Source organism: Lynx rufus, unplaced genomic scaffold, assembly GCF_022079265.1.
Source record: "Lynx rufus isolate CCGP_SWC_20201006 ecotype Redwood Valley unplaced genomic scaffold, mLynRuf1.p SCAF_4, whole genome shotgun sequence".
NCBI classification, from domain to species: Eukaryota; Metazoa; Chordata; class Mammalia; order Carnivora; family Felidae; genus Lynx; species Lynx rufus.
This window is the reverse complement of record NW_025814856.1, coordinates 147,014,470-147,075,417: the sequence shown is the minus strand read 5'-3', so window position 1 is coordinate 147,075,417 and position 60,948 is coordinate 147,014,470. Positions and strand designations below refer to the sequence as shown.

Below are 60,948 nucleotides of genomic sequence, written 5' to 3'. Positions count from 1 at the left end.
AGGATTCAATCCACTAAACAGTTACATGCCATGATGTAAATTAATAAATTCGTATTCTGATTTTATCATCTGCCTCATCTGAGCTCTGTGGGCGTGAGTCAGCATCCCCAAGTCTAATCAACACGGATACTGAGAATATCAAGCTTCTGAGCTGAAAAACTAAGAACGAGACCCAGGACCAGAGCAAAATCACCAAGGTAACACTGCCCTGGAGGCCCCTGGGCCTGATGGACAAGGCCTTCCTACATGTCACGCGATACAGACAGGGATTAAAATTGACATTTGACATTTGAAAGAGCTGCATATTCAAAACCATGGCGTGGTTCCATTCAGGTGAAGGCGAAGAATAGGAGGTGATCATGAGACTCATACTGAATATTTATTGGCCAAGAGCACACACCAGATGCCGCACAAATCCTAGGCAGAAGGATAAGATTTACGGACACGTTTGAAAAAAAGGGGGGGAAAAGGACAGATGGTATGTGCTGAGGAGGAATGGAACGAGAGAAGCCTGACTGATGAATCCTTGCTCCATCTTGACGCCCAAGGCCCGGGATGCAAAACAGAAGAAGTTGACTTTAAGACCAAAAGAAACACAAGGTGCACCAGAGCACAAACAGGAATGTGCCGGGGTGGTGAGATTATCCAGGCCAGAGGAGTGATTTAGGACCTGTAGGGCGAGGGCAAGATCTTTGAAGTGAGTTCAAAAGGCAAAGTAGAGGTGAGCCCGTTAGGACAGATGGGGGTAATTCAGCAATCCTGCTATTAGCTCACCCCTTCATTAAGGGTTCCTGGGTGAGCGGAACCTACACTGACACAGATCCCCTTCTGCGATCCCAGTTCCACCGCCTAACAAAGGGAAGAACGTGACCGGGACTGTTGTATCTGGGAATTTGGGGCCCAGTGAGGAGAAGTGATCCACTACTTTGTATCAGACCGAAACCAAACAAAAACCAACAAAAGAAAACAAAAGAGGAAGACCTCCACGGATAGCCCTACAAGATTTATTTTTCAAAGACAAATATATTCAAGAAGGAGTGAGATAAATGAAAGGAAGCTCGGTGTCATCTCAGAGACTGATCTCAAAGACGAGCCATGGTCTCTCCCATGGTGCCTCTCTTGGGGCCCCAGCAGAGCAAGGTCACCAGCTAGGCTAGATTGGATAAGGCTAGAGAACCACGTTCAATGTCTTTTTGTTCCAAAAATGAGGTAGAGGCATGCCACCCAGTAAGGAGTGACCCTACGTGTGGCCTACCCAGACAATTACATGAACGGAAGGGCCTACGAAGGGCCCAGTGAAACAGCAGGACCAAAACACAGCAGGGTAGCAGCAGCGCCTCTCTAAGGTCCACCGCCAGAACATACGAGCTTCAGGGATGAGGGCCGGAGAGGGGCTGCCCTGCGTGCCCCACAAAGCCAGAGGGCTCTGACTCACGCGTGAAAGAACAAGCTCCCTTTAGTAGTAGCTTTAGCGGGCAGGCAGACGCGGGGATAAATGACGGAAGACAGGGTCAGGGTGGGGCTCTTCGTCTAGTAGAGGTTGTCCCGCACGTGCTCCATGATGGTCTTCAGCCCCAACCAGGTCTCCTCGGCAGTGGGGATGATCTGGTTGGCTGGTAGGAGGAAGCCATAGTGGCCGGTATCTCTCAACTCAAACGTGAACGCATACTTGATGCCATTATCGTATGCCCAGTCAACGCTGCTCCCACTAGCTGGGTCTGTAAGTCAGAAAAGAAAACACTTTGAGGCCCAGCTTCTTTCAGGGTTAGAAGGGAAGGAGCCAGGGGTTCAGCCTGCCCGTGATTCCTTAGGGACCTAGAGTCCTTTCTGTAGGTCATCAGGCCTACGACACACGAACACTGGCCCGATGGCATCTTCAACGGTCTCAAACCAAGAGATTTTAAACCCTCATGCCCACCTTGTCACTAACTCACTGTGGAGACTCCTTCAGGTCACTCAGAACCAGTCTGCACAGAGTATGATAGGCAGCCCCCGAGACAGCCCCAGAGATCCTTGTCTCCTGGTCTTCACATCCTTGTACAGTGCACTCCGACAGTGAGTAGGGCTGACCTGTCCTGGGTAACTGACAGGCGGCTACAGAAATGATGGTGTGTGACCTTCAAGGCTAGACCAGAAACACTGTGGCTTCCACCGCGCTCTCTTGGATCATTCGCTCTGGGGAAAGCCAAGTAGGACAGTCAGAAAGCATCCTACGGTGACAAGGTCTATGTAGCAAACAACTGGGGCGTCCTGCTGATACTCAGCACGCTGGGGAAGCACCTGAGTGAGCCACTTTAGAAGCAGACCTATCCGGCCCCGTCGAGCCTTTAAATGACTCTAGCCTTGGAACTAGACTAGCAACCTCAGGAGAGGCCCTGAGCCAGAGTCACGCAGCTAAGCCCTTCCTGAATTCCTAACCCAGGGAAACAGTGGAAGAAAATAAATGTTTATATTATTTTCAGCTGCTAAGTTTTAGGATAACTCTTTACATAGCAAGAGATAAGGGATACACGGAGAGAAAGAAGCATGCCCTTGAGACTGTCCCTTTGCCAAAAGGCTGGGGAAAGGAAAGAGGCCTACCTTCCTGCTTCTTCCCAGCCAAACTCTACTAGAGCAGAAACTGGCTAAAAGTGCAAAGTGGGGGTGACACTGAATCGCCAAATAATGACGTCCACAGCAACTATCATTTCTTGAACATCCACCACGAGCCCGTCATTATATTGGAAAGTTTATGTGTATGACCTCATTAATCTTTAAAAACCCCAGTGAGGGGCGCCTGGGTGGCTCAGTCGGTTGGGCGTCCGACTTGGGCGGACTCAGGTCATGATCTCGCGGTCCGTGAGTTCGAGCCCCGCGTCGGGCTCTGTGCTGACAGCTCAGAGCCTGGAGCCTGTTTCAGATTCTGTGTCTCCCTCTCTCTCTGACCTTCCCCCATTCAGGCTCTGTCTCTCTCTCTCTCTGTCTCAAAAATGAATAAACGTTAAAAAAAAAATTTTTTTTTAAATAAAAAATAAAAACCCCAGTGAGGTGGGTAACACTGTCCTTATTTTTCAGATGAGGAAATCCAGGCTCAGAGTGGGTAATTTACCTAAGGAAATACAGACGGAAAATGGCAGGATTGGAATTGAAACCCGGGTCCCTCTGCTGATAAAAGCCCGTGCTTTCTTCAACCTCCTCCCAGTCCATTGAGTAGAGTACACGTCTGTTACGTGAAGACATGGGTTCCTTTTGTTTTCCCACAATTCCTGAGGGTTGTTTCCCATGATAGCATTTGTGATTTTTCTAGAGATGCTGCTTCTACTGCGATGACACGCCCCCTGAGGTTATGGAACAGACCCTCCTATAGTCTCCGAAATCCTTGTGCGGTTACCACGTCCTTCTCTACCCTGGGAAAAGGCTGAATAAAAAACAGATGATGGCACCAGAAATTTCTAGAGGTTAGTTATATGGCAAACTCAAGTATTTCAGAATACTTGGAAGGAGCCAAGAAGATCTCTGCTGAGCAAAGTGATCAAGTGCACGTACTTCACTTTATTTGGGTCTCTGCTCAGAATCTACCAACTCTTTTAACACGAGTGGGAACACACTACTAATATGCTATTAAAGACACACGTAGGGGCACCTGGGTGGCTCAGTCGGTTACGCGTCTGACTCTTGATTTTGGCTCAGGTCGTGATCTCACAGTTCATGGGATCGGGCCCCGAGCTGGGCTCGGTGCCGACCATGCAGACAGAGCCTGCTTGGGATTCTCTCTCTCCCTCTCTCTCTTTGCCTCTCCCCCACTCATTCTCTCTCTCTCTCTCTCTCTCTCTCTCTCTCTCTCAAAATAAACAAATAAACACTAAAAAAAACCCACTGTCTTTTTAAATTAACATTGGAAAATTATTCCCTATCAGCACATATAAATGCACCTCCTTCATTTGTGGGGGGGGGGGGGGCATACTGTCTCAGCGTGTGAATGCTTTTATTCAGTACTGTACTGATGGACATTTAGGTGTTCACCAGTCTTCCGTGACTATGAACGATGCTGTCATGAACATCCTTCATCCTCACAATCTAGCCACGAGTCAGATGAGCCCAGAGAACTTGCGTCCAAGCCCGGAGCAGACCAGAATCAGTGAATGGAAGGGGCGAGGGTTGCTAGAGGCAGGTGGCCTGAAGCCGCACAGTCTGACCAGAGGAAGGGGACGTGAAAACTCTTTAACGCAGACACAAGAATTCAAGAGGCAAAATGGGCTGGGGCTGTCCAGCACAGGGATTGAAAACGCGGTACGGCACAGAAAGCCTTCAGGACATAACCAACGATGCTCAGAAGGCCACTCGCTCGTGAAAAAAAGGAGCTTAAATCTCTTGTCCATGCTCTGTTTAAGAAGGCAAGAAAGCAGGGCACCTGGGTGGCTCAGTCGGTCAAGGGTCCGACTTTGGCTCGGGTCACGATCTCACAGAAGTTCGGGCCCCACGTCGGGCTCGCTGCTGTGTGCACAGAGCCTGCTTTGGATCCTCTGTCTCCCTCTCTCTTGGCCCCGCCCCCGCTTACATTTGCACGCTCTCGCTCTCTCTCAAAAATAGGAGAAAGAGGGGCGCCTGGGTGGCGCAGTCAGTTGAGCGTCCGACTTCAGCCAGGTCACGATCTCGCGGTCCGTGAGTTCGAGCCCCGCGTCGGGCTCTGGGCTGATGGCTCAGAGCCTGGAGCCTGTTTCCGATTCTGTGTCTCCCTCTCTCTCTGCCCCTCCCCCGTTCATGCTCTGTCTCTCTCTGTCCCAAAAATAAATAAACGTTGAAAAAAAAAAAAATTAAAAAAAAAAAAAATAGGAGAAAGAAAAAGAAGGCATGAAAGTGTGAAATTCACGTGACAACTGTTTTCAGCTACAACGGTTAATCTAAGAAAAGGTCCAGCACTTGAAGGGACGAATGTCAACTACTCGTGTAGCACATGCAATAATAACCCATAGAATTGGGGTGTTATTACACAAAAATTGATTACATTTTGGAAAGCCAAGGGGGCAGACAAAGCCTTTAAAGAATACAGAAGATGCATTCTGGAAAGACTTAGGAAATATTAGGTCTCCTGGACGACACTCGGGAGAGCCTTCTTCCTCTTGCTCTGGAGGAGTCCGATGAGTATCTCTTGATTTTGGGACAGCTTAAGCTGGGAAGAATGTGTTTGATGTGGGACGACAAGGCCGTCCTTTAAACTGGAGTTTGACCCCAAAGCCCCGACTGTGGTGACCCACAAAGCTCTTTTGAGAAGGCCTCGTCAAAGGACTCCTACCAAGTCTCTCTAGCTCTCTGTAGAGTCCCGAACTCCGTCCTCACTAATTAAGCAGAGAATGGAGACTCTCCTGACGTGCTTCTCCTCTGAGGAGTCCCCATTTAACAACACTAAGAACAATAAACCATGAATAATTAATGGCCGGTTGCTGCAATTAGCCACACAATGACAACATCAGGCTAATTGCTTTATACAGCACGGTGGCGGTGGCGGTGGCCATGATGGCAGCGGTGTATGAAAGGCAGACAAGAGGGCTGAGGTCAGAGTCCAGAGGGCCCAGCAGGGCGGATGGAGCATCCTCCCAGAAGGGGAAGGCGAAAGGGACAAGCTAGCCGAGGATGAAGCAGTTGGATGGCACGGTCATGGGATGGAAGAGGACAGAAGTATCAGCAAGTTTGCAGGGGCTCTGAGGGTGGACCAACTGTCGGAAAGTTACCTACAGAGGAGGCACTGGGGGGGGGAAAGAAGGGCGCCATCTTAAACGGTGCCAGAATTGTGCTCCTCGTGTTTGTATTTTTACTTCCCCTTGATAGCTAGACTCGTAGAGAACGAGAATATTCTTCAATTTGACCTTTAAAGATCAGGCTCACAGAATAAGGGAACCGGAAGGTTCTCAGCAGGAACAGGGTGAAATGCTCAGATGAGACACTTCAGTGAGAAACCAGAACAAAGGTTGAAGCTGTAGGTAATGAGCCTCAAGACCACCTTCAGGTTCGGAGTCTCGGTAGAGGTTTTTTGGGGGGCGGGTGGTTCGGCTTGCTGTTAACCATTGCACAGAAGATCCCAGATCCCAGCATGCTGTGCTCCAACACATGCTCACTGCTGACGGGAAGGTGAGCGAACCCCCCTCCCCAACCTCAGCACCACCACCTCGGTCTGCCGATCCAAAGGTGGCTTTCCTTTGAATTTTCCTTTGAAAATCCTATGTCAGGATCTTTCCTGGAATGTGAGGAACGCAGTCCAGCAGGACTCACCTCACTGTGGGCACGTGATAAATGGCCCAGCAGTGGTGATGGTACCGATGAGGACGACACCTGCAGCACGGACGATCACACAGGCTTGACACAAATCTGGTCTACCGCTAACAACTAACAATCCGACTACAGTGTAGTAAGGCCTAACTTGCAGCTCTTCTCCCGCTTCCTTCTTCTCAAGTTTCCTCTCAAAGCATTTTCTAAATAACCGATGCACACAGCGAGTACTTACAGACAGTGGTGCAGGTAGGACCCACTTGGTACGTCGTGCCCGACAGGGAAGCCAGAGCTTTGGCCGCACGCCTCGCCACCTTGTCCTAGAAGGGGGAATCGGCGGAGTGAGAAAGAATGGATCCCACAGCCTGACATCCCCCAGCTGTTCTGCACTGCAATGGTATGGAAGATTCTCAGCCCCTCCCCTGGGTTTCCCTTCCGGTCTCCCTCCTTCCCATCCAACCAGAGCCAAAGCCTGATACACAGAGATGTGGAGGGCTGCTCACCAGCCCATTGGGAACCTAGTAAATACACCACCGTCTTCACCTCTCCCGAGGGACGGGAATGTCGTGGTCATGAACATGTGAGAAGGCCAAGTTACGTCCCAGAGGAAACCTTCTAAGAGTTGGGCGTTCCTGGAGTGGAAGTGAGACGGGGCCACCGTATGTGGATGTGCCCTATGCAGAATGCCTGAGACCAGAATCTAGTCCACACCTAGCATGAGCCCTGCATCTGCCGGGAGGTTTATAGGCCAGCTATGGCCCTGGGCAGGGGGGGCGCTCTCACACCGACCAGCACAGTGGGAGAAGCGCGCAGTCGCCCTGCAGGTGCAGCCCTGCTTGAACCAGTCCACCCTGAATGCCTGTTCACATCCTGGGGCGAGTCACTGTAAGTGACACGGAGCACCCCTAGGCTGTAGCCTGCACCCTACTTAAGTTATACCTTGACCAGAATGAGGAGCACCTCCCCCTGACCCTCCACAGTGCCACCCGCAGTTCTTGGCAAGCAGTGGGTCCGTAACACATTTTGGTCAGAAAAATAATTGAGAAGGAAAGGACAGGTGCAGGGTACGGTCCTTGAAACTCACAGCAAACACAGAAATAATGAGAACGGACTTCTACCTGCCCCCAGGAGGTCTGATGGCACATTCCAAAGGGCAGAGAGAGAAGACCCGGCCCGATGAAATAAGCCCAAGCTCCCGGACTTTCCCTATAAGCTGGAGAACAACCACTGTGGCAGCACCCCGGGGTCAAGCAGGCCCAGGGCTCGGTAGAAGGTAGCCCATCACTCACCAGCTCATCAGCATCTGGGGCCTTCTTCACTGTGTATCCATACGGATACATCAGCAGCTGTGAGTAGCTGTGCAAGTCGATGAAGCATTTGAAATTCCCATGTTCTTGGATGAAATCTACCACCGACTTCACCTCCACTTCCGAATTGGCATGGGGTCCGTGGTATATTTCAGAGCAAGGGTTGTCACTGGCTCCCTCTCCTGTGGGGGGTGGGGAGGTGGCCCAAGCAGAAAGATTAACCCGTAGGCAAGAAAACAGAAATGCAGGACACTCAACCCAGAAGAAGGGCGGAAGGCGTTGGCAGTGGACAGGTCAATGCTAGAACCCCCCCCCCCAAGAGACTAGTTGGTCCACACTATGCGTACATTGCAGGGAGGGCGCAGAAGTGGGAAGTCAGGGTACTGCATCTGCCTCCAGAGGGGGAAAACTGGGAGGAATCCTTTAAACGGATAGAGTTGACCTTGTATCACCCAACAGTTGTCATAAATAATTAATATCATACCTGACAGTGGGTTGTAATTAACAAGTATTCGAGATAATTAATATGAAGACCAATTAATAATGAAAATGACTCCATTTATTCTGGTGTCAACTCATTCTCTTGGTTCAGATCTTAATGGCCAAGGGCTGCCAAAAATAATCTATTGTTGTGGCCAAAGTCTCGTATTTGACAGGCATTTAGAAATACTGCCTTCTTTACTCCACAACAGAGCTCCCTGAGGTATTTGGCATGAGTGTAAAACCACCCCAGTTGTGGGAAGATCTGACTTCACTTTGATGCCCTCAGTTCCCACATTTCTATCAGCTCCTTTCCCACAGCCACATTATTGTCCCCGCCAACGGTGTGTGTGGCAGGCAAGCTGCCCTCTTCCGAGTTACCACCAGGAACCCGTCCATCTACCCAGCCACCCGCCCAAGAGAAGCGGGGTGACCAGGGTATAAGGCATAGATCTGTATATCCAAAACTACAACAGTTTCTCAAACATTAGTGTTCTTTTCTTCTTTTTTTTTTAATTTATTGGGGGGGGGGCAGGAGGAGGGGCAGAGAGAGAAGGAGACACAGAATCGGAAGCAGGCTCCAGGCTCTGAGCGGCCAGCGCGGAGCCCGACGTGGGGCTCGAACTCACGAACCGTGAGATCATGACCTGAGCTGAAATCAAGAGTCTGACACTTAACCAACTGAGCCACCCAGGCGCCCCAAATGTTAGTGTTCTTTTAGGAGAACAAGAATTGCAGGGTTGTTCCTTTTCAGAATTATCCAAAACAAGAAACACAAAAACCCAAGACATAGTGTAAGGGACTGGCCCAAGTCTCTCAGTGAAGCAGGAATGGAGCCAGCCTAGAAACTGGCTCCCTCACCGCCACCCGGGAGCCCTGTGGTCCAGGCTTTGAAAACCATGTCCCCAACCTACCTGCAAAACTAGCATTCCAATTTCTGTTTGGATCAGTACCAACGCAACGGCTTCCAGGATTTATGGACCGTGTCTTCCTCCATAATCGGTTCTGAAAAGTCCATCAAGAAAGGAACACACATCCAGAGACGGGTCAGGGCACAGGACAGGTGAAGGTTTTCTCTGGGGGTCTATGATGGAGACGGGCACCACCAAGGGGGCAAGCTGCTTGTGACTCTGCCTGGAGTTTCACCGGGGCTCCGGTCCTCAGTGACTGAGCCGTCTCCGCTCATCTCCCAGAAAGGAAAGGCTTAGCCCTTCTGGCTCAGAGAGAAGGACTCCCCCAAAGTGTCCTGATAAGAACCTTATTGGGGCGCCTGGGTGGCTCAGTCGGTTGAGCGTCCGACTTCGGCTCACGTCATGATCTCACGGCTCGTGAGTTCAAGCCCCGCGTCAGGGTCTGTGCTGACAGCTCAGAGCCTGGAGCCTGCTTCCGATTCTGCGTCTCCCTCTCTCTCTCTGCCCCTAACCCACTCGCATTCTGTCTCTGTCTCTCTCAAAAATAAATAAACATTAAAAAAAAAAAAGAAGAAACTTATAATGCGAGAACCAGCCTGATACCACCTGAACCCACCGGATAACTCTTGGTTTCAGCAAAAGTAGGACAAACAGACATCATATACCCAAATGATCGCTGGCATGAGTGACAGGAAGTGCACAGCAACTATTTTATTCTTGCCTAAAAAACCAACCTGAATCCAGTCAAACTTCAAGATCTGACTGCCAGTGAATAGGAAATATGGGGGATCCGGAAACAAGTGACACACAACAAAGAAGCCATCAGCCAAATTCGGAACGTGAGACATTCTGCAGGACAATTTACTCAATTTCTCCAACAAATGAATGACATTTTAGAAGATGTGTGTGGGGCGGGGGGTGGATAACTGCTGTAGATTGAAAAAGCCTGCAGAGCGATAACAACCAAATACAAGCGCAGGCCTTATTTGGGTACTGATTTCATTAAATTGAGTCAAAAGACATTTTAAAGATAATTGGGGGAATTAGATGATATGAAAGAACTTCCATTCATTTTTTAAAAGGTGACAGTGGTGTATTGTTTGGGGTTTTTGTTTTGTTTTGTTTTGTTTTGTTTTGTTTTGTTTTAATTATCATCGACTAGAGATGCATACTAAAGGAGTTCGGGGTAAAATAACCTGATGTCTGGGATTTGCTTTTAAAGAAAAGGGGGAAAAGGTGTGGGAGGGAAAGAAATGAAAAGAAGATTGGTAAAGCGTTGATAATTATTCAAGAGCCATGACAGGGAGTTCATTAGACTCTTCTCTCTAACAAAAATATTCCCTGGTGACTCTCGGCTCAGAGAGAGACTGAAAAACGAGAGCCCAAGAGAGCTCCTAACCTGCACACGTGTGCGAGTTTTCTCCACGTTCATACAACTATGCAGGCGGCAAAACAAGGGATTCAACCAATTCTCCTTAACTCCAAGCCCGGCCCGCTCAGTATTACTCACTTGAGTTTGTGTGTACACATATCCGTCAGGATTGGCCACGGGCAACAAGAAAATATCCATTTTCTCCAAGATGGAGGTGATGGTTGGGTCCTTCCCGTAATCAGATGCAATCTGAGCAGAGACGAGAAGCTCGTCAGCGATGTCAGGGCAGGCTGGGGTGCTAGGTCTAAGCCTGTGTATCTTCCCCAGATGCCCCTCTGCAGCCTCCCTGCCGCCCTCATAGACACGGCCCCATGCAAAGCTCTTGGATCACTTCGAAACCTGGGGGCACATGGCTTCATGAGGACGTCAACATTTGCAAGGAGTCCAGGGCTCCCTGGTTTATTCATTCCTTCCAGGGGGTGGGAAGAGGGGAGGGAAGAGCCACATATCATGATAGTTTGGGGGGAATCTGGGCCCCCACGCACAGCACCCTTCCTCTCCCTAGCGCTGCCTTAAAGCAGACCCTCCGGAGGGACACGGAGACAACATGAGGTCCTCGAGGGTCTGGAGGGCTAGGATGGGACTGAAGGCAAAGCTCGTCTGAGTTTCACTGCTGAGGAGACTCTGCTCCCTTTCTGCGGGGCTGACTGCGGGTCAGTGTTTCGGGGCCACCTCTGCAGCTCATTAGCTTGCTCGTTGCCATGAATGCACTTTGTCATTTAACCGCAGTGCCCTGACCAAGGGGCTCTGACCTCTTGCTTCTCTGATCCGAAAAGGCCCCCAGCCTACTGTGTCTATGCAGAGTGCCTTCCCACCTCGTCCCCCAGGCCCAGCCTCATGGGATGCTGCGGGGGCACCCCTGGCCCACCGGAATTCTCAGCTAATACCAGGCGACATGACCTTCCTCGCAGTCCAGATCGCTGTGGCCACCGAGATCCACTCCCGGGAATGGATGCCTGCGTTCAGCCAAATGGCCGGCCGCCGCCCGCCTTCTGCAGTGCCGAACTGTGGAAGGAGAAAGAGGCCAGAAAATGACCCTCCTGCCCACGTCTCCACTCACCTCTCGTCTCCCCAGCTCACCCCTATTCATTTAATCCATTTAAGATAATTCAGAGACCAAATGTTCCTGAGGGCACCATCTATTTATCAGGCTTCTCCGTGACCAGGGAGCTTAATTGGTTGGCTGTCAGGGCCCAGCCGAAGCTCCGGGCAGCTTGAGCTGCCCCCGGGTTGGAAGCAAATGGGAAGGGGAAACAATTGCTATTGTGAATTATAATGCCAGTGTGATTAGAGATAATATTATGTCTCTTGAAAGACCTCAAATGGTATCCCAACAGAGAGAGACACAAAAGTGCATGAACCAGCCTGTTCTCGCTGATGCAATAAATGAATTCGATTTTAAAAGGAGGAAGAGAGAGGTTCACTATAGCTCTTTGTAAATGGCATGAAATGAATTCTGGCTCCCGCCTTTTAGTGTGGGGCTGGGCCGCCTTGGGTCAGAGTGTGGTGCTAATGAAGCCAGAGTCTGCATCAGATTGGCAAATAATCTAAATTTATGGGGATTATTTTAGGGCAAGCAGTTCAGTGGCAAATCTCCTCCGGCTGGTAATTCAAGCACCGCTATGAGCCAGGGTTCCTCACGGCTTATACAAAGCTAAGGATTTGACAAATTCTTAGCACCATCAGTTGCTCCGTGGTTCCTATCTCCAAATTCCTTTTATTCATTTGGCTGGATTATTTATGTAATTTATGTCCCTGCCATAAATTCCCTACCTCTTTTGCCAATATAGACCTGAATCTGTTAGAAATATCTAGAAATTAGGCTTTGTGCAGCCAAGGAGCATAGGCTGGGCTTAAAATTACATCAACCCTAAAATTAGCTTCCTAGATTGCTTTTCCAATAAGTACCCCTAAAAGCAGAAGAGAATTTGTAGAACTATCCCCATTTGTCTTACTTTACAGAGGTAGGAATGAAGGCAAAAGACTGTGGCCCATCTGAGAGCTTTCTGGAATACTAATCGAACCCACCCCACGCCCACCCCCACTACCCCTCACCCCCACTCCCTTTGATCCTGCCTTTCAGTCAAAGCTTGCAATGGGATGGATTCCTTCTAAGTTCTAACTCGTTCCACATTAGGCAAAAGCAGAGGACTCTCTGTCAGACCAAACCTGAACCCCAGTAGATGTCTCCCCACGCCCCTGAAGTCAAGGAGATCCTAAGAAGCTGTCTCCTTCAGAGGCTTGAGGGCTGGGTCCTAGACACAAGGGACCAGGAGCCTGAGTCCAAGTCTGGCCCCTTGAAGAGCCTGGGGTCTCACCTTCAGTACATACATGGACCGGTTTTCAAATGAATGCCCAATCTTCACTCTGCTCGCCAGATCAGGAAAATCTCCAGCAATGCTATCCATCTCATGATAAATCTGAAGCACGAAAAAGTGAACTCAGGGGAGTTTAAAAATTTTGTTCAGCTCTGGGTAGGTATCTGTGAATTTCATCTTACTGATCTCAGTGATTTCTACCAGCCCTGTGATCCTGGGATTGGCAACATTATCGCCCTGGAATACCTATTCTTGAAGAACTGCCTAAAGAGTCCTTTTCAACGATATTCTAGAAAATAACACATTTTATTTGTCCATAAAATTATAGGCCACTAACCTAGAGAGAGACTTGTGCAGATACTTCTCCAACAGTGTGGTGCCTTGCACCATACTAGACTGGATAAATCAGCAATTGCCCCATTTAGCCAAGGTTCTTGAAAAACGATCCTCTCTAAGCTTTTTGATCACTTTCTCCACGAGGTTTTTTTTTTTAAAAATTACCATACGCCATATGTGTGTGTGTGTGTGTGTGCGTGTGTGTGTATTTGTTTTATAATGTGCATATGTTATGTATTCTACATGCATACCGTATATTATGTACGTTATATCACTGGAATAACGCACCACAAAAATATACTACGTACACTATAAAACAACCCAAAGAAACAAAAACATTAATAATTGCATTAATAATAAATATACACGTATGTAGAACGTCAATAGAAGTTGTAAGGTTTCTTCCTCCATCCCAGTGAGGCGTCTTCCTTACCCCCTGTAGTACAAGCACCCCACTTTGGAGATTCCTCTATCGGCCTTAAGAGAACAAGTGAAGCACTGTAAATCATAGTTACAAATGCTTCCGTTTGTTTTCAATTTTTTTTAATTTGATTTCAATAGAGTTCATCCATCTTAGTTGCTCAAACCTCTTGAGGGTCAAAAGAAGGAAATAAATAAGTTTATATTTAGACCTTAAAATTGGAAGAGGGAGCTTTACAGAGGAGAAAAACGTGCAGTCCATATAAAATAAAATCAAGCTTCAATGGTTTATCAGAGCTGCAGTCAATATGGCAGACTGAGCAGAGAAGCAAGAGACCGCCCCTCCCCCCCCAGATGTATAACAGCAAGCCAGGCAAACTACAATGAGAATAACCCACAGCCAAGTTTAAAACCCAAGAAAGGAGACACCGCAGGGGCAAGAAATGAAAAGGGAACAACTAGCCATCTGGGTGCAAGGTAGAAAACGCAACACGGGGACCAAACACCTGCCATGGGCACTGCGGGTTTGCGGCAAACCAGGAATAGCAACATAGAGCACAGGACCCGGCGTGGGCAAGGGGCTGGAACTTGAGAGCTGGGAACCAGCCCTTCCAGCCACGAGAAGGGCCTGGAAACTCTACCTACTGACCCTAGGAAGTGAAGCCAAAGCCGGAGGCCCGCACCGAGCCAGGACAGGCAAGAGAGTCACCCAGGTAAAGTTACAACGCCAAGCTATATCCGGAGGGAGGGGTCCAATTCACACTGCCAGCATGAGGGGAGACGAGCAACTAACAGAAATAACAGCAAACATGAGATTCCCACCAGAGACGTAAGAAGGCCTAAGCGCCTACGGGATGAGAGCTCTTAAAAGCTGTTTTTAGAAAGAACTGCAGGTGATCGAGCCAAGAGGGAGATAGCACACCAATGCCCAGCGGGGGGCCTCACGGGAGGGGTTGGGGGGGGACACCTAGAGCCAGAGGGCAAAAGCAAGTGCTTGAGAGAGTGAGGATCCCATGGCAGGCAGGCGAGGGGACGGAGTTCCTGGGGTCTTGGGTGACATTTGCAACCGGTTAAGCTCAGCTAGGGAGTGCCCCACGTTAACGAAGCTAACGTCATGGGTTTGATCCCTGGGTGAGCCCTGAGCTCTGCTTTTGTCCATGGCCCGGGACTGAACTCCTAACTTTATCCAGCTGTTCTGCAGATGTATGTCATTGGTCACAAGAGGGATCAAGGGCCAGTGCGGTTGGAAGTATACACAATAAACAAAGCTACTGACGATCAGGGGAAAGAAGTGAAAACAGTTGGTCAACCTTGGAAATCACCCCTCATCTAGAAGAAAAACAACTCAAAGTATATGCCTCATGCAAAGCATGCCAGGAACACCGTCTTCGGATAAAAAGAACAACATGTATGCGGGTACGGGAAGGAGAGTAACAATTTCGTTTTGAGGTGTTGTTCTGAGCGAGGAGAGAGCTTCCAGACTAATGTAGAAGACATCGAGGGTCGTAACAAAACTCTGCTATATGTGATGCGGTCCCCTTCTGTAGCCCCTCTTGATTCCTCGAGTTCTAATAGCATATTAAATTTTTCTGCTCCAAGTGTTTTACTGTGAGGGTTGGCTTACCTTGAAAGTCAGTCATCTATATAAAGTGGTTTTTAACTAAACACAGCACCAAAACACATTAGGGAACAAATATACGTTGTAAGTAATCATGATAAATGAGTGGAAATATTTGGTTAACCTTGGAAATAACCACTTGTCTACTTGCCTGGAATAAGTAACATTTTAATCTGGGTGAGTAAAATACAGGGATTATGGTGGGGTGTAAGAAGGTTGAATTACAAGGACGGAAATGATTGTAATTATTCCATGGTTTTCTTTAAGGGGTTGCCTTAGAAAAGAAGGATACATGTGGGAGAAAATGTTCAGTTGTGTTTCACTGTGCTCTTAGGTGCTGGTGGGAGATAAACGACCCAAGAATTACGAAGAAATTGAAGCGTTCACATTGTAGCCCCTTAGTAAAAGGGTGTTGTGCTAAGTACTAACACCTATGTCCTGGAAGTAAGATAAGGGGTTACAAAACCCAGGGTTCTGACGACCTTTCCCTTAACCTGCTCTGAGACACTTACCGCTTCCAGGGAATGGTAGGCCCCATAGTTGAAGTTATTACCGCTTCGCTCTTGCCCTTCATTGTGTTGCATTTCTTCATCTTCATGATCTAAAAGGGCCTGAAAAAAGACACGGCAATGTCGTGAAGTGACCCAATGGACATGGAGGTTCGTGTTGTTTCTGCCATGTCTTGGCACGAGCTGGCCAAGATGGCGGCACCCTCGTCACACAAATGCCAAGGGGTAAGAGGGGGTCAGATTTTTTTCTCCATATCTATAAAAGCTTACTTCTTGGCACCCAACGTACATCACCCCATTCGAAACCCACTTACTCCCCAAAAGCAACATATGCGCTATTTGGTTATTCTACGCTGTGAATTCTCTAGGCATCAGCCCGCATCTGGTATCCAGTGCCTCTGAAATACACAGCTTGGGAAACCATTCAGAAACAAAGAAATTCTTATAACCACTCATACTTTGAAGGCTCCTGGCAGATGTCTGTGACATGTGAGGATGATTAATAAGCTCACAGCTGCTCACGCCATCAGGAAACTCCCGGGCCAAATCACCAATTAGTCCATAACCCACCTCGGTGAAGGAGAGAACATGAGCCAGGCACTGTCCTGCTGCTCAGATACAGGTCGCGAGGCTGGTGTCTGGATGGGTGGTGATGTCCCCTCTGCTGAGAACTGTTGGTGACATTCCCTCTTTCTCAAAGGACGCTTTTCATGACTGGTCTCCGACACCCCCCCACACATACACACGCACACTCTTTCCTTCCCTCCTGACTTCAAATACGAAAAGGGACGGAGGTTTAATACTTGCGGGGCACCTGCGACAGACCGGGCACTGCTGGGCATTTTACATGCGCTTAATCACTTAATTTTCTCAACAAATTGTGTGAAGTAGGTCCTCACTGGTACCATTTTACTGAGGGAGAAATGGAGGCTCGAGACATTAATAGCATGTCCACAAAGTCACACAGCTGGTAGCTAGCAAAATGAGGATTTGGCTCCAGATCTGCCCAGTTCCCTAACCGACATAATGCTCTTTTCTACTACAACATGTTCCACTAACGAGTCACTGCACTTGACCTCCCTAGGCCTCAATGAGCTCATCTATAGAATGGAGAAGGATAAGACCAGGACTTGCACGCGTCTCGGATCCACTCTGGATGCTTTGGCCTACGCAAGACCAGTTAGGGACCTTGCTCTACCCACCTGCAGGTCTCCGATTGTCACGGAGTACTCTAAGCCCTGGGACTTCAGGAAGGATTTGACGGGCTGCAGGCTGACAGATGGGACCAGGACATCCACAAGACGACTGAAGGTGGAAGGAGCTTTCCAAACGTCGAGCTGAAGAGAACAGAAATGAAACCAGGTTAAAGGACAGTTCAGGTAAAAGGCACAATGAGCTCATTCTTCTGGAACAACTGCCAAAAGCCAGGGTGAGCCCTGAGGAGCTGGGCTCCGCCCAAGGGCAAACGCTGCCCTTTTCGCGGCGGTGTCTGGTCAGGCCTACGCAGAAGGCAATACCGGGCAAAGTCCAAGAAGTAAAAAGTCGATGGCAGACAGAAAGATGGAGCCCACTGCTGAGGCCTCCCATCTCCCAGGACAGCAGCGCTGTGACCCACAGCCCTCTCAGGCGTGCGGAGGCACTTGACTGATACAGGACTACGCACAGAAACTCGTCAGGAGCAACAACGCCAGCGGTGCTAATCGTCTCTCACCAAAGTCAGAGATACCCAAGAGGACTAAGAAGAACCAGGTACCTTAAAGTTGTCTGAGTTCACTAGCTGACTTAGTTTGCTGATCTCGTCTCCATTTCTGACGTTAATCCTAAAAACTTGGTCCCTGGAGGGGGGGGGGGGGCGACAAAAAAAAAAGCAAGAGATAATGGTCAGCTTTCAGCTGGCAGATAAACCCCAAGCCTACTCTCCCAGACATAACTGGGCCGAATGAGAGGAAACGGTCTAGTCTTTGGTTATAACGTATAGCCATTAAAAATAAGACTACGTGGCAAATGTGAAAAAGCGCTTATAGTATAACTTGAAGGGAAATATTAAGCGAAAGAGCAGGACACAAAATTGTATGTATGCCATGATTACAAGTATGGAAAAAGCAGATGCATTGGAAGAAAAACAGACAACGGAAATATAGCAAATGCTGACAGTGCTTATGTCCGGGTCGTGGGATTATGGATGACTTACTTTTTTTCCCCTTGTATCTGTTTTCTGTAATGTGGTCATATTACTTTATAATGAAAAACATATATATTTTGCAGAAAGGAATGTTCCCGAGTTACACGCAAAGCTAACTCAAGACATAAAGAAGCACTTCTTCACTGTCAGGGGCTAGGACCGAAACTCTGGCTGAAGGTCCGTGCTGGAAAGAGCTGGAAAAGAGAACAGACCTTCTGTCCTCGGAGGGTTAGCTATTTGCTGGGTGGTCTCTCAATCCTGTCCAGCTCCAGAACTCTATACAAATACGAATTACAATACGGGCTAGGGTGCTGGGGCTGACTTGGGATTCAGTCCTCCCGAGGGGGCCCTGAGAAGGCCCAGAAGGGAGCCGGCCAGTCCCGAGCCCCCCTTTGTCGTCTGTCCTGAACTCGCTTCGTGTACACCATTTAGCTTCTGCAGCAGCGGCAGGGGCAGAGGCCCCCCGAAGTCCTGTGTGTGGGCGGGAGAAGGCCGAGCCTGAAAAGCTGCCTTTGTGCCCTCAGCCGGCTCAGGGAGCCAGGGGAGCCATTAGCCCGTTGCTAGGCGACGGCCCGAATGAATCCGCACTCAACGCTGTCACATGCGTCATCCCTTTACACGAATGAATGCGGGAAGAGCTGCTGGAGAGGGCTGTGGGCTGAAGGACCTGTTGACAGAGAAAATGGTTCTGTCACAGGGAGCTAAATGTGCAGCCTCACGTGGCAGATCCGCATCTTCTGATCAGAAAACCGGCTCGATCCAGATGGGGCTCTCAGGGTCTAACTTTGTTCTGGGAGGTTCTGGAGAATCTCCAGGGGGTCGTCTAGTCCAGCCCCGAGGAGGCAAGGGTTGCTTCCGCTGCAGGGGGGGGGGGGGGGAGGTCTGGTGGAAATGCCAATGCCAAGGGCTCACTTTCTCCCAAGGCGTCCAGTCTCCACAGGGTCCTTGGAGGTGGGCAGCTGAGCCCATCCCCCCGGAGCTGTTGAGGCCACACTGGAGAAGCCACTGGCTGGGCTGGGGGGGGGGGGGGGGTCTCAGCCTGAGCCCAACAGGCTTGCTAGGAGTTGAACTGCAGCCCTAGGAAGGTGGGGAGTCAGACTACCATTTCCCAGACACAGGCAAGCAGCCTCACAAGAAAGGAACAGGTTGAAAACAGAAGGGGAATCCTCACTCCTGCCTAAGTCCCGGGCCCCATCTGCCGAACTTACGCTCTGTCGCAACCCACCCCCAACACTCCAGAAACGAGGAGTCTTTAAAATGAGTGTTCTAGAGAGCACCTGTGCACTGACATCTCGATTGGCAAAATGAGGCATCTTGTAAAACACAACGCTGACTAGAACAATCATAAAAAAGGAGTGGAGGGAGAAGGAACGGGAATAGAAAAAAAAAAAAAAAAGGAACCAAGAGCATGGAGCTCTCGAGAGTATGAACGGCACGTTACACATGCACCCCGAACGTGTGTTTTACTTTCCCAGGGTGGTAAGTTCACAACAGCACGTCCACACTCCTGGGCATAGTCCACACAGCAGCGGAACACAGTGAAATCGAACTGGCCCTGAGCGTGAGTAAATCCACAGCACATTTCATCATACCCTATCCGCCAAGCTACCGGGGATAAAGACACAACTGTGGGGTGCAGGGAGGCAGAGTCGAAGGGCTGGTGCGGAGTGGGGCCCTTCCCCATCTGTCTCTCCTCCACCTCTCCCTCCTACACTCTCTCAGCGCCAGCCTCACCGAAATCCCAAATTCACCGCATACTTTGCCCTTCCGTGCCTTTGCACATGCTGTTCCCTCTACCTGGTTGCTAGCCCTTTTCCTTATCTTCCTGGCAATCTCACACTCAGGCTCCAAGAACCAATGTCATCAGCCATGAGGTTCTCCCCAACCCGGAGGCAACGTGAGGGATGGTCTTCAGATGGCCCTAAAAAGTGGGGGGGTTGAGGGGATCTAACATCATTCTCATGAGCGTAAGCCCGCCAGTGCCTAGAAGCAGAGAGAACATAAGTAGGTGCCGGGTGAAAGGCAGCCATTTTCTTGCCCTAATTGTCCTCGTCTCTATTTGCAAAATGCTCCTTCCCGGTCCTGGAAGTGTGGATGGCCGAACCCAACCTATCTCTGCCATCTAGAAATCCAAAGACCTCAAACTCTTGCTGGAAATGGAAGATTGGTCCGGGGGAGGGGATCTATTGGGATTTGCAAGTTGCCACGTCTACCCCTGCTGCTCCCCACAGGTGATCTCCGTGCTCTTGCTAACTCTGGTCCTCTTCCACACCTCGGGCTGTCCAGCTGCCACCAACGCGATGGCTGGTGACCTCCTCTCACTCACCCTCACACTCATCCCATGTTCTGGACGCCCTAGTGCCAAGCTTCTATCCTTCCCCCATTTCCATTTGGGCAAAGCCAAGAGGCCCGGCCCTTGGGCCTTTCTCGCCCAGATCGCCGGCCGGGCTTTGCAGCCACCACAAGACATCATTTCATACTTCTTGTTCTCTGCCTGCCCTGCACCTCTAGGCATCCTGGCCGCCGTCCATCCTTCAGATGGCTGAAGACCAGGCCACGAGACCCCAGCAGAGTGAGACACACTGGGGAAGTAGGGAGTCAGGTGAAAGAAACACAAGCTAGGGGGTGATGGGGGCGGGGGGAGAGCAACCATTATCTTCATCTCCATGACTACTGCCCCCCCACCCCCAGCCAAGCTGGGTTCTGGCTTCCTACCACATGAATGCCCGGAAAGGCCTTGCTAGAAACGTTCACTGAGCCAGGTGTCTGGGACAGGTCTATGGACCCTAGGAAGGATTCCACCACCCTTACTGGGTTCCCTACTATAGGATGAGAACAGATTGGGGGCGTGAGCTGCAATTAGCTCAGGCGCGCAGCCCTTTTGGTGCAAGTCCCTGTGGCGGGCGATCGAGTGCCGGGCCCGGCTGTCTCAACTCAGGGGTCCGTCCAGTGCGCTGTAAGTGAAGTCTGTATCCTGAGAAATAAAGATTGTTCCAGCCATGTGAATAGCTGCAGTGAGAGCCTGACGGCTCTCTGCGTCAGCCCACATGGCAGCGAGCATAGTTATTACACATCTACTGCTGAGCTGCCTGCGGAAAAATCTCCTTCTCTGGCCACCTGCTATGCCCAACCCCTCTGAGCTCTTTGACAGTAGACACCAGGGGTGAAAAGAAATCATCACCATAAAAATTACTCAATCTCATATAAGTAATTACCTCAATAAACATCCCCAAAGTCCCTCCAGCCAGATAGTATATTAGAGAGTAAACTAACACATATAGACATATCTGTGAGATACGGGATTCTGTCCGGAGACTAACTTGGTGATAGCAAAAGGGTATGGGTTTTGCCTCCAGAGTGGCAGCTCCCCTGCTTACCAGCTAAGTGGCCTTGGGCAGGTTCCTTAACCTTTCTAAGGCTGAGTTTTTTCATGTTTAAATTGAGGAAAATAACACCCCTGCCTGGCAGAGTTGCTGCGTGATCCAAAAGATAATGCACAGGAAAGCTCTTTGCAAATGGCAAAGCATTATGCGGTAATGAGTTATTAGAATTCAATCTTCTAGCGGGGGACCAAGGCACCCCTTCATCTCACCTACCTCCCAAATGTCCTCTCCACTGCAAAGCGCAAAGCATTCTGCAAACACACCGCACGCACACACACACACACACACACACACACACACACGCAGTGTACAAGTGTATCCTTCTGTGTCAATTTTCACAGCTGTGGCTAGGCAAGACCTATGCAATCTCCACGTCCCAGGCACTGATGAGAAAACACCAGCTCTACAAAGCCTTCACCATTAACAAAGAGGTGAAACCAAAGAGCCTAATAAGACCCAAGTTTTCCCCCTAAGCATGGCAGAAATTAGAAACACTTTCTGGTAATCCTCAGTAATTCATAATATAGAAGTTAAGAAAGTAGGAAAGGCCGGGAACTGACCTTACCAATAAGAACTAGGAAGTAAGAGAACTGATGGGAGATTAGGGAGCTGGCGAGGGACTGTGGCGCCCACCTAGTCCTGATTTCAGAGATAAATTGAGCCTGAGAGAGAAGGAACTTGTCCCAGAAGGACTGGGACAGAAGCTCATGTCTTCTTTCCCAATGCCACTCCACTTGAGATATAATCAGCCATTCATTTTCAAATCCATTTGGCTCCTATAACTCTGAACTAGCCAAATAATGATAATCATAATAAGTCCAAAAGGAACTTACCCAAAAAACTTTTCTCGGCCACAGAAGCTGAGCCCAATAAGGGCCCCAAGGAACAGTATCCACTTCATGTCCCAAGGGTGTCAGTCATAGAGTGACTGAGTCAAGCTGTATTTATAAAGAGTCGGAAGCAGACTCATGTCCTCAAAAATGCTAATGCGATTCCCAATCACCCTTGCAACTGTGATGGTAGGTCAGATGGGCACCTACCAATGCCTCTTCCATTCCTTTCGAGTGATAAAGGCCAACCCTCTTGATTTACAAGGTCAGGAACTTGCTCCTCAGGCTGGAAAAGCCTGTGCCAAGGGTGCCACGTTGCTCATCACTTGGTATTTAAATAGTGTTTTTTGAATAAACAGGGAAGTCCCACAGTGCTGGAAAGAATTTACGGTCATAGGAGAGGCCAAACTGTAAACCTGAAATGAAGTTACCTCTAGAATAAGAAAGAAAGCGAAGACTATCAAAGAAACCCCAAGCCAACTTCAAGACCACACACTCCATAAGCCCTGTCAGAGAATTTCACCAGAACAGGTCATAACGATGAGAGTTTGTGACCTCTGTTACGAATCTGACATCTAATTCTTACGACTCCACTAAAAAAGTAGAAATACAGGAGGTAAACGGGATAGGAAGAAGTGTTAGTCTGGATAAAATCTCAGTTTTCCTTGGGGTCTGAGTAAAGGTAAGGCTTAATGGTATTATTAATAATAAGACTCTGTTACATTCGCTATACTCTCAGTCTAGTGTCCTTTCTGCCGAATCACAGCAGAACATATGAAAGGCACTCGTGATCTCCACAACTTCTTCAGGGATTCTGAGGCCTTCGAGTCTGTCCTGGGAGCTCCAAATCCTCAAATTTGGAGCCCCACACCCAAAGGCTCCCCCATCCCACTGTCCCTATGCCCTACATCATTCGTTCTGCTCTTGCCCAAGGGGAGTGGACACAACCAAAGATCACGGTTGGGAGTGTTAAAGAAAAATTGTTCTGACCCTTGTTGAAACTGTAAGGAAGACTTTATTCAAGATTATTCCAATAGGGCTCATGCATCAGAAGAGAGCAATTGTGTTCAACTCCTAGCACAGTAAAGACAGTTGGGGGGGGGTCAGTAGATGGAAAACTGCTGAGGGAAGACATCAGGGCTAGGGGGCTTCTTGTTTAACTGGACTAACAGGGTTCTTGCCGCAGGCAGACCAAGGACTTAGTCATCAAAGGTGGAGGATGAGGCACTCAATCAGATATCAAGGACTGGGGGATGACTTCACAGGATCCTTTGCTAAGACTGACTTAGACAGGGCCCAAGGACAAGGCCCAGTCAAAAAGAGGGCTCAGAGAGGCCTAAGTAAGTTTGGGCCAAGGAGTCTTTGTCAGGAATTATGGAGCTAGAGGCTTTATTAGGACTCTTGTCCTGTCAGCAGTGAAACTGAACTCCCACGCCCACCCTGGTCCATAACGAAGGCCGGGCTCTAACACAGATTTCAGCTCCGAAATTAGTAAAAAGAAGAGCTGAGAGCTGAATCGGCAAGAAATGTGAACTAAAGAATCAAGTACCCAGAATTCCAGGCAAGCTGAAATTCACTTCCCACCCTTTCTCCCAGAGAAAACCATCAACATGAAGAAAATCTCAATCCCTAATGGAAGTGAATGTCTAAAAAGAACACATAGAGCATCTGAGAGCCCAGGCTTGATGGGGCAACCAGGAAGAAGGAGTGTCACTTGTTTGAGTCCCCACTTGCTTTTATAATGCAGCACACTAGAAATTGAAAAAAGCAAAAGGCACACAGCACCTAGGATAATGCTTGGCACAATGTAGTTGTTTAATTAGTGTTTATTGAATAAATGAACTCGAAAGTCCCTTGCTAGCTCTAAACACTACTCTGTTAAGGTGAAGCAGCTGACACATGCCACAACACAGTTGAACCTTGAGGACATTATGCTAGGTAAAATAAGTCAATCACAAAAGGACAAATCCTATATGATTTCATTTATAGGAGGTACCTGGAATAGGCAAATTCACAGAGACTGAAACTCGAATGGACGTTACGAGGGGCTGGGGGGAGGGAGAATGGGGAGTTATTGCTTAATGGGTATAGAATTTCGGTTTGGGATAATGAAAAATCTCTGGAGATGGGCAGTGGTAACGATTGCACAACCTTATGAATGTACTTAATGCCAGTGAATTGCATACTTAAAAATGGTGAAAATGGGGGTGACTGGGTGGCTCAGTTAAGCATCCGACTCTTGATTTCGGCCCAGGTCATGATCTCGCAGTTTGTGGGATAGAGCCCCTTGTTGGGCTCCACACTGTCAGCACAGAGCCTGCTTGGGATTCTCTCTCTCTCTCCCTCTCTCTCTCTCTCTGCCCCTCCCCTGCTCATTCTCTCTCTCTCTCTCTCTCTCTCTCTCTCTCTCTCTCACTCTCTCTGTCAAAAGAAATAAACCTGTAAAAAATCGGTGAAAATGATCAATTTTATGATCTGTATATTTTGCAATTAAAAAAAATTTTTAAAGGATGTTGGAAGCTTTTTACTCAAGACGGATTTTTTTTTTAAGATGAAGGGGTAACCTAAGTGGCTTACTATGTTTTAGGGCAACATAAATCAAAGAAATAGTGCTCCTAGATCAGGATTGGCAAAAGGAATAATCACAACCCAACTTTGCTTTAAACCAAAGAACTTTTAATGGTGTCTATTCCCCAGAGCCCTAATAGGGGTGGTCCCGCACATGCTCCATGATGGTCTTCAAGCCAAGCCAGGTCTCTTTGGCTGTAGGCAAGATCTGATTGGCTGGCAGGAGGAAGCCATATCGACCTGTGTCCCTCAGTTCAAAGGCAAATGAGTATTTGATGCCATAGTCATACGACCAGTCAATGCTTCCTCCACTGGCTTGGTCTGAAGGGCAAATGAGAATAAAGTTTGGTTATGCTATTCCCGCTGGCCTCTCCAGCTATCAACTTCCATGTTAAGTTTCACCATTACCAAAGATAAGTCAGACCCCTATCTTCATGGACCTTGAAAGCAGAGATAGCTTTGTAGAGGATCACACTTATGAAAAATTACAAGATTAATCTGAAAAGCAAAAAGTTATTTAAATGGACGCTATACTCAGCCTTCCTTTGGCATTTTTAGGAGCCTCTGGCTTCATCTACCCATTTGGAATCCTGCCTGCTCTCCTCATTGGCATCTTCTACACCTTAAGGAGGCCACACCATCACTTCCTTCTTTAGATGAGTGCTAGGTGTAGACATTATTTTCTCTTATGGGACAGGAGGGATTACAAATAGAGTAAGAGATTTGGCCCCTGCCCTCCCTCAGGGAACTTTCAGCGTAAGGGTGGAGGGAGTTTTATTCTGATACCAAATAATATGCCCAGCACCTATATGTGATGGGTTACATCAATAAACTGATGTGCACCTGTGTAACACGTGGCCGCTGACGTGATAGATGACGAAGGAAGGTGGCATTAGCCCACGAAGACTTAATGGCAATCATGACTCAGAAGATCTGAGCAATGGATGAGCTCTGAAGCTCCTCCCAGGGAAGGTAGGTAGAGGTCAAATGGAAGAAACGGATGGGAGAGATGGAAGAAGTCACCTAGCCCCTAAGAATGGGGCTAGACAGGGGCTCCTGGGTGTCTCAGTCAGTTAAGTGTCCAACTCTTACTTTCAGCTCAGGTCATGATCTCACGGTTCACGGGTTCAAGCCGTGCGTCCTGGGATTCTCTCTTTCCCTCTCTCTGCTCCACCCCGTGCACACACACACACACACACACACACACACACACACACACACATTCTCTCTCTCTCTCCCCCAAAATAAATATATAAAAAATTGTTTTAAATTAAAAAGAAATGGGGCTGGACAGACAGGGAGACCAGGGTGTTGTACCAGGGAGAAGTAGAATTAGTGGCTACTGTGTGAACTAACACTATAAACACCTGTGATTTGTGCCTTGGCCTTCACCCAAATGGTTGCTGACTTGAACCAAATCCCCCAGGGTACCAAAATTACTAACTGATGCTACGTGACCCAGCCTATCCCACTAAGAGGCCCACAGTGGACGGAACCCTGGCTGCAGACTGAATCCTGATTCTGCAGATCATTCGCTGGGGGACCTACGGCACTTACCTCTCTGACTCCCAAAGGCTTCATCTGCCAAACGGGTATAATATTACAGTACTTATCTCACAGTGAGAAATGCAGTGGGATAATATTATGCGTCTGACTCCAACACCTGTTGAGCACCTACTAACTGTGTTAGGTACTACGCTAAATTGGTTGATTTAATCCCCACATGGGTCACAAGGTAGATACTAGTATTATTCCCATTTTCCAAGTGAGGAAACCGAGGTTCTGAGGAATTAAGTGAGGGAGCTGGGATAAAGTATGCAGAAGAAGCGTTCGATAAATTTCCGTTGTGATTGGAACCATCATCGTGAATAAATGACTACGATCCTATCAAAAAATCTGGACCACCTTAAAGAGACGAGGTACCCGCAGGGGAGTAATCCCCCAGGAAACTAACCAGCAACATGTATATAATGCCTTAACGCTAGTGAACACTTTCATTCCACATTCTATCTTTTGAGCTTCTCAACAAGCTCTTCTTGTCTTGAGCTTCTCAACAAGCTTCTTCACAGAAGAACAGAAAAGATAAATACATAAAAAGGGAGAATGAGTGACCTGCCTGTGATCACCTGGTTTCAAAGTGGCAGAACTAGGACTCAAAACCAGGCCTCTCCCCCCAGGGTCTGGGTTTTTCACCAACTACCTCTCTAAGAAAGAACTCAAGTAACAACACCTATTGTGGTGCAGCTTCTCAGAGCCCTTTCCAGGTGAGAAACTACCCAGGAAATGTCTCACCCACCACAGAAGTCCAGCCACCTCGTGGGTGGAGTGAAGCAGGTGTTCAGCCCAGAGCTACATACCAATCTGGGGCAGGAGGCAAAAGTACTTAATTGAGCCTTGTTCTTAGAGGCAGTGCTTGTCCAAGCTGGAATGAGGCCAGAATCAACGAAAACAGAGTCAGCTCTGGGCAAAGATACAGCCAGAACTTGCCTGACCATTAATGGTCAGGCTCCAAAAGATCAGACAGCAAACCCTATGCTTGTCTGATACTTGCTCATTTATGGGGCACCTGGATGGCTAAGTCAATTGAGCATCTGCCTGCGGCTCAGATCTTGATCTCCCGGTTCATGAGTTCGAGTCCCACCTCGGGCTCACTGCTGTCAGCACAGAGCCCACTTTGAATCCTCTGTCCTCCTCTGCCCCCACCCCCCCGCTTGTGCACACACACTCTCTCTCCTTTTCAAAAATGGTTAAACATTTAAAAAGAAAAAAAGGAAATATCTGGGGACACCAGGGTGGCTCCGTCGGTTAATGTCCAGCTCTCGATTTCGTCTCAGGGCATGATCTGACGGTTTGGGCCCCGCATCAAGCTCTGTGCTGACGGAGTGGAGCCGGCTTCAGATTCTCTCCTCTCTCACTCTCCAATAAACTTTTTAAAAATAGAGGGGCGCCTGGGTGGCGCAGTCGGTTAAGCGTCCGACTTCAGCCAGGTCACGATCTCGCGGTCCGTGAGTTCGAGCCCCGCGTCAGGCTCTGGGCTGATGGCTCGGAGCCTGGAGCCTGTTTCCGATTCTGTGTCTCCCTCTCTCTCTGTCCCTCCCCTGTTCATGCTCTGTCTCTCTCTGTCCCAAAAATAAATAAACGTTGAAAAAAAAAAAAATTTAAAAATAGAAATATCTGTAACCTTACCAAGAAAAGCACAAAAAACCTCAGGCTTCCAAGATCTACCTCCCTTGTACACACCTCAGATAAGAAAGGTGAAAAACTAGACTCCTTATAATAAAATGGTTGAGATCCCATGTGGGGGGGACATATGATGCCATTTTGCTGACATTCTGAACTCCAGCCTCCACTCAGAGGCTGCCAAACAGAAAACACGCATTCCTCAGCCTTAAGTGGCCATGATGGCCTTCCTCCCCAGTGCCACCAGTCGGAGAGCTCTGCTCTTTGGAGGTTCCTCTGCCAAAGGAGAGGACAATTCCACACGGAACATGATTTAAAAGGTCATGATTTAACAGGACCACTGCAGGGGTACCTCGGCAGCTCAGTCGGTCAAGCATCCAACTCTCAATCTCGGCTCAGGTCATGATCTCACAGTTCGTGAGATCGAGCCCACATCAGGCTCTGCACGGACAGCGTGGAGACTGTTTGGGATTCTCTCTCTCTCCCCCTCTCTCTCTCTGTCCCTCCCCTGCTCATGCTCTCTCTCTCTCTCAAAATGAATAAACTTAAAAAAAAAAGTCTGGGCAACTGGAAGCAGATCAGTCTTCCCAGAGAATAGTCTAAAACAATATGTAACAATAACTCCAAATCCGTTCATTCAACATTTGACTTGCTAATCTTGCCTTAGGAATATACACCAAAGAGATCATTTAGAAGAAAAACAAGTTTGTACCAACATGCAGTAGCACCATTTAGCAGACAATACAAAGGCCCAATAACCAGGATACAGCAATGTAACAGAATAACAAGTACCTAGAGTGGAAATACATAAAACTATACAGGAAACAACGTTAACTGAAAAAAACTGGACACAAAATAGAATATAGATGTTGATTACAACTAGATACATTTGTGTTCACTGACAAAATTACTGATGAAATTGAAAGAAAATATGATGATTATTGCCATTTCTTTTTTCTATGAAGCCTTTTATTCTTAAATTTTTTTTTTTAACATTTATTTATTTTTGAGACAGGGAGAGACAGCATGAACGGGGGAGGGTCAGAGAGAGAGGGAGACACAGAATCTGAAACAGGCTCCAGGCTCTGAGCTGTCAGCACAGAGCCTGACCCGGGGCTCGAACTCGCGGACCACGAGATCATGACCTGAGCCGAAGTCTGACGCTTAACCAACTGAGCCACCCAGGCACCCCGCTGTGAAGTCTTTTAAATGCATCATAATAGCAAAAAAATAGAAAAGAAAAACCACCAACTGGAAAAAAAAAAAAAAAAGAAACTTTCATGATCAGTAGTTTCTGGATTTCCATCAATTGTTCTAGATATGGTAAGTCAGCTATTCCTCCTCCGCTCTCCGAGACTCCCATTGAGAAAACCATGACTAACAAATGTGCCTTCCCTTGGATTCCCACCACCCCCCTCCTACAAATGGAGCCGTGCTGGTGCCTCGAGCATGCTTGCACACTTGCTCCTCCTAGTCAAGCCTGATCTACCCACCTCTGCTGGACTCCTCTGGCCCCTCTTCTCCTCCACTTGGGAACGGCACTGCCTTGGTCACTTCTCCTCTCTCCCGTATCTCCCACCTCTCCCTCTCTATTGGTCCTCTTCCCACGGTCAATAAGTTAGGCTCTCATCTCAAAAACGAAGCCTTCCATTCCTCTCTGTTTCCATTCTCATCTCAGATCCTCCAAAGAGCAGTCTACTCACCAGACCTCCGCTCTCCCCCACCCCATGTACTCCTCCCCTGACCCTCACCACGCTTAGGAAACTGCTTTGCTTAAGGCCACCAATAAGCTAGTGATGAAAGTCCAAAGGGGGAGCCTGGGTGGCTCAGTCGGTTAAGCTTCCGACTCGTGGTTTCAGCTCAGGTCACGATCGCACAACTCCTGAGTTCGAGCCCCACAACCCGGCTCTGCACTGACGGTGCAAAGTCTGCTTGGGATTCTCTGTCCCCCACCCCCGCTCTCTGCCCCTTCCCCACTCATGCTCTCTCTCTGGCTCTCTCGAAAAAACAAATAAGTGAATATTTCAAAAAAAATCCAATGGTAAATGTTCTGTCCTTGTCAGAGTTGACCTTTCTGTAGCCTTTCGTCATGGTTAACCACTGCCTCCTTTCCAACAACTGCTCCTTCCCTGGTTTCTGAAACACAAGCTTCTTGGCCCCTCTGCCCAGGCCCACTGTGTGCCCCTCCCTCACTAACCCCTTCTGTTGTCCGACATCTTGCTCCCCTCCTCCATCCAGGGCTCTTCCCTCTCAAGTGATCTCCTTGCTCTCCTGTTCCAACCATCCTCTCCATGTCAACGACTCTTAAGCCTCTCTCCAGAATCCCAGGGCCGCGTAGCCCAAAGCCTACAGGACATCCCCACTTGAAAACGCTACAGTTCTCTCAACCTCAACTTGCCCAGATCTAATGACCCCTCGGTGAGAAGCTCTCCCTTCTAATGAGCGACCAAAGCCTTTTGGTTTTACCTGCTTAATGTCCGCCTTCCGTCCTCACTGGCACTATACTAGCGTGGACCACCATTTCTCCCTGAACAATTCCTACTCTTCCTGCGGGATGTTTGTACTTCCAGCCCGCCACACTCCGTCCTCCACACTGCTGCTGGTTGTGTCTTCTCTGAAGCACAAAGCCTCAGCGCACTCACTGCCGGATGAAAACTCTCCAAAGGCTTTGAGAACCCTCTGGGTTAAAACCTACACTTACCATGGCACGCAAAAACCTGAGCGCCCCGCTCCCCTTGTTCCCACTTTTATCCCAGCAGTCCCAAATCTCCTTGTGGGTCACAGAGCCCATTCTGCACGTTCTTACTTCCATGCCTTTGCCCCATCCCTTTCTCCTCCCCCGGCCATTTGGTGAGCTGCCACCAAAATCCTGTCCTCCTCCCATATGTGGCTTTTCCTGATTCTGCCACTGTCCAATCCTTCCAGCTGCCTACCACTTTTGTACCACGTATAACCCACTGCTGCACACAGCACACTGAAGCTCGTTTGTCTTCCTGTTCGTCTCCCACACTAAACAATGAGTTCTCTATGTCTGTAGTACTTGGCGCAATGATGCGCACACAGTAGATGCTTAGTAAATGTGTGTTGAGCAGAGTGCGTGCCTGTAAGAGACATTTGTTTCCAAAGGATCCACGGGCACGGGAGCACTGGGAGACTCCTGAGCATTCGACTGTGGGGTCCTGAGTTTCTGGGTCTGTCCCTAAGGCAGTGGGGGATTCCTCTGGGGGACTCAGAATCTGAACGGATGCGTTAGGCTTTCCCACAGCACTGCAGTTTCCTGTTTCTATCCCAGTGCACTGTGGGACAAGGGAGTCTCAGAAAGCCCGCCAGCAGGCTCCCCAGCTTTACTCCTGACGCTGCCGGGATTCCTGACTTATCCTCCCCTCTGGCTCCCCAAACGGTACCTGCACAAAGGACTGCGACAGAGGCCATCCACTAAAATATCGGGGTCCTTTTAAAAAGTCGCACCCAGGGGCGCCTGGGTGGCGCAGTCGGTTAAGCGTCCGACTTCAGCCAGGTCACGATCTCGCGGTACGGGAGTTCGAGCCCCGCGTCGGGCTCTGGGCTGATGGCTCAGAGCCTGGAGCCTGTTTCCGATTCTGTGTCTCCCTCTCTCTCTGCCCCTCCCCCGTTCATGCTCTGTCTCTCTCTGTCCCAAAAATAAATAAACGTTGGAAAAAAAAATTAAAAAAAAAAAAAAAAAGTCGCACCCATTCTGTCCCCACACCCAGTCCACAGCACCATCCCTCTTAGCCAAGAAAGGGATAATTAATAAAAGTGATAACGTAGGACCAAGTCTTGACAAAAGCTTATTTTTCGGCAACAAGATTCCACACGATGATGGCGAGCTGTAAGGATCGGGACGAACAGAGAGGAACGTACATAACTCAGATATTTAAGAAGTTCTCTGTTCCAGATATCACCTAATAAGTATCCCATGGGAGGGACCTAGCCTCACAGAGGGAAACTGGGCAACACCGGGTGCCATGCATGAAGACCTCTCCATTTCCCATCAGGGCATCGCAAGGCTCTGGCCCAAAACCACATCGTACCTGCCATCGTACCTGGGTCATTTGTGAAAACACATCAGATACTTACAGATGACTGAGCAGATAGATCCCACTTTGTACTTGGTGCCATGCAGGCTTGTCAGAGATCGGGCAGCCTTTTGGGCCACTTCATTCTAGAGTGAGAGAACCAAGGAAAGGTGGATGGATAACACTTGTCGCTTGAAGAACGGATGCCCAATAGCAGAATGTAGCACGAGGCAGTCTGATTAACTGGACTCCAGTTAACTTAGGCTTAAGCACCATGCCCTTTCGTTTCGGCCATTTTCACGGAGAAGCGAGCACTAGCTCACTTCTGTTGGCTTGGAAAATACAACACGAAGACCTTCACTGTGTATGTATTCTTCCAGGTGTTTGCAACAGCTACACCAGGGTCATTATTTTGCCACCAGCTCTCCTTGCTCAGGGGTGTGGATGGAAATAGGGTGGGAGTAAGGGGCTAAAGAAAATACGTACTGACCCCAGGATGTACCCGGGAAGTGGATTTTTTTTTTTACTAGATCCCTACATTGGCTTCCTTCCCTATGATTGTCTCTTTTTCCAAGAAGTAGAGCTCAGCAAAATATTTTCCATTATTTGAGGGTTCCAATTTTGACTGATTGAGGCTTTACTGTCCTTGCTAGGGATAAATGTAAGGTCTTGAACTTGGGTCCAGGAAAACAACCGTACAATTACCAGATGGGGGAAACCTGGCTCGGCAGAATCCTCAGAGAGCCTGGGGGTTTCAGTTGTCAACAAGCCCAACGTGAGTCAACGGCACGATGCTACTGCCAAAAAACTAACGTGACCCTCAACTGTTTAAGCAGAAGTGCACGGTCTGGATGAGGGCAGTGATGGTCATGCTCTGCTCTGTGCTGGTTAACCCACGACACAAGTTTTACGCTCACTTCTGGGAGCTACCCTTGAAGAACACGCACAAACCAAAGCATGTTGGGAGAAAAGCAACCAGAATGGTGAGGGAACTTGGGACCATGTTATGAGTGCTTGAAGGAACAGCAGGTATGTAGTAGGGATATGGAAAACCCCAGGAAAAGCAGGTTATCACTCTTCAAGTAATTAACGGATTTGCTTCTTTTCAAAGGGAAACAAACTTGCTCTACGGAGCAAGGTGATAAACCAGGACTGGCAGGTAAAAACCATTAAGGAGAAGGATTTGGGTCTCCATAAGAAGAACTCAAACAATCAATTATACCCCAACATGGAATAGAATCCCTTGGAGGCAGAAAACTGTCCAAACACAGGCTGGATGACTACCAGGCAGAGATGTGAGCACCCAGTTTGGATAATTTAAGGTCATCTGGGTCTACGAAAAGTACCTTTTCGGTTCTTTTCAATCCTAAGGTTCTCTCTGATTTGACCTTGAGTGGTAATACTCACCATCAAAACCCTGAAAATTGCCCTACAGGGCTAACGTCCAACTGACGAGATGAGAGATACGCCTGAATTGGAATAATTTATTCCATTTCTGCCAGGAGCTGCTGTCAATAATGCATTTGAAAGTAAACTGACCAAAAAGTCCCATCTCAGGGTTTACCTCTAACACATGGGTCTCGAAAACCAAGCCTAAAAGCCAAATTGGGAATATCTGCACATTCTCTTCAGCTGGAGATAGCTCTTGCTGAATTATAAGTAGCCCCGAGATGTCACCATCTGACTTAAGGCCACCACCATTTTGCTCATTCCGAAACAGGAGAGATGATGGAAGGTAGCAGGTTAGGCAGGCTGAGTGTTTTATGCCCAACGTCACACATCGGCACAGCATGATAACCGGTCATAGAGCCGAAAGCACCAGGAAGGTATGAGGCACAGAGCTGGGCGACAGTATTCCCTGGCATACAACAGCATCTGACTACAGAGCTAAGAGCCTCGGGTCCAAATTCAAGTGGGTTATTTCCTAAGCAACAGAGAGCACATCCTGGGAATTTACGGTCAAATTTAGGCTCCTGCTCATCTGGATGAAGGTAACAGGAATCTCATGAATTCTATTTCCCAAAGAAACTTAATTTAGGAAAGTCCACAACCAGTCTTTCAAACATCTGCCAGTATCTCAAACTTCTCAGTAGTTGGACCTATTCATTTGTAACCTGTCACTAGTACACCCCCATCTCAGTACCTGACTGGACGACTGAAACTTACTTGTCCACACAACGGACCTTCGTGGCTGAGCTGAAATGAAGTTTCAGAAACTTACCAGCTCATCAAAGTGATCAGGCTTGGTACACGTATACCCAAAGGGGAACATCAGCAGCTGAGAATAGCTATGGAGGGTAATGAAGGCCTTGATTCTCCCATGGCTCTGGATGAAGTTCACTATGGATTTCACTTCAACTTCACAGGTAGCCTGGGGTCCATGGTAGGAATCAGAGCAAGGGTTCTGGCTGGCTCCAGGTCCTGATGGGATGCAGAAGAAGCCCAGTAGAAACAGTGAGCTTTAAGGAGACACCATGTGGGTGCATTTACCATGCATCACTAAATTCTTCCTCTGGAAATCAGAGCAAGGTTGTCCATGCACTACACCGAGTTGCTGTCTAAGGGTACAGGGGAGGCCAAACTGAAGTGATTCTGGACACATCTCTCTTCTTTAGAAATATGGTTCCTCTATATGGCAGAAAGAGCTATCAAATTAGATCATCTCCTCTCTGTGGGAGTCGTTGGAAGAAAAGCTAGATTTAACATTATAGATGGAATTCCTGCCTTGGGTGGGAGTTGAGCAAGCTCTTTTCTGGGATTGCTTCCAATTCTTAGCGTCCAAGAGTAGAAGATTCTATGCATCTGTACTTCTAAATCACAAAGCCACACATGCAAGGAACCCTGACACCCTTTTTGCGGTGAGGAAATCACTACACTTGACGACAACGAGGCCACCTTTGGCCTTGATTTTCTCAGCAACTAGAGTTACTCGTGACCACCAAAGTGGTCCACTATGACCTGGCCAGGGCTCTGAATGCTAGAAAAACTCCGAGGGGCTGGGTAGGGGCTGGGACTCCCCAGGGTCTCTAAAGGATATAAACAAAGTATAAATACAACCTGTCACTTTATTTCAAGATTAGTTAATAAGAACAATAACATTTGGGGGGGGGGAGCCTGACGTTGAATTCCTGGGCATTGCGCGGTATTTTAGATCGTATGCTTTGATTTTTTTTTTCCTACGCTAAAAAAACTATTGTAAAAGCGATGAATGAAGTTGCCACTCATCCACATCCTGTCACAATTCCCTAGTGGGTCCTTTCTTGGTTCAATAATTCTCATTAATTCATTCGTCTGACAAATATTTAGTGATCGTCTAAATCATGCCAGACCTGTACTACGCATTAGGGGTAGTACGATGAAAAAGACAGTTCCTAACCTCACTGTTACCAGGCCTAGTGAGAAAAATACAAACAAATTTCAATTCTGTAATTAGAGAAACACAGGGGTTTTAACTGGTCCCTACAAGCATAAAGGAGCCCCCCAACCAGCCTGCCAAAAAATTAGAGCCACGAGTCAACGAGACCAGAGCAGCAAGCCAGCATTTTCCCTCTGAATCTGTTTTTGAAAATCAATTTCCTAATCCTATTTGTACTTCTTTTTAGTTTTATTTCTCGAAACATCCAGAGATGATGTAATGCTTCTCCTCTGAGTAGATCCTAACCCCCTCTAGTGGTTGGTCTGGAGCTTCCTGAGGCCTCCCGCCATTGTGCCGAGTCTCGCTCTGAAAACTCAGAAGCGAAGCCGAGCTGGGCTACAGCTTGTGGGAAAACTAAGATGTGAGACAAAATATATTAAATGCTGCTCAGAGATCTGGGACAGCGCTGCGCGCCTGTGAAGGGAATGTACTTAAGTGTTTTTTAAATGGGTTTTTAAATGGCTTCGATCCTGAATGGGCTTAGCAGGCTGACGACACTGCACAGCCATGCAAAATAGCCAGTTGGGCCAGACAACTTCGGACCATCCCTGGGGGGCAAGGCCCGGCGCTCACCTCCAAACCCTGCATCCCAATTCCGGTTAAGATCAACACCAACACAGCGGCTTCCGGGTATCCTGGACCGATTCTTCCGCCACATACGATTCTTTAAAATCCAACCGAAAGAGAACACAGGAAAAAAGAAGGACCGTCACTCAGCCTGAGTGAATTCTGTTAATTTCCCTTGCTTCCTCCCGGGAAGGTCCCTTTGGAATGATGCTAATTTCCCTTGCCCACAGAGGTGGCGAATAGTCCTCCTCCAGGGTTCTGCCAGGAGCTTCTTGGTCATTTCACTGAGACGAGAAATAATCCCCATCTCTTCAAGTCAATACCTGCCAAACCATTTTCCATAGAACATCAGTTCTCTTAACAATAACAGAAAATAAAAACAACAATAAACAAAGCGGGGAGAGGGCAAGGGTTCTGTGATGGAATATTTCAGGAAAATATAGAGCTAAATTGGCTAATTTACTTCAGCACTTCTAGGGTTTTTTTTGTTTTTTTGTTTTTTTTTTAACACTTTCATGTTTTCTACGATGCTCCAGGAGGGGGATACAGTAGGCGGTACTTCCCAAACTTGACTGTGGAACTCTCTATTCATAGGGTATCTGAGTACTAGTATTTGTACGAGTTCTTTTTAAACGCCCGTTGGAAAACACTACCGTACTTGGCTCCCTCCAAAAATAAACCTGAAGCTCTGATTCACTCTGAATATATGTGGGGTCACAGTTGCCACAACGGTGTTTTGTAATGAGACTTTAAATGAAAAAAGAAAAGAAACTACGTAACTCCTTTTAGTGATATTACAGAGGATTTCTTCTACAGATTGTAAGTAACATGCCGAATGCATTGTACTGCCTACCCAAATCCTACTGCAATCTAATTGTCAGCAGGTAACATCCGCCTCCTCTTTTCTATCAATCCCACCACAAAAAACGCAGAGAGAATCGGAACAAATCTCCTAGGTGACTCACTGTGAACGCTGAGCTCTAACAGCCCAGCCTAACCGCTGAAATGGGCTCTGACCGCGGCAATATGTAAAGACATCATGTGCTGGAATAAGAGGTGATTAGAAACTCCACTATGTGCCTCCATCCAGGGCCACTACTGAGAAATTAGTCATTCCACTTATGGTAAATCAAGAACAGAAAGATTACGTTTGTTTGTTGAAGTCCTACGCATCTCCATCAATTCTTATTGAAGAAGAAAAAGGTCCAGGCTTACTTTGGTTTGAGAGAACACATATCCATCGGGGTTTGTAACCGGCAGCAGGAAGATGTCCATCATGTCCAAAATGGAAGTGATGGAGACATCATTTCCATAACCAGAGGCAATCTGAGCAGAGACAACAAATATGTCAATCTCACACTCCCCTTTCACCAGGGAACAAGGGATGGAATAGTAAGACAATGTGGTTTTTTTTCAAACATGAACCAGATCCCATGACCATGGTCACGACCATGACCAGATACTGCTGGTCAATGAGAGCCTGCCAGGACTACAGTCCGGTCTCCTGCAACGCTCACGTGTTCACTACGTCAATGTCGACACTTTTATCTCTAGTCAGGATAATTTACTTATATGAAGTAAAACGCAGATATCACCCATCCATTCTCTCTCAAAAGCAGAATTCTTTCTGTTCATTCTGGGAAAGCACTTCGCAATGGCGTTGTATGGCTTATAGGGGAGCTAAGAACCAAAGAAATGTTTTTCAGTTTTTTCTTCGTCGTCACATAGGCAGGCTTTCCAAAAGTACTCATGACAAACAACAGATTACTTAAATGCGTAGAGACTTTTCTGAAGATACAGAGAACCGGTTAAATTCCATTTGGGGAATTAAATTTCTACTTGCCATCAATTGCAGTAGGGCTGGAGTTTCTGCTGGATTAAAATTTATTCATTTCCTGTGCTCAGCCATCCTAAGGCATTATTATTCAACTGTTAAATATCCATTTCATAATACCCTAAAGGTAACTGCATTTTAATTGAAGGGAAAAATGCATCAGTCGGTATGCACGTGGTTGCACATGCTTGAATGATCTGATGTGGATTGATTTCCTTTGCTCATGAATTAACATTCTGATTTATAGCGTGTCATTTTTGAATTACTTAAGCAATACCAGGCTAGGTCACACCCAGCCCGGTGTCCTGACTCTAATTCCAACGGACATGTGGAAGAAAGGTATTGCCACACTCCGACTTCAAAACCTGATGTGGAAACTTTTCAGAAAAACCCAAAAACCCTTCGCTAATTTCACTTTGGATCCGTAGGCCAGAGTAAACTCTTCTAGCACCCATTTCTATTTTCCATCTGAGCCCCTTTGGTGATTTTGTAGATTTCTAGCACAAAGTCCCTCAGCCCTCACGGCTCCAGGCAGCGAAGCAATTTTTCTCTAGTCTGTTCTTATGCTGAAATCTGACTCCTGGGGTCCTTACACTTACCACCCTCTCAATCTCTTCTGGCGGTGTCTGTTAACCGAGCACACAGTGGCCGGCAGGCCCAGCGACAGTGCAATACCGAAATACCACAAAAAAGGTTGAATGGGCCTGCTTCATGCCAGTACGACAAGAGAAAGCCTCCCCGAGAGCATCAGCGTTGGCCGTTCGGATCACAAAGACTGTTGTGTGTTTGGGTGGGGCCTAACCCAGAAAGTCAAAATAATCGAGGAATTTTAGGAAAAACGACCTTATTTGCTGTCCACAGCGCAGTAGCTTGGGTAACCCACTCGCGAGCATGAATCCCGGCGTCTAACCAGATGGCCGGCTTGTCTCCTCCGGTGCTGAACTGTGAGACAAGCGTAGAAATGTGAACGGCTCCACCTCTGCGGGCTCCTGTCCCCCCTCTTTTCCCCCAGGGGCCTTGTCTGTCCCTCGTTCTGTACTTGATGTGATCGAGAGAGAAGGAGGAGGGGTAGACAGTGATGTTGTCAACTAACTCTTCCCATTTCACGTGATTTTCCTGGCCCCGTGCTTTTACCGTAAGTTTAAATGCAAGCTAACAAGAGGGCGTGGACTTTCTTTTTGATGTTCGTAAAAAAAAAAATCGTTGCGGGTAACGTAATGACATGAAAACACAGGTTCATCATTTGGGGTAAATTTTCTAAAACAGGTTACAGACTAGTGCGATGCCATTTTGATTCTCTCGAAAGGCCAGTTCATGCATGTCTATATACGTATGCACACAACCATCTGAAAAAAGGAAGAGGGGGAAGAAGAGAGAACACAGACACAGCAAGACACACAACAAAATATTAACACCGATCACCCCATAGTTGTGGAATTAGGAACATGGGGATGCTTTTCCTTTTTTGTTTCTGTTTTCCAACTTGTGCACCGATTGTGTTATTTCTGTGATAAAAATGCTTGGGATAACCTTTCGAGTCCTTCATAGAAGCAGAATAGGTAGTAGGCTCTGGAGGTGTTTTCCAGAGTTTGAGTTTTATGACCTAAGGGTCTCAGTTTTATTTGGAAGAGTGGCTTTGTCAATTGGATCAGTAAATGGGAAGGAAAAGAGGATGGTCGTTTGCACCATCAACTTCTGTCTCTGTGCTGCATTCTAAACATAGCAGATAAGGTAAATGAGAAATGCAAATCCTTGCTAAAAATTACATTTCATGGGCTTTGAGAGTTTTAGTTGAAAGGGTTTCATATCTTTTCCTCCAAAGAGCTCAATTGTAAAAAGCGGACCTTTCAAAAAAACACAGAACATTCTCAACCACGAACCACCCTAGATAAGAGAAGGCCAGGACAATCCAAGGGGGAGAAGAATCTGGGATTTCCTGGCCCAATGGTAGCAGTAACACAGAAAAGGAAATTTTTTTTTAAAGAAGGTAGTAAATATTAGCAAATGTACCACGGTGTCATAAAATAGGCAAACCACTCCTCTCAAGCCTGCTTTGGGAGAAACACTCTGGAGAAATGCATCTGTCCCAATGAGTCCCTTGGTTCTCAGCCATAACATTTCCAAATTTAGTAGGGAGTTGTGACATTATCTTTCTGTTTTTCTTTCCCTCTCTCTCTCTCTTTCACAAACTCTTTCTAGGAAACTCGGAAATACATTTCATTCTTTCTGGGCAAAGTGCAAAAGCTTGAAACTATCAGCACTAAGACTGTCAGAGGTTACACGCTGGAGTAAAGCCCTAACCCTTTTCAACTAGCACCAAGAAAGAAAGGAAGGAAGGAAGGGAGGGAGGAAGGGAGGAAGGAGGGAAGGAAGGAAGGAAGGAAGGAAGGAAGGAAGGAAGGAAGGAAGGAAGGAAGGAAGGAAGGAAGGAAAAGAAAAGCCTTCGTTTTCTGGGCATTTGCCTGCGCAGTTAAGTTGCCCTGTCATTTTCCTGCTCGCTGCAGGAACGCTTCTGTTTTTTAAATGCAGCTCAGGCAAGTACTTGGCGCTTTTTTTCTTTGTAAATCTCTTACTTTTAAAATGAGAGAGAAAAGAAAAAGAGAAGAGAAACAAGGTACAGAACTCCTACCTTGATTAATTACAGAATACCTCCCCCATCCTCCCCTGCTCACCCCAAGGCGGCCCCCCTACGTCCATCCCCTCGCCCCCCCCCCCACTCACCCTGGGGCCCACACCACCTTCTCCAAAGCCCCCACCTCATCGCGGGGCCCGCACCGCCACCCCCAACCTTCCCTCACTCTGGGGCCCTCGTCATTTCCTCCACCACCCCCTCTCACCCTGGGACCCTCGTCACCTCCTCCATCCGCCCCCCTCGCCCCGGGGCCCGCACCGCCTCCCCCTTCCTCCGTTCCTATTGGCGCGTTCGCCTCTGGTTCCCGGCGAGTGAATCTATCAAGATGAGAGCATTAATTCACTCCTGCAGACCTGCGTCAGCTTGCGCAGGAAAGAGAAAAAAGAAAAAGAAGGGGGGGGGGCGGGGGTTGTGGGGAGCTGGATACTCAAAACCAGCAAGGACCGGTTAGGAGGGGGAAAAAAGGGGGAAAGGAAAAAAAAGAGAAAAAAAAAAGGGACCCGCTCTGCAGGCAGAGCCAGGACTGACGGCCCGCCTGGGAGGAGCGGGATTCTAGAAGCCTCTCGGGAGGAAAACCCACAGCTGCACCTGTGTACCTTGAGCACGTTCATGGGCCGCTTTTCAAAAGAATGGCCAATGTTCACTTTGCTCACTAGACCGGGGTGCTCGGCAACGATGTTATCCATTGCTTGGGAAATCTGCAGTGTTTAAGATGAACAAACAGACATTTGCAAATGAATGACGTGACGCCCCCGTGAGCGACTTTTCCCCCCTCCTCCACTCCCACTCCCTCCGGGCCCCGGAGAGGGCCGCGCGGCCGACGCCGCAGGATGGGGGACGCGGGTAGCGGAGGGGAGCGATGATGAGTCACCGGGCGCCTGCAGGGGCCGGCGAGGGGGGAGCCATTTTGTGGCAGCGGAGGCGGCTCGTTCCCGTTTCGTGCTTCCGACAAAATGGCCCTTGTCTGGCTTGCCCGAGGCCGTCCCCCCGCCCAGCTCTGCGGGGCAGCGTCCCCCGCTCGCCCTCCCTGGCGGAGGGCCGCGACCACCAGAGGCACCCGCAGAAAGGTGGCTTTGGAGGCAGCGGGGCGGGTTCAGGCCAGGGGCGACGGGGCGCCGGCCCGTGAGGCGCGTCCGCCGCCGGCTACCTCGGGCCCCTCTCGGCGAGGCTGATGGAAACGCTGCGCCGCTGCGTCCGCGGCTGGGCGTGAGACGTGTCCGGAGAGTGACCGGCGGGCAAAACAGCCCCTCCGGCCGCTGCCGGCACCTGCTGGCCGCGGGACACGGACGCCCGTGTGCGAGGCCCGGGGAGCGCGCGGGAGCGCCTTGCTTGCTCCGCTCCCTTTTCCCCTCGCTCTCCCCGGTGGTTCGCAGCCCCTTGTCTGAAAGCCGTCGGGGCCTTGCGTATTTCAAGTAAAGAATCGTGGCGGCGTTTCGTTTTGGTGTTTTAATTTCTGAAGGGTCGTGGGAAGCGTGTGTTGCACGCGATACACGTGGCCTGGCTCCGTGTTCGAACACGTTCCTATTGCCGGCGGTGAAACAAATGAGTAGCAAGGCAGTTCAGGGCAGAGTTTGTCCCCAGATGCGTTTAGGTCGGGTCAGCTTTTGCCATCGGATAAATCAGGGGGGACGATTGATTTCAGGGTTCTTTGCATTTAGAATTGGTGATTTAGGGGATGAGTTCCTACCAGATCTCTCCCCCGCCCTGGCTCTTTCCTATTCCCCCGCCTGTCCCTGTTCCCCTCCAACCCCAGCTCCCCACCCCACCCCCACCCCGTCTTGTCACCCCCTCCCCTCCATTCCCCCACTCCAAATCAGTTAGTGCAAATAGACCCCCTGTGGACCCTGAGAAAAGCTCGGTGTCACAAAGAGGCAAGTGCGGTGTGGCCCTGCCCAGGTGTCCAGGGGACAGCTTGTGACCCAGCTGGAGGAAAGGGGGCATTCTTCACGCCAACAGAAAAGACAGCGGAGACCTCACTAGCCTCGGCTCCTATGAGGTCTGGGCACATTCGTCAGGCTGGGAGACCCCACCCTCCCCCGGCAGGCAGAGGTGTCTGTCTTCATCAACTCCAGCCATGAAGCACTGACTCTCAGGTGGCTTCGTGGGTAGCACAGGTCAGAAATTGGCCAAGGGGCCTTGAGGGGAGAGGCTCATCAGCGTGAGCGGCTGTGTGCTCCCTGAAGACAGTCCTAGATGGTTCCAAGTAATGGAACGGCTCCTGGAGTGGGTATGTGGGCTTCAGGTCCTGCCTTGAAGGCAGGGACACTGATACTGGCTGTGAAATCCCAGAGAAAATTGGAGAAGTTAGGAAATAGGATGAGAATACTTGCCATTAAACCACCAGGCCGAAGCAAAAGCCTTGTCATCAGAGGAGAAAATGGCCCGTTGCTCTGATACTCATTTGGAAACACCTACCTCTTCCAGAGTATGATAAGCCTCAAAGTTGAAGTTGCCATTCCGTTCTCTTCTCTGATTGAGTAACATTTCTTCGTTCTCTTTGTCCAACAGAGCCTAAGATAAAACCAGTCACACTGCTGATTAGCTTATAGCCATGCGTTTGCATCTACAGTTGTGAAGGAAATGCTAAGACCCCGGTCCTCAGTCCAAGCATCCTCTTCCGGTCCTCCAGGCTCTGGGGTCACGCCTTTCCCCTTTTCTGAGAGCACCCTGAAAGGGGAGGAGGCATTAACGGGACTTTGGGGCCAGCCAGATGCTGAAAATATAGGATGACAGTCCTGTGGTTGCCTTTCTGGGAACCCAGGGCCCGAGTTAACCCCCAATTAAAAACTAAATGAGGGGCGCCTGGGTGGCTCAGTCAGTTAGGCATTCAACTCTTGATTTTGGCTCAGGTCCTGAACTCACAGTTCCTGGGTTTGAGCCCCACGTCGGGCTCCGCGTTAACAGTGCGGATCCTGCTTGGGAGTCTCTCTCTCCCTCTCTCTCTCTGCGCTTCCCCCATTCGTGCGCACACGATCAGTCTCTCTAAATAAATAAATAAACTTAAATTAAATGAGTGACGTTTTACTTTTATTTACTTCAGCTAACATGCTTCGGTTTGCGCTCGATGTTTCATGCCAGGGATTCTCTTTTGCCCTTTCCCTCAAATTTTTTTTTTATTACCATATCCCACTCATGCCAAATGCAGACGGGAGAGGGATGGTGCCTCCCTACCCACTCTGCAGGGTAGCCCCGATGGCAGGAAGGCCCTTGTGGCACCCACAGGTCCTTTCCCTGGCAGAGGGTATCCAAGGAGAAAAAAGGATGGACCTTCAGTTCATCTGGACCAGCAAGGTCTGTGGAATAAATACCTGAACATCTTCAATCATGATGGAATAAGCAATTCCCTGGGATTCCAAGAAGACTTTGACCGCCTGGACGCTGACAAAGGGAACTCGGACATGGGCTGTCTCCCCTGGGATGGTTGGTGATTTCCAGAAATCAAGCTGGAAGGGGTAAAAGGCCAAGGCAATACATGGGTCATTCCAGGGAAATGGACAGCTCAGCATGGATAGATTTCCAGAAATCAATTTGTATCCATTTTGCCTCCTGCCCACAAGACTAGAATCACTATGGAGTCACTGTGATATGGCAAGAGGGTCTTTTTTTAAAATATCCAAGCATGAACATATGTGTTATATTGTTTTTCCCCCCTGTGGTTAGATATTAAAACTGACAGAAGGCAAAGATTATTTAAAACTATGGCAGTTTTTTTTAACAGTTGACATTCAAGTGATCCAATTCATTTCATAACAGAACATTAATACCGTAAATTATTGGAGGAGGGAAATAACGCATTAAAGCTGTTCGGCAATTTTTCGAAGTAACTTTCACATTTGATCTCTCTTTTCACTCGTACAATAAACCTCTGAGATAGAAGAATGGCATGTTTATCCTCATTATACTGAACGGGATCATGAGACACAGGGGAAGCAGGTGACTTGCCCAATGTCACAGACTTGAAACTGGAGCCTGGGTTTTCCACACCCCGGCTCCAGGAGTTAACATTTCACACCACGTCAAAGATGAGCCACAGTCCAAAGTAAGAGATCCAATCATCATGTCTAACTGTGCAGTAGTCATGTGGCAAAACAGAAACTCCCTGTAGGACAGATACCTGAAGATGTTCTTCAACCTCCAATTCCACCAGATGTCTTATTTGTTCTTCGTTCCTTGGTATGACCTCGAGAACCTGGTCCCTAAGGATATTAACCAGACATGACCTTAAAAGCAAACCCTGGACACCGTTTCCTGTTGCATTACGCCTGCTGTTAGTCTCCGCACATAGGAAGGAGGTTAATGAAGCGGTTAATAATCTCTTTGACAATCGAGAAACTAATAAATGGTATACTGACCCATATCCCCAGAATGAGGAGTTTACTTCCCCTGAGGAAATGGTATCTAGATAATAATTAAGAGGTGTACCTACTCCTAGCAGGAAGCTTGCCATTAAAGTTACCTTTCCTTTAGCTAATGATTATTTCTAAAATAACACCTGCTGGTCATAAAGCAATAGCTTTGAAAACTCTTTCTGCCTCTCAGAAATGAGGTTGGGGCTTTTTTTTTTTTTAAGTGGAATAATTAGTTTGGTGCTTGTGAGAGAAATCGAATTCACATCTGGGTAGACCTAGGACGTTTTTGTTGTCGTCATTAACTGAAATGTATCAGAGTGCCGTCTCCAAACCCCATTCATGTGACCCAAACTTGGGGTATGCCAAAGACAATTAGGACGCTGAAAAATCATGGTGTGCTTCTCACTCCATGCACCCATCCACACTTTATCCTTGATAAAGGATATCAAGGACACCTTGGCAGGAAAGAGAAGTGGGAAAACAAGCCAACGCATATCCTTAGAGAAGAAATTTGGGAGTAGATCTGGATTTGTATAGCCCTTCCTCGGTGGTGGCGGTTTGCCTTCTACCGCTTTCTCCCAGTAGGCTGACTTCCTGAGTCACTGCCCTGAGCATTTGTGCAGTGGGGAAAGGGTTGGTAGAGAGCCATATACAAGGACCAGAACCCGCGTCTTCTGAAACCAAGTGCCGTGCAAACTTCCAGTGAACGCTAGCAAAATAAGTAACAGACTGTGAGATCTTCAAGGCTCTTCTGCCTCCAGGTATCCACCTGCCACATGATCTGAAAATTCTTCCATTTGAGTCTCATTCCTTTTGGTTAGTGCACAGACGCCCAGGAGTCCTCTTTTATAAGGGGAAGGTACTGAGCAAAGTACTGCTTTGGGCTAATGCTTACTGGTCTGTGTTTTTTTTTTTTTGTTTTTTTTTTTTCAACGTTTATTTATTTTTGGGACAGAGAGAGACAGAGCATGAACGGGGGAGGGGCAGAGAGAGAGGGAGACACAGAATCGGAAACAGGCTCCAGGCTCTGAGCCATCAGCCCAGAGCCCGACGCGGGGCTCGAACTCACGGACCGCGAGATCGTGACCTGGCTGAAGTCGGACGCTTAACCGACTGCGCCACCCAGGCGCCCCATGGTCTGTGTTTTGAGGAATAGTACCCCTTTGAGTTTCTCCGCACGTTAAAAAAGAAAAGTGGGGAGGAGTTTGATGATCAAAAAAATGGGTAAACGTACCAACCTAGATCCCTTCTTATAGATTTACAATGCATATGAATTTAGTAAAAGTCACTAGAAATCCCATAGTTTGTTAAACCCTCTGATTCCCAAATTTATTTGACCACCCACTTCTTTGGGTCAAATTTATTTGACCACTTCCTTAACTCCCTGGAACACTCTCCAAGAAATGCTGCCTAAAACCTTTCATAGAATCTTGGAACCAATACACTTGGGAGCAAAGGTGAATCCTACAAAGCCGTGAGAGTTGGATTTGGGCTGAAATCTGCAGCGCCGGTTCTCCGACTTCATGAGGTTCCATAGCTGGGGCACTCGGTCTGAAGGGCAGATATGGAGGATGGAGCCCAGAATGGCTGGGAGGAGGTCGTAGGAGAGTAACCCATCACTTACTGAGATGCGCTGAGACAGTAGGCCAAACAGCTTGATTTTCACTGATGTCTATCATCCCTACCTTCTGATCATCAAGGGATGTGAGTAAATACAGAGAGAAAAAGGTATATGCGTTCAGACTTCACTTTGTTTTTTCCTTTAAATGTCATTCATCTCTGTTTTTTGTTTTTTGGTTTTTTTTTTTTTTTTTTTTTTTTGGTCACTCATTTCTGTTATTCCCACTATCCCCTCTCCAAATCTAAGAGGACTTCTCTGAAAATGCTGAACACTTACACCTTTTTATTCTGCCACCATCCAGTGAGACTCTGTGAATCAGGCAACAAAGTTCAAAGAGGCACCAGAAGACATAACTTACCCCACAAATGTTTCTCGGCCGTAGATATGCCCAAAAAGGGCACCAAAAACCAAGATCAACTTCATGGTCGAGGGTCTTCCCAGAGTCCAGAATCCAGTGTCATTCCTGAACTTTATTTATAGGGCCCATGGCTGAGGCTGATCTGTAGGCAGTCTAAGAACTCAAGTGAATGCCCACATGTTAAAATTCCCACCTGCACGTCAAATTCTCAAGGTCGTAAACACCCACCTGTGTGATATCGCCAATTCGTACATTTTCCATTCCCACCATGAGATAACAAATTTTGACGGAAAGAAAACAAAATTGCTAGAGCATTCCAAGGGCAAATCATGCATTTATGATTTCGAACATAAAGTGCCACCAACTCTGACCAGTGATAGAAGCCAGATTAGTAGACCTGAGGTTAAAGTCCTTTCTGGGTCTCTGACTAAAAAAACAAAACAAAACAAAACAAAACAAAACAAAACAAAACACCAAAAACCAAATAACAAAAAAGGGCACAGCATTTAGGCTAATTATGCAGGCATCCTGTCTATCACATTCCATTAGTTTGCTCATTTGTTTATTTTTATAATGTTTACCCTGAAATGCTGCAACCATTCAGTCCACATCTGCTGAATCTCCCTGTAGAGGTGGCCCATTCCCATCCTTACTCTATATTAAAACAAAACAGAAGGCCTTTTAATATTCAATTTTGGACTCTTTCTAAAGTGATCCATCAGCATTTGTAGCAAATTGATGTCCTTGTTTCTGTGCTTTTTCCCAAAATGAAAATGTCTTTCTGATTATGACAATGAAAGTGCTTGTTATAGAAAGTTTGGGTAAAAAAGTGTGTGTTATTTAATCACCCATGGTTCCTCCACCCAATGAAAATCATTTGGTGTATACCTTTCCAAATGTTGTTCTATGTTTCAGAGCTTTCCCTTGAAGATTAGATGATGCCATACATTCTGATTTTTAAGCAAATGGTTTTTTGTCTGTTTGTTTTTTAATGTGTATTTATTTATTTTGAGAGGGAGAGAGCATGAGCAGGGGAGGGGCAAAGAGAGAGACAGAGAGAGAGACAGAATCCCAAGCAAGCTCCAAGCTGACAGTGCAGAGTCCCACACAGGGCTCAATCCCACAAACCACAAGATCATGACCTGAGCTGAAGCCAAGAGTCAAACACTCAACCTACTGAGCCACCCAGGCGCCCCTGAGCAAAGGGTTTTTTAAACAAAGGTGATCTTCCCTTCATTAATTCTTCATTAATCTGACTTTGTTCTTCATTGCAAAAGAAAAAGAACTACCTATTTTTAGGAATCATACTTTATTGCATTTAATCATTCACACACATTATGTTCAGCCCAGCAAGAATACGCCACAAAAAAGACACAAGGAATATTTCGTCTGTCCTCTGCATCATTGCTGGGTTAGAATTCTCAAGTACCAGCTTGAAGGGGAAAGCTGTGTGTGTGTGTGTGTGTGTGTGTGTGTGTGTGTGTGTGTGTGTGTCTGGTTTCAGAAACTCCTGGATTAACATGTTTTCTCATTCTCTTGGGTGTCAGGGAGAAGACAGAAACCAAGAAATGGAGGCCATCATTCATCCTCACATGCCCAGCACCTACCAAGTAAACAGTAGTCATAGAAATTGAAATGAATATACTTGGAAAATCAATAAAAGCTTCTTGGAAAAATGGGGTCTGAGCCGAATAAGTCTTTCTTTTTTTTAAGTTTATTTATTTATTTTTGAGAGAGAGAGAGAATCCCAAGCAGGCTCTGTGCAGCCCAGAGCCGAGCACGGGACTCGATCTCACAAACTGCGAGATCGTGACCTGGGCCAAAATTAGGAGTTGGCCATTTAATGGACTGAGCCAGCCAGGTGCCCCTGAGCTAAGTGAGTCTTAAGGCAGGATTTCCTGAGGGGAACCTGGGGGGGGAGGGAAACATGAGAAAGGTACAGAACTGGAGAACACACGGCAGACAGTTGGGCCTAGCAGGGAACCAGCCCCACTTGGGCAGATGTGCCCCTGGGCGTGGTGAGAAAGGTAAAATATGAGAAGAAACTATGAGAAGAGCTGATAGTAAGGAACTCACAGTCCAAGAGAAGGAGTTTACACCTGAGGAAAGGGAGCTATGGAGAGCGGCAGGAGGTTGCTGAGCCAGTAAGTGATTGAGGAAGGCAGTCCTAAGAATGATGACTCTTGGGGCGCCTGGGTGGCGCAGTCGGTTAAGCGTCCGACTTCAGCCAGGTCACGATCTCGCGGTCCGTGAGTTCGAGCCCCGCGTCAGGCTCTGGGCTGATGGCTCGGAGCCTGGAGCATGTTTCCGGTTCTGTGTCTCCCTCTCTCTCTGCCCCTCCCCCGTTCATGCTCTGTCTCTCTCTGTCCCAAAAATAAATAAAAAAACGTTGAAAAAAAAAAAAAAAGAATGATGACTCTTGCGGGATGGGCTGCAGGGCAGGGACACTTGAAGCAGAGAGCCAAGTAAGGAGCTTCCTGGAACAATCCAGATTGCAAGTGACGCGCCTGGACTAGGTGGTGGTGACGGAGGGAATGTGTGAGATGGGCTCGAAGATATTGCAGGGAGGAGGACCCCGGGTCTGTGGTGAGTGACTGGAGCCTGACCAGATGGAAGAAGTCGGGGACGGGATGCCTTCCGGTGGGTGTTAAAAGAGGGGCGGGTCACGATCTCCACGCTGCCTCCCCAAAGCTCGGCACCCACGCGTCACACTGTGAAGTCCCACCTTAAGGATTTGTGTTATCGCCCTTACAACACGCTTTCAAACAAAGAGGACTTTTTGCTGGGGAGTACTACCCAATGAACTGAATTCACTATGTCAGAGACTTGAGAGTTCTCTCCTCTTCCTGAAAAGGTTATTGGAAATGAACCTAGGCGCACCTGGGTGTCTCCGTCGGTTAAGCATCCAGCTCTTGGTTTCGGCTCACGTCATGATCTCACAGTTTGAGGGTTCCATTCCAACGTGGGGCTCTGTGCTGACAGCACGGAGCCTGCTTGGGATTCTGTCTCTCTCTCTTTGCCCCAACCCCCCTCAAAAATACATAAGCATTTTGAGAGAGAGAGAGAGAGAGAGTGGGAGAAGGGCAGAGAGAAAGGGAGACACAGAATCTGAAACAGGCTCCAGGCTCTGAGCTGTCAGCACAGAGACCGATGCAGGGCTCGAACCCAGAAACTGCGAGATCATGACCTGAGCTGAAGTCATATGCTCAACCCACTGAGCCACCCAGGCGCCCCCCAAAAATGTCTTTTAAACAGGAAGTGAACCTACAGCTGCAGTAGGCATCCAAGAGGAGCCCGGACCCCACACTCCTGAGCCTCAAGAGTGAGAGAGAATTCGAGGCCGATGCCTGAGATGAGCAGAATGAACATTGCCTGGAACGGACAAAAACAGTAATTTTAAAAAACAAATAGAAATCAGAGAAGGAGAAAACACATACCCTGGTTGGAGGCCGTAATGAAAACTCCAGAAAACACTGTTTATGTCTCTCTGTCACTGACAATGGAACCAGATTTTTAGCAGAACAGAGCACCGTCCTTTCTACTGCCTCATCGTTCTGGAAGCTGGATTAAACTGGATAAATCTCTTTTTAGATAGCTGTATTGAGATATCCTTGACCTACAATAAGCTACATATATTTAAAATATGCCACTCGAGGGGCGCCTGGGTGGCGCAGTCGGTTAAGCGTCCGACTTCAGCCAGGTCACGATCTCGCGGTCCGTGAGTTCGAGCCCCGCGTCGGGCTCTGGGCTGATGGCTCAGAGCCTGGAGCCTGTTTCTGATTCTGTGTCTCCCTCTCTCTCTGCCCCTCCCCCGTTCATGCTCTGTCTCTCTCTGTCCCAAAAATAAATAAACGTTGAAAAAAAAATTAAAAAATAAAAAATAAAAAAAAAATACGCCACTCGATAAGTTTTGACACGTGTATGCACCCAAGAAACCCTCACCACAAGCCACATCATAAACGTATCCATCAGCCCCAATAAAGCCCATTTTTGAGAATCACTGAGAAAATCTCCAACCGGAAAGAGAGCATCGGAGCCCCCTTGCTCTGCAGATGAGGAAATGAGGCACCAGGGAGGAAGCGGTCCACGCAAAGCCCCCGATGAGGGCTGATGAGAGGTGGAGCAGGTACCAGGAGCTCCGTCCTCGCTCTGCGGGTCACTGCTCTGACACTGGCCTGTCCCGTTATCCCAAGTAATTCTTCTCTGCTCTCGGAAAAGACCGTTTGAGACCAAATGCTTCTTTAGCAATCTATCAGTGGGGAAGCTGTAATTTAGAAAGAGAAAGATGATAGCTCTCTTTAGAAAAGGGCTCTAATGGCATGTTACTTTCTATTAAGGATGATGTTAGGCACACTGCCCACTTTTGCCCTTTAACCCCAGGAAGTAAGCGGCCTGATAGTAAGGAGAGTGAAGGATTAAATGGAACCACGGGAGAGGCGACTACAAATTAAATCCTCCAGCAGAGCTTCCAGCCTCCAGAGCACTCCAAAATCAAAACTCTGAATGCCTTGGCGTGTGGAAACATTATTATTCATAGTAAAAAGAGTCCTGCAGCTCTGTGAGTAAACTATTAATGATGTATTTCAGAACATTCCGGATTACATAGACTTCTGCGCTCTGACCGGAAAATACACAAAATCACAGCGTCTGAAAAACAAATGCGCTCCAAATTTCCATCAGCCACACTTCAAACCAAATTTTCCATCAGAGGAAGATGAAGACGATAGGAGTTGCTTGGTTGTCCGGCACCCAGGAACAGGCAACTTTAAAATCTTACGGTATTTGCTCTGTTTGGACAAACACACCACGGTTATCTAAGAAGTAAACATTAGGGCAGACTGGGTGAAAGGCAGATAGGAACTCTCAATGCTGTCCTGGCACCTTTTCTATAAATGTGAAATTGTTTCAAAAGTTACTCCAAAATAAAAAGTTATTTCAAAAAAGATAACCTCTGGGAAGCCACATATAAAAACAATGAAGAGATGATATACAGTGGGAAATATGCACAGCTATTTATTTGTTTGTTGCAGCATATACTTTAAAGGATTAATATCTTCACTATGTAGACAGCACTTAGAAAACTCTACAGGAAAGTATCTTATAGAAAATTGACAATAGCATAGGATGCCTCGTTGGCTCAGTCGGGAGAGCACGTGACTCTTGATCTCAGGTTGTGAGTTCAAGCCCCACGCTGGGTGTAGAGACTACTTAAAAATAAAATGTTTAGGGGCTCCTGGGTGGCTCAGTCGGTTAAACTGCCGACTTTGGCTCAGGTCATGATCTCACGGCTCGTGAATTCGAGCCTCACATTGGGCTCTGTGCTGACAGCTCAGAGCCTAGAGCCTGCTTGGGATTCTGTGACTCCCTGTCTCTCTCTCTCTCTCTCTCTCTCTCTGCCCCTCTCCCACTCATGCTCTGGCTCTCTCTCCTTCAAAAATAAATAAACATTAAAAAAATTAATAAAATAAAATGTTTTAAAAAAAGAAAAAGAAAGTGGACAATAACAAGAATAGGAACACAAGTGCACACACACATACACACAAATATATGACCAATTTTCTCAAATGTTCAATATCTCTAATAACCAAATAAATTCTATATTTAAAAATGAAATGCCATTTTTTTCCCTGCTAAGTTGGCAAAATTGTTGGGCTTTTGGAGTGTTATAGATGTTTGTTTGCTTGCTTATTTTTAATATTACCCAGAACTGCTGAGGGTTTGGGAGAATGAGCACTAGTGAAAGGGTATATGCTGTTACAGGCTTCCAAGAGAGGGATTTGGCAATTGAAGTCCAAAAATCTACCAATGCGGACCTCCGCGCCTACCGTTCTCCTCTTAGGCGCTTGTTCTAAGAAGATTGTTATGGACAGGCACAAAGATTTACCGAGGGTTGATATTGTTCCAAATGGTGCAAACTTGGAAGAATCCTGATGTTTTCTAACTGGCAATTGGTTAAATCAGGCAGAAATCCACACAAACCAAAGATGAAGGGACCATTAAAAATGACGTTGTAGGGGCGCCTGGGTGGCGCAGTCGGTTAAGCGTCCGACTTCAGCCAGGTCACGATCTCGCGGTCCGTGAGTTCGAGCCCCGCGTCGGGCTCTGGGCTGACGGCTCAGAGCCTGGAGCCTGTTTCCGATTCTGTGTCTCCCTCTCTCTCTGCCCCTCGCCCGTTCATGCTCTGTCTCTGTCTGTCCCAAAAATAAATAAACGTTGGAAAAAAAAAATGACGTTGTAGGGGCGCCTGGGTGCTTCAGTCAGTTAAGTGTCCAACTCTTGATCTCGGCTCACGTCATAGTCTTAGGGCTGTGGGATCGAGCCCACTATCAAGCTCCGCACTGAGCATAGAGCCTGCTTAAGATTCTCTCTCCCTCTCCCTCTGCCCCTTTCCCCAGCTCATACGTGTGCTCTCTCTCTCCAAAAAATAATAATAAAAAAAAGCTTTCAATAAATATTTGAAAAATAATGTTAAAAAAAAAAGAGTATGTAAAGACCTGGGAAGATGTTCACAGAATATTACATTTAAAAAAAAAAAAAAAAAAACCACTTACAAAACAAAACAATTATATAGGGGAGAAAATGATTATATGGGGAGGAAGAAAATACCCCCAAAGGTCAACCTAATGATTTGTCTACACAAATTGCCAAAACTTTTGCATGGTTGGCAGTAATGTTAATTTTCTTCATTTTGCTTAAAATTTAAATAAAAAGAGAGAAAGACCAAATCTCCCTCTGAGGCGGGATAGGAAACTACAGACCCCAGCATCTTTCCTTATACCTTGGTCTCACCTTGGTTTGGCATCCCTCCTAATACTGTGCTTTCTAGGCTGGCTTTCCTTTTGGCCAGTGAGTTCCCGATTTGAGTTCCCCCTAGTACTCCGTTTTCTCACCTGTCAGTATTTTGGGGCTCCCCAGAGCTCACCACCCCGGCAGCTCTCTGCTGCCCCCTCCTGCCCCCGGCAGACAACCACTGTGTAGATCCAGTGGGGCACAGTTTACACTGGGCCATTACACAAATTCTTTTTGGTATTAAGTCAGTTGAGAACAAACAGACTCCGTAGATCATTTGCTGTTCGCAACACCAAGCCCAAACGACCTCCAGTACAATAACTATTCGTCCTTCCTCGGCTGGAAGTCAACAGAGCCAGCCAATGCCACACTGTGAAGAACCGTCTTCTCATCCTTCTCTTCCTTCTCATCCTTCTCATCCTTCTCATCCTTCTCTTTCTGCACCAGAAATGGGACCATCCCATTTATGGTCCCGGTTCAGGATCTATGAATGGATCCCTCATTTATGGAATATCTCCGACATGACCGGCGCGGTTAAGTAATAGGGCTTCAAAGATGGAGAAGATTTTATCAGCCAAAGAGCTCGATGTCTAGACCAGCAGTGTCTAATAGACCTTCTATAATGATGGAAATGTTCTATATCTGTGCTGTCCCATAAGCAGCCACCAGCCACATGTGGCGATTTTTTTTTTTACATTTCTTTATTTACTTTGAGAGAGACAGAGCGAGCGAGCAGGGGAGGGGCAGAGAGAGAGAGAGAGAGAGAGAAGCCCAAGCCCAAGCAAAGCAGGCTCCAAACTGTCAGTACAGAGCTTAATGCGAGGCTTGAACTCACAAACCGTGAGATCGTGACCTGAGCCCAAATCAAGAGTCAGACGCTTAACCAACTGAGCCACTCAGGTGCCCCTTATTAATTTTGTAAAAGTTTATTTATTTTGAGAGAGAGAGAGAGAGGAAGCGTGAAGCGGGGGAAGGGCAGAGAGACAGGGTGAAAGAGAATCCCAAGCAGGCTCCTCACTGTCACTGTCAGTGAGGAGCCTGATGTAGGGCTCGAACTCATGAACCGTGAGGTCATGACCTGAGCTGAAACCAAGAGTTGGAGGCTTAGGTGACTGAGCCACCCACGTGCCCCGCCACATGTGGCTATTGACCACTTTAAATGTGACTAGTGGGGCCCCTGGGTGGCTCAGTCGGTTGAGCGGCCGACTTCGGCTCAGGTCACGATCTCGCGGTCCGTGAGTTCGAGCCCCGCGTCGGGCTCTGTGCTGACAGCTCAGAGCCTGGAGCCTGTTTCAGATTCTGTGTCTCCCTCTCTCTGACCCTCCCCCGTTCATGCTTTGTCTCTCTCTGTCTCAAAAATAAAACGTTAAAAAAAAAATTCTTTTTCTTAAAAGAAATGTGACTAGTGTGACTGGGGAATTGAATCATTTTATTTTATTTTAATTAACTTTAACCTAAATTTTAGAGCTAAAACAGTGTAAAATATTTTCCCTTTAAACACTTTAAAGTGTTGGTAGGACATTTTTAACTGTTGAAAATTCAGCATCCGAATTGAGATATGCTGTAAGTGTAAAATACACACGAGATTTCAAAGACTAGGATGAAAATTAGAATATAAAATATCTCATTAATAATTTTTATATTCATTGCATGTCAAATGACAGCGTTTGTTAGATAGTATACCTAGTATAGATTAGATAGTATCCATATCTTGGGTTGATAGAACATTATTAAAATTAACTGCATCTGTTTCCTTTTCCTTTTTAAAAATATTTATTTATTATTTTTTTAATGTTTATTTATGTTTAAATTTTTTTTTTTTTCAACGTTTTTATTTTTATTTTTGGGACAGAGAGAGACAGAGCATGAACGGGGGAGGGGCAGAGAGAGAGGGAGACACAGAATCGGAAACAGGCTCCAGGCTCCGAGCCATCAGCCCAGAGCCTGACGCGGGGCTCGAACTCACGGACCGCGAGATCGTGACCTGGCTGAAGTCGGACGCTTAACCGACTGCGCCACCCAGGCGCCCCGTAATGTTTATTTATGTTTGAGAGAAGGAGAGACAGAGTGTGAATGGGGGCGGGCCAGAGACAGAGGGAGACACAGAATCCGGAGCAGGCTCTAGGCTCTGAGCTGTTGGCACAAAGCCCAATGTGGGGCTCGAACCCACAAACTGTGAGACTATGACCTGAGCCAAAGATGGACGCTTAACTGACTGAGCCACCCAGGTGCCATAAATGTCTATTTATTTTTTAGAGAAAGAGAGAGAGAGAGAGAGCAGGGGAGACACGGAGAGAGGGAAACAGAGGATCCCAAGCAGGCTCTGTGCTGACAGCAGAGAGCCCGATGTGGGGTCAAATTCATGAACCGTGAGGTCATGAAGTGAGCCAAAGTCGGACACTTAACTGACTGAACCACCCAGGCGCCCTCCTTTTACCTTTTAAAATGTAGTTACTAGAAAATTTAAAATTACGTATGTGGCTTGCATTTAAATTTCTATTGAATAGCATTATCTAGACTTAAAAAAAAAAGTGGCATCTAAACAGTCTCCTACTAAAATACATTACAGTTTCCTGCAAATGTGCACAAAGTCTAATACATAAAAATTAAGCAGTAGACTTACCTGATAGAGTCGAGTAATTAATTCTCAAGAGGTAAAAAAAATATCGTAAAATCCTCAATTTCAACATGAATTAAGTAATAACCTTTTATCCCAATTGAAAAAGTAATTCATGCTGCTTGTTAAGAATTGAAACATTACAGAAATAACTGTGAAAGCTAAGGTACTCTTAGAAATAATGAACGGTTTTAGCTATACAAAAAACATATTGTGGGGTGCCTGGGTAACTCAGTTGGTTAAGTGTCTGACTTCAGTTCAGGTCATGACTCGTGGTCCATGAGTTCAAGACCTGCACCAAGCTCTGTGCTGACAGCTCAGAGCCTGGAGCCTGCTCTGGATTCTGTGTCTCCCCCTCTCTCTCTGCTCCTCCCTAGCTCGCGCTCATTCTCTCTCTGTCTCTCAAAAATAAACATTAAAAAAAATTTTAAGTGGCACAAAAACAGACACTCAGATCAATGAAACAGAATAGACAACTCAAAAATGGACCCACAAATGTATGGCCAACTACTCTTTGGCAAAGCAGGAAAAAATACCCAATGGAATAAAGACAATCTCTTCAGCAAGTGGTGCTGGGAAAACTGGATAGCGACATGCAGAAAAATGAACCTGGACCACTTTCTTACACCATACACAAAAATAAACTCAAAATGGATGAAAGACCTCAATGTAAGACAGGAAGCCATTAAAATCCTCTAGGAGAAAGCAGGCAAAAACTTCTTTGACCTTGGCCATAGCAACTTCTTACTCAACACGTCTCCAGAGGCAAAGGAAACAAAAGCAAAAATGAACTATTGGGACCTCATCAAAATAAAAACTTCTGCACAGCAAAGGAAACAAGCAGCAGAACTAAAAGGCCACGGACGGAATGGGAGAAGACATTTGCAAACGACATATCAGATAAAGGGTTAGTATCCAAAATCTATAAAGAGCTTATCAAACTCAATACCCAAAAAACAAATAATCCAGTGAAGAAATGGGCAAAAGACATGAATAGACATTTCTCCAAAGAAGACATCCAGATGGCCAACCGACACATGAAGAAATGCTCAACATCACTCATCATCAGGGAAATATAAATCAAAACCACAATAAGATACCGCCTCACACCTGTCAGAATGGCTAACATTAACAACTCAGGCAACGACAGATGTTGGCGAGGATGCAGAGAAAGAGGATCTCTTTTGCACGGCTGGTAGGAATGCAAACTGGTGCAGCCACTCTGGAAAATAGTATGGAGGTTCCTCAAAAAATTAAAAATAGAAATACCCTAGGACCCACGAATTGCACTACTAAGTATTTATCCAAGGGATACATGTGTGCTGTTTCGAAGGGGCGCACGCACTCCAATGTTTATAGCAGCATTGTCAACAATAGACAAAGTATGGAAAGAACCCAAATGTCCATCGACAGAAGAATGGATAAAGAAGATGTGGTATCCATGGACAATGGAGTATTACTCGGCAATCAAAAAGAATGAAATCTTGCCATTTGCAACTATGTAGATGGAACTAGAAAGTATTATGCTAAGCAGAATTAGTCAGAGAAAGACAAATATCATATGACTTCACTCATACAAGGACTTTAAGACATAGAACAGATGAACACAAGGGAAGGGAAGCAAAAATAACATAAAACCAGGGAGGGGGACAAAACGTAAGAGACTCTTCAATATGGAGAACAAACAGAGAGTTACAGGAAGGGTTGTGGGAAGGGGAATGGGCTAAATGGGTAAGGGGCATTAAGGAATCTACTCCTAAAATCATTGTTGCACCATATGCTAACTAATTTGGATGTAAATTAAAAAATAATGATTTTAAAAAACCACGTTGTTGTTATCGGTTATTTTTGTTAGTGTGACATGATAACTATATTCTGGGAAGAGCTGAATTATATTCCACAATATGGATGTACTATAATATATTTACGCAGTTCTTATTTATGGCATCCAATATTACAAAGAACATTCCTGGGGCGCCTGGGTGGCTCAGTTGGTTAAGCGTCTGACTTCGGCTCAGGTCACAATCTCACGGTTCGTGAGTCTGGGCCCCGCGTCGGGCTCTGTGCTGACACCTCAGAGCCCGGAGCCTGCTTCGGATTCTGTGTCTTCCTCTCTCTCTGCCCCTCCCCTGCTCATGCTCTATCTCTCAAAAATGAATAAACATTAAAAAAAATTTCTTTTAAGAAACATCCTTGTAGTACTTTTCTTTTTAAAGTTCATTTATTTATTTTGAGAGACAGAGAGAGTGTGAGTGGGGGTAAGGGCAAAGGGAGAGGGAGAGAGAATCCCAAGCAGGTTCCACACTCAGTGCCTGGAGGCTGATGTGGGGCTCGATCTCATGACCATGGAATCATGACCTGAGCCAAAATCAAGAGTTGGATGCTTAACCAACTGAGCCACACAGGGGCCCTGCTTGTAGTACCTTTGTATACTTTTTATGTTTACTTTTTCTGCTTCTAAAATAATATTTGCATAGTAAAAACATTTAAACATAACTGAAAACTCTAACACAAAAAGTAACTACCTCTCATGTTGCCCACTCTCCCTTGTCCCAATCTGTACCTCTGATGACTGTTACCAGTTGGATGTAGTATTCCACCAGAATTGTTTTCTGTATCTATATTAACCAGCTTATTTTTCTCTTTCACAAAATTTTAGACAGACTATACACGCTATCCAGCATACTTTTTAAACAATTTTTTTTCAAGTTCATTTATTTGTTTTGAGAGAGAGCAGGGGAGAGGCAGAGAGAGAGAGAAAGAGAGAGAATCCCAGGCAGGCTCCACGCTGCCCGTGCAGAGCCCGACGCAGGGCTTGAACTCATGAACTATGGGATCATGACCTGAGCCAAGGTCAAGAGTCGGACGCTTAACCAACTGAGCCACCCAGGCGCCCCCCCACGCCCAATATGCTTTTTAACTTAAAAAGATTGTTTGGGCGGAGGAAGTCAAAAGGTAAAAAGAAAAACATGCAGTTGATACAAAACAGAAATTTTAATTCATATTTAAAAATTGTTTTTAAAAAGAGTGGATTGATGGATCAGAGGGCAACACTATGTGTAACTTTTTGAGAATCTGCAAAAATGTGTGCCCGGCATTTTTATAAGTATTTTGGGGGGCGTCTGGGTGGCGCAGTTGGTTAAGCGTCCGACTTCAGCCAGGTCACGATCTCGCGGTCTGTGAGTTCGAGCCCCGTGTCGGGCTCTGGGCTGATGGCTCAGAGCCTGGAGCCTGTTTCTGATACTGTGTCTCCCTCTCTCTCTGCCCCTCCCCTGTTCATGCTCTGTCTCTCTCTGTCCCAAAAATAAATACACGTTGAAAAAAAAATTTAAAAAAAAAAAGTATTTTGGAAGACACCTAAGTGAAGATAATCCTTCATTCCAAAGAGCCTACAATTTACAGCGTAGGGAAAGATGAGATAAACATGCCTCCATTAAACATATAATTATAACCTAGCTTATAATTAAGAGCCAAACATGTAGCTCTCAATTAAAAGTAGACCCACAGTCATAGAGAGGAAGGGAAGAGAAAAATATATGTATTATCTGGACACTTTTCCATGTTAGTGCATATACTTAAGTTACCAGTAAAGGCTCATCAATAAGAAATGTGTTCAATAAATTATGATATACCTATACAGTGGAATACTATGCAGACATGAAAAATGAGATCGATCTTTATGAATTAACACAGAATGGTGTCAAAAATATACATGTAAGCAAAAAAGGCAAATTGTTGAATAGTGTATATTACAATTCAACTTTTGTAAGAGAAAAAGTATTTGTACCATTTTGCCTGGCTATCCAAATTTATTTATTTCTAAATTCAGAGAGCAAGTGTTAAAATCTGGGTAGTGAATTCAGATTGTGAAGGATATTAAGTTTTCTGAATGTATTCAGGTCCTGAGTTTCAGATAGTGGATAGTAAGAGTTGAGATACAGAGAAATATATCTCAGGGTATTTGTCCAAATCTATTTAGTTGTTAGGTTTGGAAAGCAAGAGTTAAGCTTATTACGTGTGCTTATGCACAAAAATGGCCTGGAAATAATATACACTGAACTGTTAGCAGTAACCACATTTGGGGTGGAATTTTCTCTCTATTTTAATGTAACTGTGTTCTGTGAGTTTCTTACAATGCACCTGTGCACTTCTAATCAGAAAACACCACCACAAAAATGTCATTTTTAAGAAGAAGATTCTGGGGCTGGGGTTGGGGGGGGGGACCTGGCTGGCTCAGTTGGGAGAGCATGCAACTCTTAAACCCAGGGTCATGAGTTCAAGCCCCACGTTGGGAGCCTACCTAAAGCTAACTAACTAACTAACTAACTAAATAAATAAATAAATAGCAGATTCTGGAAACCTGGCAATCTAAACATACAATATTTCAATGAATATCCTTAAGTATGTACCTATTTTGTTTGTGTGTACACCTGAAAGGGTATTTCTGTTGGACCAGTTCTTAACAGTAGATTGCTAGGTCACAGAGCATGAAGATTGTGTATATTCCTCCCAAGAAATTATACCAATTTTCTTTCCCACCAATACTGCTTCAAAAGGGCCTTTCTTCCCACTACTGGTATCATCAAACACTGGACCTATGCTGGGCTAAAATAAGAACAATACTTTGTTTTATTTTGTATTTGTTTAATTAATTGTGAGGTTGAGCACCTTTCTGCATATCATTTAGAATCATTCACATTTCCTCTTCTGTGAACTTCCTATCCACATATTCTATTCCCTAGATCATTTTGCTACTAACTAGTTTGGCTTTGTCTTCTTTTTAAAAAATCTTTACGTACTGGGGATATTAGGGCTTGTCCTAATTTTGTGTTCCAAAGAATTTCTCAGTTCACCTTTTCACTTTATTTACTGAGATTTTCCCTCTCTCTCTCTCTCTCTCTCTCCAGAAGTTTAAATATTTGTATGTAGCCCAAGTAACACCCTTTTCTTTTAAGACTTCTGGATTTTAGCTATATCATGCTTGGAAAAGTCTTCCCAAGACTTCCTTGAGA

The 60,948-nt window shown here is 46.9% G+C and overlaps 2 protein-coding genes across 3 annotated transcripts; both read right to left on the bottom strand.

The window, feature by feature from the left end:
* Positions 1 to 1,514: 1,514 nt before the first annotated feature.
* On the bottom strand, positions 1,515 to 22,040 carry CPA4 (carboxypeptidase A4). 2 transcript variants are annotated; one of them, XM_047096060.1, is made up of 11 exons: positions 21,973 to 22,040; positions 17,328 to 17,409; positions 16,777 to 16,911; positions 15,578 to 15,676; positions 12,692 to 12,793; positions 11,274 to 11,378; positions 10,452 to 10,562; positions 8,945 to 9,035; positions 7,533 to 7,732; positions 6,479 to 6,563; positions 1,515 to 1,718 (listed from the first exon to the last, which is right to left on the bottom strand). In XM_047096060.1, the coding sequence occupies exons 1-11, from the start codon at positions 22,038 to 22,040 to the stop codon at positions 1,531 to 1,533; spliced, it is 1,266 nt and encodes a 421-aa protein (XP_046952016.1). In that variant the 3' UTR covers positions 1,515 to 1,530. The 2 variants fall into 2 exon arrangements, with proteins under 2 accessions (XP_046952016.1, XP_046952017.1); XM_047096061.1 differs by lacking the exon at positions 15,578 to 15,676.
* A 2,619-nt stretch (positions 22,041 to 24,659) lies between these two features.
* On the bottom strand, positions 24,660 to 46,595 carry CPA2 (carboxypeptidase A2). Its single transcript, XM_047096062.1, has 11 exons — positions 46,531 to 46,595; positions 44,317 to 44,398; positions 43,511 to 43,645; positions 42,618 to 42,713; positions 40,799 to 40,900; positions 38,414 to 38,512; positions 36,952 to 37,062; positions 35,743 to 35,833; positions 33,976 to 34,175; positions 31,816 to 31,900; positions 24,660 to 24,858 (listed from the first exon to the last, which is right to left on the bottom strand). Exons 1-11 carry the CDS (start codon positions 46,593 to 46,595, stop codon positions 24,671 to 24,673), a joined length of 1,254 nt encoding a protein of 417 aa, XP_046952018.1. The 3' UTR covers positions 24,660 to 24,670.
* Positions 46,596 to 60,948: the final 14,353 nt, after the last annotated feature.

Excerpts from the sequence above, each read along its gene's own strand:
- CPA4 (XM_047096060.1), bottom strand. The coding sequence starts at position 22,040 with ATGAAGTGGATACTGTTCCTTGGGGCCCTTATTGGGCTCAGCTTCTGT. Across the intron at positions 17,410-21,972 it reads GGCCGAGAAAAGTTTTTTGG|GGACCAAGTTTTTAGGATTA; the intron begins GTAAGTTCCTTT and ends CCCCCCCTCCAG. Across the intron at positions 6,564-7,532 it reads CCCCAGATGCTGATGAGCTG|GACAAGGTGGCGAGGCGTGC; the intron begins GTGAGTGATGGG and ends TCCCCCTTCTAG.
- CPA2 (XM_047096062.1), bottom strand. The coding sequence starts at position 46,595 with ATGAAGTTGATCTTGGTTTTTGGTGCCCTTTTTGGGCATATCTACGGC. Across the intron at positions 40,901-42,617 it reads CTTATCATACTCTGGAAGAG|ATTTCCCAAGCAATGGATAA; the intron begins GTAGGTGTTTCC and ends TAAACACTGCAG. Across the intron at positions 34,176-35,742 it reads TTGGGATGCAGGGTTTGGAG|GACCTGGAGCCAGCCAGAAC; the intron begins GTGAGCGCCGGG and ends GCATCCCATCAG.